The sequence below is a fragment of the Staurois parvus genome, unplaced genomic scaffold (assembly GCF_062004578.1).
Source record: "Staurois parvus isolate SC_StPar_1 unplaced genomic scaffold, SC_StPar_1.0 ptg000706l, whole genome shotgun sequence".
NCBI lineage: Eukaryota > Metazoa > Chordata > Amphibia > Anura > Ranidae > Staurois > Staurois parvus.
In genome coordinates, this window is record NW_028318502.1 from 1,512,758 (window position 1) to 1,584,846 (window position 72,089).

Sequence of the window (72,089 nt, forward strand, 5' to 3'; positions counted from 1 at the left end):
TAGGTTGCTGGCAGATTACAGGCCTCCCATAGGTGCCGCCAGGCCCCAAATCGGCCATGGGCCCCCGTACCGCCTGGTCACGCTGCTGCTGGGCCCACAGTGTGACCTGGGTCCCTGTACCGCCTCCCATTGCTCCCACTCTGCCATGTGCCACTTTCAGGTCTCCTCACACTCCTGCTGGTTTCCATTTTGTCATAGGTTGCTGTATGGCCTCCCATTGCTGCTGCCTCCACCGCCACACTGTGGCTCCAAACACTGGTTTTGGCCCCGTGACTGCCCAAATGAGTGAAGTGTGCGGTGATTCTAAGATCGACGGCACTCATCTGCATGTCATATTGACTGACAGTATTATTTCTCTTCCCCAGCAGACTCCAAGGGCATTTAAATTAAAGGTTCAGTGTTCTGCACTAATATTAAGTCTCTCTGAAGCCTAGAAACACCCTTTTTTAAGTTAAATTCACAGCGAATATATTCGACTCGAATCGAATATTTTCCACGAATTCGCCGAATCAGTCGAATCGAATTTTTGAATACTTCGCTCATCTCTACCCAGGATGATAGGAAACTTGGGTGACGTAATCAGCTGAAAGCTGATGGTCTCACAGTGATCAGCCTCAAACTGCAGTACCAGGGGAACTGTTTTATGGGTAACAGGTGAAGATAAGGGTGAACCATCAACTGTCTCCATATCAATAGGGGTAAATCTATTTCTTACTTGAATATTATTGCTGTGGGAAAATTCTATATCCATAAAGTTCCCCCCGAACTTCCGGTTCCGGCGCTGCATGTGAAGGAAGTGAGACTTGTGGCTCCGGGTCTGTCTGCATACAACACCTGCTCCCCGCATTGGAGACATCGGGTCACCCATACTATGCTTTGATAGCCGGGCCCATCGCTGCATGGAGCGGTACCTCATGCCAGCACTCCCGACTCTGTACACGCTCCGAGATCCGACATGTACAGCTCTCCCTCCTCTGCAGCCAAGATGGCCGACGGCATGAAAACAGGTAAGGCAACAGCACAATCTTACACAGCCACAGGGGCTCAGGAAGCACTGGTCCCAATGGACCAATACACCAAAATTGCCCAAGCAGTAGCAGCACTTTTGTCCCCCACCATAACTTTGGCTGTAGATGGGCACTGAACAAATTAGGAGGGAGCTGGGTGAACAAGCAAAACGCCCCTCTGACACTGAACACAGAATCTCAGATTTGGAGGATGATCTCCACTCCATTACTGCAGATACACAACAAAATGCTCACTTGCAAAAATCCATACTAAACAAATTGGATGACTTGGAAAATCGCTCCCGCAGGAGCAATCTCCGCATTGTGGGCCTACCCAAATCGGTCAATTCAGCAAGATTTATGCTCTAAACGCATCCCTGTGGCCTTGGGCCTCACAGCACCATGCACAGTTGAAAGAGCTCATCGCTTGGGATCACTTTCTAATGACAGATGCACACCAAGATCCATTATAGCCAAGTCCCTTAACCACTTGCCTACAAGGCACTTATACCCCCTTATTTACCAGGCCAATTTTCAGCTTTCAGCGCTGCCGCACTTTGATTGACAATTGCGCGGTCATGCAACATTGTACCCATATGAAATTTTGATCATTTTTTTCTCACAAATAGAGCTTTCTTTTGGTGGTATTTAATCGCCACTGGGCGCTTTACTTTTTGCGCTATAAATTAAAAAAGTGCAAAAAATTTGAAAAAAAAAAAAAAGTTTCTTTGTTTCTATTATAAAATTTTTCAAACAGGTAATTTTTCTCCTTCACTGATGTGCGTTGATGAGGCAGCACTGATGGGCACTGATAGGCGGCACTGATGGGCACTGATAGGCAGCACTAAAGGGCACTGATAGGCAGTACTAATGAGGTGGCACGGATAGGCGGCACTGATAGGAAGCACTAATGAGGTGTCACGGATAGGCGGCACTAATATGCAGCACTGATAGGCGGCACTGATAGGTGACACTGATGATGGGTACTGATAGACGGCACTGACTGGCATCACTGCTTGGCACTGACTAATGGCACTGACTGGCACAACCGCTGGGCACTGACTGGTGGCACTGACTGGCAGCACTGCTGGGCTGCACTGGTGGGTGGCACTGGTGGGCAGCACTGGTGGGTGGGCACAGGTGGGTGGCACTGGTGGGCACAGGTGGGTGGGCACAGGTGGGTGGCACTGCTGGGCACAGGTAGGTGGCACTTCTGGGCACAGGTGTGTGACACTGCAGAGTGGCACAGGTGGGTGCACTGCTGGGCACAGGTGTGTGATCTGCTGGGCACAGGTGGGCGGAGCTAGTGGGCGCACTGCTGGGCACAGGTGGGCGGAACTTGTGGGTGGCACTGCTGGGCACCGATCATCAGGGCACTGATCATCAGGGCACTGATCATCAGTGCCCTAATGATCGGTGCCGATCCTCGCTCTGACAACTGCCGGTTCTCGGCAGTACTTTCCTCACGATCTGACAGCGTGAGGAAAGTGCAGCCGAGAACCGGCACTTGCATTTCCCTGTGATCAGCGTGTCATTGGACACCGCTGATCACGTGGTAAAAGGCCGGTATGATTGGCCTTTTACCACATCTCGTGATCAGCTGTGTCCGTAGGACACAGCGATCACGGAGATCGCCGGGTGCGCGCCCCCTGGGGCGTGCAGGAGAGCGCGTTCTGGGGGGACGTCATATGACGTCCACCCAGAACTGGCCGGCCGCAGTTTAGCCGTCATTCGGCTATCTGCGGTCGGCAGGCAGTTAACTACGCTGACAGATTGGCTATTTTGACCTCTTTCCGTAACTCCTGATCACTGCAAATTGATGGGCATAAATTACTGATTTTCGCGGACTATTTACCAGAAGTGTCACACAAAAGAAAATCTTTTCAATCTATTTGTGCATCCCTTCACCAGAAGGGTCTGAAATTTACTTTGGCGTATCCAGCTACCTTATGCCTGACCACCCCTTCTGGAGACACCAAAACCTTCACTTAACCGGATGAAGCACTTCAATACATCCATTCCTACTTGGAAGACATCACTGATCCGCCGCGCCTCCCCAACGACATCCACGATAAAAGTCCCAGGGAACAACGCAGTCCCCGCAAAGATCCCCCAAAGAGGCAAAGAATCAATCATCTTGCAAGTAAACCACAATTTCGCCCTCCATGAACAAGACAGGACGGCTGTCTGCATCTCAACTATGGAGACAGCAACACCTCATATTTCTTCAGGCTCCAGTTTGTCTGGCAGTCTGTCCAGCCCTTGAGCTAAACAACTTTGGGCCCCTTGCCTTTCTCATGCCTTGTTCTTATTTTTTTTATTATTATTGCTTGTCGTTTTTCTATATGCTTACTAAAACTTAAGCAAGGATTGATAATACGCTGTTTTTGCCTAAATACAGTGGGGATCGAAAGTTTGGGCACCCCAGCTAAAAATTTGCATTAATGTGCATAAAGAAACCAAGGAAAGATGGAAAAATCTCCAAAAGGCATCAAATTACAGATTAGACATTCTTATAATATGTCAACAAAAGTTAGATTTTATTTCCATCATTTACACTTTCAAAATAACAGAAAACAAAAAAATGGCGTCTGCAAAAGTTTGGGCACCCTGCAGAATTTATAGCATGCACTGCCCCCTTTGCAAAGCTGAGACCTGCCAGTGTCATGGATTGTTCTCAATCATCGTCTGGGAAGACCAGGTTATGTCAATCTCAAAGGTTTTAAATGCCCAGACTAATCTGACCTTGCCCCAACAATCAGCACCATGGGTTCTTCTAAGCAGTTGTCTAGAAAACTGAAACTGAAAATAGTTGACGCTCACAAAGCTGGAGAAGGCTATAAGAAGATAGCAAAGCGTTTTCAGATGTCAATATCCTCTGTTCGGAATGTAATTAAGAAATGGCAGTCATCAGGAACAGTGGAAGTTAAAGCAAGATCTGGAAGACCAAGAAAAATATCAGACAGAACAGCTCGCAGGATTGTGAGAAAAACAATTCAAAACCCACGTTTGACTGCACAATCCCTCCAGAAAGATCTGGCAGACACTGGAGTTGTGGTACACTATTCCACTATAAAGAGATACTTGTACAAATATGGTCTTCATGGAAGAGTCATCAGAAGAAAACCTCTTCTACGTCCTCACCTCAAAAATCGTTTGAACTTTGCAAATGAACATATAGACAAGCCTGATGCATTTTGGAAACCAGTTCTGTGGACCGATGAGGTTAAAATTGAACTTTTTGGCCGGAATGAGCAAAGGTACGTTTGGAGAAGAAGGGGCACAGAATTTAATGAAAAGAACCTCTGTCCAACTGTTAAGCATGGGGTTGGATCAATCATGCTTTGGGGTTGTGTTGCAGCCAGTGGCACAGGGAACATCTCACGAGTAGAAGGAAAAATGGATTCAATAAAATTTCACCAAATTTTGGATGGTAACTTGATGCCATCTGTGAAAAAGCTGAAGTTAAAGAGAGGATGGCTTCTACAAATGGATAATGATCCTAAACACACCTCGAAATCCACGGGGGATTACATCAAGAAGCGTAAACTGAAGGTTTTGCCATGGCCTTCACAATCTCCTGACCTCAACATAATTGAAAATCTATGGATAGACCTTAAAAGAGCAGTGCGTGACAGACAGCCCAGAAATCTCAAAGAACTGGAAGACTTTTGTAAGGAAGAATGGGCAAAGATACCTCAAACAAGAATTGAAAGACTGCCAAAGGGGGCAGTACAAGATATTAACTCTGCAGGGTGCCCAAACTTTTGCAGACGCCATTTTTTTGTTTTCTGTTATTTTGAAAGTGTAAATGATGGAAATAAAATCTAACTTTTGTTGACATATTATAAGAATGTCTAATCTGTAATTTGATGCCTTTTGGAGATTTTTCCATCTTTCCTTGGCTTCTTTATGCACATTAATACAAATTTTTAGCTGGGGTGCCCAAACATTCGATCCCCACTGTAACTGGTCAAATATGACCTTTTTTTTTGTCTTCATTGACTCCGCAGGGTTCCCCCCTCCATGGCCTCTTTCTGCTGATCTTGGTGAGTCCTCATCAGCTTACACCCAGTGCGGGTCTAAACCTTACCACTACCTGGTTGCACGGGTCATGGTGAGGAGAATCATGCGGAATAAGAAGTCCAGGCTACCTAGGTGGGTATGGTTTCCTGCTTGTTGGATATGTGACCCCTGTTGGGCCATATCCGCTTTCCCCCTACCCCCCTTAGTTACACTATTTCCTACACTAATTATCCTTACTACACTACTTCTCTCTGAAGCGCCGAAACCCACTACTCATTACCACACGTATCGTCTCAGAACCTCCCTCAGGGTGGATCCAGCCTTCACTTTAATCACGCCTAACTTCACTACGGCTTTAATACAAAGATTTCCATCATATCATGGAATTTCAAGGGCCTCCGCTCTCCACATAAAAGAATGGCAGTTCTTTGTCATCTGAAACGACTGAAGGCTGACATTGCACTGTTACAGGAAACCCACCTCTCTAACTTAGATTTCCCCCCCGTATGAAAAAGTTGTGGGTTGGGCAGGTCTCGGGCTCCCCTTCTATTAAAGGAAAGGCAGGAGTGATCACATTGATTCATAAAAAATTACCAGTTAACGTTGTCTCTATGATCCTTGATGACGAGGGACACCTTGCCTCTATTCATCTTAAAATAGGCTCCAAAGACCTCTCTATAGTCATCATCTATGCACCCAATTCTCACACAAAAAAAAATCTTTCAATCGGTCTCCTCACAGATGTCGTAATACGCTCACTTACCTCTGCTGGTGGGAGGTGATTTCAATACCTGTATGGACTGGCTTGAAGACAGATTAAAACAAACTTCCCAACACTCCTTCCCCACATCTCGCCCTTCTACTTCTGTCCTAGCTGACTTCGCTGAAGCTTCCAGGTTGATTGACATATGGCGTCTTAACCATCCAGACGGTAGGGACTTCAACTTCTACTCACACGCACACCTTTCCCTCTCAAGGATAGATTACCTGCTCTGCAACTCACTCTTGTTACCGATTGCTACCAACCCAATCATACATGATATAGCTGTCTCCGATCATGCACCTACTGTATTTCCACTGTCCTGAAACAACTAGACTCAAACGCATCACCCCGTATATAGCGCTTTCATTCATATTTAGCCAACAATAAAGATCTCTATCAAGTACTTAATACTACCTGGGCAGATTTTGTAGCAACCAATTCATCTCATCAATCCGCCCCGAACCTGTTGTGGGAGACTGGAAAGGCTGTGTTAAGGTGCAAAATGATAGCTTTTGCATCCATGTATAAAAAAAAAGTGCTACACAAATTCACCACTGCGAACGAGTCATTGAGGATAGCACAAAGAAGGCTTTCAGACTCAAACTTTTTTGAAAATAGAAATTATGGCTGGAAGGCAAACACCAATTTGATATGTGGGCCAAAACACAAGAAACCATAAATCAATCATATCTTGATTTACAATTTCACAAATTCGGTAATAAACCTGGAAAACTTTTAGCCCGCCTGTGCAAAAAACCTTTTACCCCGACCCATTTCACAGCCTTGAAAGACTCTCAAGGTTCCTTGTGATCTACACCAAATGAAATTATCTCTATCTTAGAAAAATTTTACTCCAAACTGTATGGCAGGGACCCAATAGACACACCCCAGGCCAATGCTTTTTTGGACGGAACCAATCTTCCCCAGATTGACCAGGAGGCCTTATCTTCCCTCAAACCCCTATCACTGCATTAGATATCACCTTAGCGATCCAGACATTGGCTAATGGCAAGGCCCCAGACCCCAATGGATACACATCGGAATTCTATAAAATGTCTTCCAAAATACTCACACCTACCTTATTATCTGTATTCCAGAACACTCTAGATGGAGGCAGCTATATCCCTTCATCCAGGGGAGATCTGCCACATCCAATATCCGTAAGGTTCTTGCGATTCTTCACTATGCCCAAATTAATCCCCTTCAAGATTTAGCAATTATCCCTTGACTCCGAAAAAGCTTTTGACAATGTCTGCTTTACCTGGCTCCAATTGGTTATGCAACATTTTGGGTTTTCAGGCCCCTTCGTCCACCTAATCACTACTATGTATTCTAACCCGACGGCTCAGGTAATAGCTGCAGGACTTATGTCCCAACCCATACCCTTACACAAAGGAACCAGACAAGGATGCCCGCTTTCGCCTCTCCTCTTTAACCTTGTGCTAGAACCCCTGGCGCGTTACCTTCTCTCTCACCCTCAACTACATGGCATTCAACTAGGACAGCAAAATCTCCTTATTGCACTGTTTGCAGATGATATTCTAATATTCACCTCTAACCCCACCTTAGACGTACCCCTTATTCGGGACATCTTTGCCATTTTCAGACATTGCTCTGGCCTTCGCATTAATTTCTCGAAAAGTGAAATTTTGCCTCTCTACCACACGAGACCACCACCTTGGGCGTCTTCCAATATACTAAAACTAGCCACCCACTATATCACCTATCTGGGGATTAAAATTGGACTACTTTACCCGCTTCAAACCATTCCTCTACTACTCCGTCATGGAGATGTAACCAAATTAAACACTGCCCTCACAAAATTTCTATGGCGGAGTCGCCGCCCACGCATAGCTCTGCAAAAACTCTATCTCCCAAGGAGCGAAAGGGGGTCGGGCCTTCCCAATATTTGCGTATATAACCTTGCATGTCTCTTACACATCATTTTAGACTGGTTATTCAAATTGTCTATTTATTCTAACTACCAGCTAGAATCTGCTATGGTACACCCGTATAATTTAGCTGCCATCTTACATTGCGATATAAATCAGCTTCCAACTTCTCTAAAAAATAATCCTCTTTTAAATGATACTTTGGTGGCCTGGAGAGAAACTAGACGAAAATTGGGAGTGTCCCCATGGGTTTCCCGGTATCTCCCTATTCATGGTAATCCTTTTTTCCCTCATCCACAACAACACGCAGCAGGGGCGGAATGACCATTCGAGCACTCTGGCACTGCCCGAGGGCCCGGGGTCAGTAAGGGGCCCAATGAGATGCCCCTGGTACCTTTTATTGGCTTTTTCATAGGTTTTTTTGGGTGTGGGCGGGGAAACAGGGGCCCCATGATCCCCTATTGCCCGGGGGTCCCATGAGTTCTCAGTCCGCCCCTGACACGCAGCCTACGCTAACTGGCACAAGAGCTTACACTTGTCTCACAACTCTTTGATACTTCTTCAGGTAAACTGAAACCAATCCTACCGACTTTAAGGAGCCTGGACTTGCCCTCACACCATTTTATATATGTAATGCAAGTAACAAATCTTGTTAAATCACTGGCCCCCGGCAAGTCTTCTCGTTTTCAAACCACATTGGTTGACACTCTGTTGAGCAGAGGCAGATTTAAGATTTCAGATATCTACTCCCCACTTAACCTTTGTTTTACCAAACCTTTAGAGTTTACATCTGTGACCTCATGGGTTAAAGACTTCCAGGACTCACTTTCTGTGGAACAAATATTGGCAGGTTTCAACACCACCTGTGCCTATGTTACAAATGAGTTCTGGCAGGAACAGCAATTGAAAATCATGCATCGGGCCTACATGCCTTGCTCTTTCTCCAAGTCCGCATCCAACATTTCTCAATGTCCTCTCTGCTTCTGTAACCTACCAAGCCTTAAACACAGATTCTGGAGTTGCCATCACATTTCCAAATTTTGGGATCAAGTGCTGTCTTTCATCCAATTTGTGACAGGAGTTAAACTTCCTAAATCTCCAATACATCTACTATTCGGCAATTTGGACTCTACCCCTTTCATGCTTCACATGGGCCTCAACTCACTTCTTCAACAAAACAAACCTTGGATATCTACTTTCCTTCTGATGGCAAGACGAGCCTACCTGAAAAAATGGATAGAGGTTGCACCACCGACCGTATCCAATGTTAAAAAGGAACTCATCCACACAGACAAACTTGATGTTTTCTCATCCTGTCCAAACAAATCGGCCTCTTTCGCACGAAAATGGCACCTGTATGTTTCAAGAACATTCTCTCTGTCTGAACAAAAAAGCCTTCTGGAAAACCCTAGGGCAGATCTTTCACCCACCCACACTCCCCTCCAGAACACTGTCTCCATTTCTGATTAAAATGTACTGATAATGTATTTATTAAGGTATTGGTGGTCCTGGAATCTCTCTGCTCGACGGAGGTCAACCAATCTAAATTATCTTATACACATGAGACCCTTGATAACTTCAGGATCCACCCCCTCCCCCTCTTTCCTATAAGGGGCCGCTTAACAACTTGCTACCTAGAGGCTCTACTAGAGATTTCGGCTAAACTTATCTGTTTCTCCTTATTTCTCTTCAATTCTACACTTCAGAGAACAGAAGATTTCCTTTTTTTACTGGTTCCCTTCTTTTCTTCCCACCCCTTCCCACCCCCTCTTCCTCCTCCCTCTCCCCTCCCTCCCCCCCCTCCTTTCCCCCCTTACTTTCCTTAGCCCTCTGTCATATTCCTTTGGTTTTGTCCTTCTTTTATGTTCCTTTCTACATTTGTACGATGTATTGTGGAGTCATATAGATACTGATGTGAACCCCGCTCTCCTCACTCCACCACACACTGGAAAACAGAACATTGCAACACTTTATGTATAACATTTGTAATGTCTATCTAATCATCAATGTCATCCTTTTTATCATGTTGTTACACCGTGCAAATGACTTGATTGTTTCTTGACATAAAACCCAATAAATATTTCTTTAAAAAAAAAAGTTCCCCCCAGCCCCGGAGTCCAGCATAGCTGAGCAGGAGATTTCACGGCCTTCGGAGACAAGTTTAATGGGGGTGACAAAATGAGAGAGAAGAGAGTTGACTTTATTCTCTCCAGGAATCAGTGGGGAGACAGCCTGGCTAATAGAGTTTATTTGTTCCGGCACAATCACATCAGTCACAGCAATTGTTCTTCTAACTTTGTTAGGACAATTCATTGTATAATGACCAGAATCCCCACAATAATGACATAAGTTCTCTGAACGTCTTCTCTCTCTCTCCTGGATGGAAATGGATCTCTTGATAGCAACAACTTGCATAGGTTCAGGAGTGTTAGAACCCAGAGAGACTTTTGAATCTTGCTGAACAAATGGACTAGCAGAGAGATGCATGCCAACATTATTTCCAAACATTCCCAGCCTCTCCTTCCTCCTTTCTGTAAGTCTTTGATCAATTCGGATATATAATTGGATGAATTCCTCAAGATCATTAGGAGTATCTACTCTGGCAAGCTCATCCTTTACCTGTTCAGAAAGCCCTTGGCGGAACTGGCTTTTTTGTGCTGCAGGGTCCCAAGTGGTATCTGCGATCCAACATCTGAATTAGGCTGTGTATTCAGCGACCGAGCGTTTACCCTGCTGCAGACTATGGAACTTTGCTTCGGCAGTAGCACAGCGGTTTGGATCATCGAAAACCTGATTCATCGCGGTCAAAAAGGTATCAAAATTATTCAGAGTGCCATTGTCTTGTTCTATATGGGGAGGCCCAAGCTAGAGCTTCCTCAGTCAGAAGTCCAATAATAAACATTAAATTTACAGCAAACCCCAGCGCACAGGAATAACCCCATAATATACACCCAGGTTGTAGATTGTTGCTGCTGCGCACAGATAAATTAAACCAAAAATGAAAAAAACGAAAAAAAGTGCAAATCAACACCCTGACTCAAACAATACTTTAAATAACATACAGTGTAAAAATCAATAAAAATATAAAATGATTAAAGTGACCTCCAAAAATATATATATATAAAAAAATATATTTAAAAAAATCTATAAAAATGTAAAATGACCTCCAAAAAAAAATAAAAAAATAATAATAATAAATGTTTTTCCATAATAAAGTGTCCAAATTATTATAAATAAAGTAAAGTTGTTTCTCCCCAATAAATTGTGACATAAACAGATATCCAAATTAGATAATGTTTCCACCAATCACCAATGAAAAAACCAACATCAACCGCACTCACCAGATGATGGTGAGTAATGCGCCTTTTAGGATATTTTGGGATCCTAAGCCCCCTTTTTGAAGCCTTCAGGACTCCTTCCCACCATACGGGATTAAAGGTATTTCTTCCACTTGCTCCTGCCTTCTCCTCTCACCAAACTCCACAGCAGTGCCAGGGAAAGAAGTATATAATAGCGTAATATAGATAACGGGCGAAACGCATCAACGCACTTACGGTCACTGGTGATTGGTGGAAGCATTATCTCGTTTGGATATCTGTTTATTTCACAATTTATTGGGGAGAAAGGACTTTCCTTTATTTATAATAATTTGGACACTTTATTATGGAAAAACATTTATTATTATTATTTTTTTATATTTTTTTTGGAGGTCATTTTAAATTTTTATTGATTTTTACACTGTATGTTATTTAAAGCATTGTTTGAGTCAGGATGTTGATTTGCGCTGTTTTTTTGTTTTTTCAATTAGAAACATTCTCTTTTTTTTCTCTGAAGGAAATGCAGCAGGGTGCATTTGGAAATAAATACGACATTGATTAAGGAAACCCCTGTAGTGGCGGCGGTCTCCATTACACTTAGATGGTTGGGGCATATGTGAGTTAGTATCATCTCGGTTCAGCAGTTGTCTCTGCGGAGTCTGAATCTCTCCCTGTTGCCTATCCACTATGCTTTCTAGTTTGGCAACTTTTTCTTGATGGGTAACTCCGAATTCCTGCAGCTCAGCAATTTGCTGCCTAAGAGGAACCACTACGTTTGCTATAGTGGCCTCCATGTTTGGACCAGATTATTCTGTCACGATCAGGGGTCAGGCTCAAAGACAAGTTGCTATAACAGTGGAAAGGCTTACCTGTAACCAGCAGGATAGGTACACAGGCCATGGCGGAGGAGCGGGATCACCCGAGGTGCGGAGACTAAGTACTTGCCGGTGTTCACCAGAGCTCCTGATGGTGGAGATGGATTTGGCTGCGTGTTAGCACCAGGTCACGGTTCTCAAGATCACCCCACCAGGAGGTGAGCAAGCGGAGGTCCAGTAGTGTATAAGCAGGTAAGGATCAAACAGAAGCGTGGTTAGTAAACAAGCCAAGGTCGGTAAGGAGCAGTCGCAGGTTGGATTCAGGCAGAAGCGTAGTCGAGAACAAGCCAAGGGTCAATAACAAGTGATAGCACAATACGGATAACAGCAGAGACGATAAAGAGCACGATACTGGCTGGAGAGCACAATAATCTGGCAAACAGGAAGTGCAGAGGCATGGATTATATCAGGAAGTTCATGGGAGGAGCAAGAGGTTCAAGGTTCATGATAAACAAGGTCAAGGTAGGATCATCCAAATAATTGTCAAGGGAGCTGTCCAGCATTCCAGGTGGCTCAGCAAGAAGAAACATTGCCCCTCACCTCAGAAGGCCCAGGCTCTGACAGTTGGGTGGAAGATGAAGTGAGGATGCTGGAGTGTGGAGAGTGGGGGGAGGCAGGAGTGCTGGAAAGGAGGATCTCTCAACTTCAGCAGTGAGAGAGGACCACCTTTGTAGCAGGGAAGGAGCCAGCCCAGCAGAAGGTCTGGAGGTAGCCACCAACCCAACAAGCTTGCAGGAGAGGGAGTAATCCTACACTCCCTGTTCTAGATAAGTGGGGAGGACATTCAGGTGGGAAACTTAACTAGCCCCCATATGAGACTGTTGATTAAAAGTGGAATATTCTGGGTCCCCTTGCCCAGAGATTCCTTCAGGCAGCTGTGTAAAGAGGAGAAGTCATCTGGGGTCTGAGGTGGTACAGGAGTGGTATAGAGGGCTGGAGAGCTCTTCAAGAAAAGAATTATTGTTTATGGACTTGGACATAGTTGCTAAGGAGTTTGTCCTCAATTACAGTTCCCTTGGGCAAGACAAATAGACTGTGTACTTTGCAAAGTGCAGTTGCTCCAGAGCTTATTAAAAGAGGAAAAGCTTCACTTTGCAAAGAATACCCAATCACATGCAAGGGAAACAAAAAAAGAGAAATTTTGCTTGCACATGATTGGATAATGAATGTCAGCAGAGCTTGTGCTCATTTACTAATCTCTGGAACAACTGCTCTTGCAGAGTGCAACTGCACGTTGTATTTGCCTTTAGTAAATCAACCCCCAAGTCTCCTGTCACACACAGAGAAGCTGATCAATGGTATTTCTAAAAGAAAGAGAGCTGTGGATTACTGATGTGTGTTCCCCCCATAGGAATGGATATATGAGGGGCTTTGTTATCACATGCACAACGTGAGGGATGTTTTTAAGGGAAGAGGAATTGTAATAATATGTATTTAGGATGAAGCAATATCTCAAGTTTTTTTCACCACTTTCCATCGGGAAGAATTACCCCTTTCATGTTTTGGTATACGGAGCTGCGCTGCTTTAAATGACAATTTTGCGGTCATGCAACACTGTACACAAATGCTGGGGGGGGGGTTCACACAAATAGAGCTTTCTTTTGATGATATTTGATCATCACTGGACTTTTTTTTGCTCTATAAATGAAAAAAGACCAAAAATTAAAAACAATATTTTTTTAATATTTGCTATAAAACATATTAATTTTTTTTTTTAATGCAATTTCTTCATAAATTAAGCCCAAAATTTATTCTGCTATATGCCTTTGTTAAAAAAAATCATGAAAATTATAGCATCTCTAATGACGGTATACAGTATATACTGGAATTTTTTTTTTACTAGTAATGGCAGCAATCAGCGACTTATAGCGGGACTGTGATAGTATGGCGGGCATTCTGACGCTGGCTAACTGACATGACCAGTGATACTAATACAGTGATCAGTGCTAATATAATGCCCTGACATTGTACTAATGACACTGGGCAGGAAGGGGTTAACATCTGGGGCAATCAAAGGGTTAAAGTTAATTAAAGACAAAACCTTTTTTGTTGTTTTGGACAGAGTAGAGATGGATTAGAGCCCCTGTCAGTTTGTATTGCCGTCTGTGTTTTTATAAAATATATTATAATATGGTTTAAATGATATTCTCTTAGACAAACCCTTAAATAATTATTTAATACAACAGCCCTACGCCCCATTTTATTTTAGCGGAAGCAGTCTTGCAATCAGCATGTCCTACACCCCCCCACTTGGGGTGGAACATTCCTTTGTTTTCATAACAAGAACCTGGATTGGTAGATAGTATGCAAAAGGCTTTCATATAGTTGTCATAGGCACTGCAATTAAAAGGGGGTTGGAGATTAGAAACTTTCTGAGCGTTCCATGCATCATTCTGTTGGCCTCCATGGCCTGCAGCAGAGCCAGAAGAGTCCGGGGGGATCACTGACAAGAGCTGGTGCAGGAGAGAGTGTAGGTGCTGGGGCATAGCAAAATAGAACCTCATCCTTATGTATACTCAGCACATGGGCCCAGTATGATCTGGGAATGGTGGTGGTGGTGGGGGGGGGGGGGGGCTACAGTGATGGCAGTAGATGCTAACAGTGCCAGGCCAGTAGTGGTAGAAGAAAGTGTTAATGGTGGCCAGCTGTGCTCATGGTTGCAGGAGACAGCAATAGTGGAGTTTTTATAAAATATATTATAATATGGTTTAAATGATATTCTCTTAGACAAATCCTTAAATAATTATTTAATACAACAGCCCTACGCCCCATTTTTTTTTAGCGGAAGCAGTCTTGCAATCAGCATGTCCTGCACCCCCCACCCCCACATACTTGGGGTGGGACATTCCCACCCCCACATACTTGGGGTGGGACATTCCCACCCCAAGTGTGTGTGGGGAGGTGCAGGACAAGAGCTGGTGCAGGAGAGAGTGTAGGTGCTGGGGCAAAGCAAAATAGCACCTCATCCTTATGTATATACAGCACATGGGTCCAGTATGATCTGCGAATGGTGGTGGTGGTGGTGGTGGTGGTGGGGGGACTACAGCGATGGCAGTACATGCTAGTAGAAGAAAGTGTTAATGGTGGCCAGCTGTGCTCTTGGGGGCAGGAGACAGCAATAGTGGAGGACGGTGGGATTTATTTCATTCCTGTAGTGATGAAAGGAGAGGTTTAGGCTGTTCATAAAATAAATACTTTAGCAGAATTCCCCAATTATTCGGCAGCATCTTCAGCAGCGGCTTGCTATTTGTTCCTGATTCAGGAGTGGATCATTTTCAGCCACACAACTGTGTGCAGGGACAGATGAAATAACTGGTCTGTCACATAATAATTTCCTCAGCTATCTCCCCATATCTACATAGAACTCCAAGGATTTGTGAGGAATGAAACCAATAACCCGAAGCTTGTCCCATGCCCTCCTTCTCCTCAATGCCACCTGGCAACTATATTCCTTCTCCTCCTAATGTTGCTCCTGTACCTACTAAGGCCTCACAGGGATGGTGTCCAGATATATCCGACCCTGAGACACTGGGAAGTTCACCTTCTAATTTTACTGTGCCCCCAGTGCCCTGTCTATAACGTCATGCACTGTCTGTTTCAGAAGAAATGCCGCAGGAATAGTGATGCTGATGCCCGCATTGTCACAGCTCACCATTGTGGTTGCTTCCTCAAATCATGACGATATGGTGCATGCATCTTGTATGAGATGCTATTAACTTGGGGTGACGGATCCCGATTCCATACAAGAGCTCAGATTCCCCATAAGATCCTGTATAGTGCAACCGGCATAGTTCAGTTTGAGTTTGATCTCACCCAGATAGCACGGTACTCCTTAGTAATCTGAAAATGGAGCCAGCATGCCCAATGGTGGGAGTATGTGTGGATGGAGTCTCAGGCAATATGGATCAGTTCCTCCAGTTCTGCCAATCTATTCACGTGCAGGATCCATTTCCACAGGGTAGGTACAATTGTCATGCGCCAGTGAGTTGAGATACACATTCGCGCTGCTGTGATCAAAAACATGTGCATGGATCTGCGATAAGAAGATCCCATGACAGAAGAGTGATGGAACAGGTACTGAGTTGATCTGAAATCCAGGTCAAAAGTTGTAATGCGTGCAATCAGATCATGCACCTTGTTCTAAAAGGGCTTAATCATTGGGCATGACCACCTGGCATGTACAGTAGCATATCACCTACATCTAGTCCGCAGCACCAACAAAGGTCAGAAGTGTTTGAGAACATCTTATGAAGAAGCTCAGGAGTTTTATACCATCTAGAAAACACTTTAAAATTGTGCTCCTGGGCCGTTACATTACTGGATCCTTTATGTATCACAGCAAGCGATATTTGCCACTGTCAGGGCTCCAGGGTATGACCAGAGGTATGTGAACTGACGCAGGGAAATGCAGGCTTCAGATATGGTATAAACAATAAGACAATTTATTAAAGACTAACAATACAAACATAAACGCAGTGCAATACTAAAACATAACACAGTGCAAACGAACCAAACCACCCACAGATAACAATACATACAATGCAAGCGTCGTCAGGCAGGCCGGGTCAATAACAATCGGGCAGGTAGGAACAGGAGGAACAGGCAGAGAGTAGTCAGGTCATGAGCCGGGTACAGCAACTAACGGGCAGGTAGGTGCAGGGGGTCAGGCAGAGAATGGTCGGGGTCACAAGCCAGGGATCAAACAGGAGAAGTCAGCAGAGGTCCGGATCAGGCAGGGTCAGCAACGAATCAGTCAGACAGGGACAGGGACAGGAACAGGAACAGGAACGCAGGTTACAAGATACAGGGGACCAGGAAAAACACACACCAAGGCCCAGACTGCAGGTCTGGCCATCCCTTAAATACACCTCCGTAATCAGCTTCAGGTGTTTGGCTGGCTGCAGGGTTGAGTCTCTGATTGCTGAGAGCACCCGCTGGCCAGCCCTGGTACTGCAGCCCACAAGGCAGGTGAGTCCCACCATTACTGGCAAGTCCATTCCTGACAGTACCCCCCCCCTCAAGGAGCGGCCTCAGGTACACTCCAAACAGTCCTAGCTGGGCAAAATGTTCCACCGCCCGGGTCTGGTAACTGGCGGGATATCAAAGACTGCCACATCGGGCTGGACTCCGGGCAGCGGCACATCGGGCTGGACTCCGGGCAGAGGCACATCGGGCTGGACTCCGGGCAGAGGCACATCGGGCTGGACTCCGCGCAGAGGCACATCGGGCTGGACTCCGGGCAGAGGCACATCGGGCTGGACTCCGGGCAGAGGCACATCGGGCTGGACTCCGGGCCACCAGGCGGAGCAGCAGGCACCGGGCCACCAGGTGGAGCAGCAGGCACTGGGCCCCCAGGCGGAGCAGCAGGCACTGGGCCCCCAGGCGGAGCGGCGGGCGCCGGTCTCCCCGGCGGAGCAGCAGGCACCGGGCCACCAGGCGGAGCGACAGGCATTGGGCCCCCAGGTGGGGCGGTGGGCGCCGGGCCCCCAGGTGGAGCGGCGGGCACTGGGCCCCCAGGAGGGGCGACAGGCATTGGGCCCCTAGGTAGAGCAACAGGCATCGGGCCCCCAGGCAGGGCGGCGGGTGCCGGGACCCCAGGCGGGGCGGCGTGCGCCGGGCCCCCAGGCGGAGCGGCGGGCGCCGGGCCCCCCAGGCGGAGCGGCGGGTGCCGGGCCCCCAGGAGGAGAGGCGGGTGCCGGGCCCCCAGGAGGAGCAACGGGCGCCGGTCCCCCAGGAGGGACGGCAGACAACGGGCCCCCAGGCGGAGCAGCGGGCACCAGGTCATCAGGCACGACAACGGGCATCGGGTCACCAGGCACGCCAACGGGCATCGGGTCACCAGGTATCAGGTCATTTGGCTCGCCAGCGGGCACCGCGTCATCTGGCAAGGCAGTGGGCACCGAGTCACCAGGCACGACAGTGGGTTCCGAGTCAACTGGCATGACCACGGGCACTGGGTCAGACATTGGATCGTCTGGCTCGACAGCAGGCATCGGGTCACCAGGCATCAGGTCATTTGGCTCGACAGCGGGCACCGTGTCATCTGGCAAGGCAGTGGGCACCGAGTCACCAGGCACGACATTGGGTTCTGAGTCAACTGGCACGACAGCGGGCACCGGGTCAGCAGGTACCGGATCGTCAGGATCGACAGCGGGCACCGGGTCATCTGGCGATGGATCGTCTGGCTCGACAGCGGGCATCGGGTCACCAGGCATGACAGCGGGCACTGGGTCACCAGGCATCAGGTCATTTGGCTCGCCAGCGGGCACCGCATCATCTGGCAAGGCAGTGGGCACCGAGTCACCAGGCACGACAGTGGGCTCCGAGTCAACTGGCATGACCGCGGGCACTGTAAGTAAGCGCAGGTTTGTAAACGGATGGAGCAGCTGGAGACAGAGAAGAGCTGGAGGATGGAACAGGGGAGGGAACAGTTGCTACGGAGGGCTTCTTTACAGGGTTAAAGGCAGGATAGGTGCAGCGAGTGGGAACAGGGTACTGACATGCGGTAGATAGCAGGGTATACTGGGCTGTAACTGGAGGTGCTGTTGGGAATGCAGGAATAGAGCTTTGAAGAAATAGAGTAGAAGCAGGACTGGGTTTTTGCAAGCTGACTGAGGCTGGGTGTAACAAGTCTGACCATGTCTGCAGTATTGAACAAAGCTCCGCTTACACAAAGCCTGTCTGGTCAAAGACTGCACTGCGTTTATACAATCTCTTAGTACCTGTGGTGAACATGCAGCATAATGCTCCAAGAAGTAATCCACATCATCCTCTAATAACCATACCAGGGACTCTACATGGTCTGCACTAAATGGTAGCAAAAAGTCATTCCTGCTTTCAGGGGTACCAGATGAAGCCAACTCTACACAAACCTGAATCAAAGGTTGCACCTCAGAGAACTCTGTGCCCTGATCTACTAGAACATGAGCGATCCGTATACATTCTAGCAGTTGATCCCGGGGATACTCCCTCAGAGTCTGATAAGCATATGTCATCAAAAACCAGCAGCGACAAATACACAACCTCATCAAGATCCATCCTTCCCAGCAACAAGCCAAGATGGCTTCCCTGTGCAGCCACTTCTGGTCAGGATTGGCCTTGGTGTAATGTCAGGGCTCCAGGGTATGACCAGAGGTATGTGAACTGACGCAGGGAAACGCAGGCTTCAGATATGGTATAAACAATAAGACAATTTATTAAAGACTAACAATACAAACATAAACGCAGTGCAATACCAAAACATAACACAGTGCAAACCACCCACAGATAACAATACATACAATGCAAGCGTCGTCAGGCAGGCCGGGTCAATAACAATTGGGCAGGTAGGAACAGGAGGAGCAGGCAGAGAGTAGTCAGGTCACGAGCCGGGTACAGCAACTAACGGGCAGGTAGGTACAGGGGGTCAGGCAGAGAATGGTCGGGGTCACAAGCCAGGGATCAAACAGGAGAAGTCAGCAGAGGTCCGGATCAGGCAGGGGCAGCAATGAATCAGTCAGACAGGAACAGGAACAGGGATGCAGGTAACAAGATACAGGGGCCCAGGAAAAACACACACCAAGGCCCAGACTGCAGGTCTGGCCATCCCTTAAATACACCTGCATAATCAGCTTCAGGTGTTTGGCTGGCTGCAGGGTTGAGTCTCTGATTGCTGAGAGCACCCGCTGGCCAGCCCTGGTACTGCAGCCCACAAGGCAGGTGAGTCCCACCATTACTGGCAAGTCCATTCCTGATAGCCACTCTTCCTCCGGGAGGGAAATGTTTGGGTCTTTTTCCCATGATCTCACTGATCTGAGAGTCTTAGGGGACTTATCCTCAAAGAAAGTCACATAGATCGTGGAAATCAGTTGACATTGGTGGGATTTCAAGCAGCATAGTTCTTCATATCAAGAAAGCAGTCTGCCAAATGCTTGTGGCTTTTGGGAGTTTAGCGTCTCAGTTGAAAATAAAGCCACCACGGGAAAGAAGAGGAAGTAGAATGGTCTATCAACTGGAGGTTATTTTTAAATACTCCTCTCTCAAAAAACAGAGTGGCCTCTAAGCGGTCTTCAGAACATCCTGGGATTCTGATTCCACCCTCAATGCCAGGTAGAAAATTGGGGTTAAAATTCAGGGGTGTTAATGGGCCTATAATGAAAGAAAACTCATGATCCGAGATTCATGCCTCGTGGAAGCTGCTCAGAAAGGCTGCTGTCCAGAGGTGGTCTGTAGTAACTGCTTGCATATTTCTAATGACCAACCAAAGAAGTCAGGCCAGAGGATTAGGTACACACACTTGTTCAATGGCAATCCAGTCTTTCTGGGCATTATGAAGATGCCAGTCTACGATTCTCACTAGGTGGCATGCTCTGTAATACAATTTGAAGTCTGGCAAGCCTATACCACCTTTATGGCGGGGTAAAACAAGGGTGGATAAATTTAGTCAGGAAGTTTTAGAACTCCATATAAAAGATCTAAAAGCAGTTCTCAATGATTTATAAAATGCTGCTGGGATTTTTATATTGACCGTCTTAAAGACGTATTATAAACGTTGCAGAACAATCATTTTTACAATTGCTTTCCTACCAAACCATGAAAAACATGGCTTGTCCCAGTCTTTCAGATCTCGCTGAATAGATCTAAGTAGAAAATTTTGTGTGTACAGTGACTGGGGATTTGCCGTCATTTGTATGCCCAAGTATGTAATTGCGTCCATTTGTCAGCTAAAGGGGAATTGGTGAACACTTCTCTGCATTAACAAGGAATCCAGAGTAATATTAAGAGTATAAGATTTGGAGATCTTGATTGCCAGGTTAGCTAAATCACCAAAATGGTGCATCTTGATCCCCCAACAGCGATGGGGGAGAAGATAGAGGATCAGACAGAAAAAGAAGCATATCATCGGCAAAAGCCTTGATCTTGTATGTCTTATTCTTAATGTGAATTCCCTTGATAGACTCTGCTTGCCTCAGACAATTTAAAAATGATTCTAAGGTAAGAACGAAAATAATTGGGCAACCCTGTTGAGTGTCATTATGAATTTGGAAGGCGTCCGACAGGTGGCCATTTACTTTGACTCTGGCTGAAGGGGTGGAATACAGCGCAACAATATGTTTGCACATCTGAATCCCCAGACCCAAATGAGATAAAACCGACAGCATGTAATCGCAGGCCAACCTGTCAAATGCCTTTTCAGCCTCCATAGACACGAGGAAGCCCAGGACCCCACGATGTTTAATCCGGTGGGTGATACCTACAGCCTTGATCGTATTATCCCACAAAAGCACAAAGTCTACTTGATCTAAGGAGATCCAGGAGGCGAGAAAAGGTAGCAAATGGTTAGCTAAGGCTTTTACGTAAAGTTTAACATCCATATTAAGTAAGGGTATGGGTCTATAATTATGGACGATTGCTGGATCCTTTCCTTGTTCATGAATAACCGTTACATGAGCTTCCAACAACTGACTAGAAACCAAAGCATCATGAGACCATGTGTTAAAAGCGGATAGAAAACGGGGAAGTAGTACCTCATTAAAGCATTTATGATATTGCACATGTAGTCCATCTGGACCAGGGCTTTTCCCAGCTTTCATTTTCTGGAAGGTCCACTTAATCTCTACTTCAGTGAGTGGCTTCTCCAAGTTAGTCATCTTCTTATGGGGATTGCGCGAGGGCAAAACTTAGACAAGTAGTTCTCAGTCATTTTGGTTCTAGAATGTTCATCAATAATCGAGGAAGGTCATAGGTTGTAGAGGGCCTCATAATAGGTCTTGAATTGAGAAGCTATTGCCTGCATACTATGATGGTCAGTGCCAGTCTGGTCTCTGATTTTATGCATTCATACTCACTTTACAAGCCTGAGCCATTTTGGCCAACAGCTTGCCACTCTTATTAGCATGTTCATAGAACAGCTTTTGACTCAAAATCAACTGATGCTTAGTCTTCTTCCCCACTCCTCTAACAAGGATTCTCTTGCCCTAGTCAGGGAAGCCATAACTGATGATAATTGCGAGCGCTTATGTTTAAGTCCCAGTCTCTGTATTTTGTCGGTCAATGTCTTAACTTTTGCTTGACTTTCTGATTTGCGCCATTTCGCAAGGGCTATAAAGGTACCCCTAAACACACATTTATGTGCCTCCCAGATCATGTTTTCATGAAAATAATCTCTTATATGAGTGTTGATCATAGCGATCTGTGCAGGATCACTCAAAAGAGAGGGGTTCAGTTTCCAGTTTTTTTGTCCTCCAGTCCCTCTCTGGAAATTGTATTGTGAGATTGGGTTATGGTCCAATAGATACATTGGATCAATGGAGGCCGCTGACAAATATGACAGGTTTGGTTGCAATAAAAATAAATAGTCTATCTGCGAATACTTACAATGTGGTGCAGAATAAAAAGAGTAATCCTTGACCAAAGGATTTGAGGTACGCCAGGTGTTGTGGAGCATGAGGGATGCATGATGTTTTTTAAGGGTGTTTATGGTAGTCTGACTGTCATAGACATAAAGCAGGCCATACAGTATGATTGTTTGGGAAAAAGTGAGTAGACTTACTGCACCTTCTGCAACACTCTTCTAATGCTACTCAGTTCTCTCCCTTCTGCATCCTTGCACCCCTGGGGTACTGCATTACAGCACTTTCAAAATGTAGTTACTGTTTACCAATAGCAGTTCATTGTTTGTAATTTATGTTGTCTGCAATTGCCATTTAAATCATTTTTTTTCCTGTGAGAGTCTTAGTTTTATGAGCTGTGCCTAAACTGTAATCTCAGAATTAACCATTTTGTGTGGTTTGAAAACCTCTCAATATCCTGCAGAGTTGACTTTGAAGAGTACAGAAGCATCATAGCGATGATCTATGCTATCAATGAGATTAACAAGGATCCCGATGTTCTGCCCAATGTCACCCTGGGCTATCATATATTTAGTACTTGTCGTGATGCAAAGAAAACTTTGGGATATGCCATAAAGATATTGTCTGGAGAGAAGGAAGCTGCTAACTATTGCTGTAAGGAACATGGAGAAGTGGCCGGCTTTATTGGTGACAGTAATTTCAATTCAAATTATGCATTGGCCCAGTTACTTAGTCTGTATCGGTATACACAGGTAAGTGATCACTGCAATATACATTGCTCAAAAAAATTAAAGGAACACTTTGAAAACACATCAGATCTCAATGGGGAAAAATATAATCCTGGATATCTATACTGATATGGACTAAATAATGTGTTAAGAATGTAAGAATGCCCCATTGTTTGATGGAAATGAAAATTATGAACCTACAGAAGACTGAATTCAAAGACACCCCAGAAATCAAAGTGAAAAAATGACGAGTCCATTTTGCTGACATTTCATTGCAGCAACTCAGAACGGTCCTCAGTAGTTTGTATGGCTCCACATGCTTGTATGCATGCCTGACAACATCGAGACATGCTCCTAATGATACAACGAATGGTGTCCCGGGATATTTTCTCCCAGATCTGGACCAGGGCATCACTGAGCTCCTGGACAGTCTGCGGTACAACCTGGCGGCGTCGGATGGACCGAAACATGATATCCCAGAGGTGTTCTATTGGATTTAGATCAAGCAAACGTGGGGACCATTCAATGGTATCAATTCCTTCATCCTCCAGGAACTGCCTGCATACTCTCGCCACCTCAGGCTGGATATTGTCTTGCACCAGGAGGAACCCAGGACCCACTGCGTCTGACAATGGGTCCAAGGATTTCATCCTGATATCTAATATCAGTCAGGGTGCCATTGTCTAGCCTGCAGAGGTCTGTGCCTCCCTCCATGGATATGCCTCCCCAGACCATTACTGACCCACCACCAAAACGGTCATGCTGAACCATGTTACAGGCAGCAGATCGTTCTCCACGGCTTATCCAGACCCTTTCACGTCTGTCACATGTGCTCACGGTGAACCTGCTCTCATCTGTGAAAAGCACAGGGCGCCAGTGGTGGACCTGCCAATTCTGGTGTTCATTGGCAAATTCCAATTGAACTCTGTGGTGCTGGGAGTGAGCACATGGCCCACTAGAGGACATTGGGCCCTCAGGCCACCCTCATGAAGTCTGTTTCTGATTGTTTGGTCAGAGACATTGACATCAGTGGCCTGCTGGAGGTCATTTTGTAGGGCTCTGCCAGTGCTAGTTCTGTTCTTGCATAAATGAGCAGATACCGGTCCTGCTGATGGGTTAGGGAACTTCTACGGCCCTGTCCAGCTCTCTTAGAGTAACTGCCTGTCTCCTGGAATCTCCTCCATGCTCCTGAGACTGTGCTGGGAGACACAGCAAACCTTATGGCAATGTCACATATTGATGTGCCATCCTGGAGGAGTTAGACTACTCTGTAGGGTCCAGGTATGGCCTCATGCTACCAGTAGTGACACTGACCCTAACCAAATGCAAAACTATTTCAATGGGCTCCTTTGAGCATTTTACATGTTGGTTGGATACACTATTATCATCCTTGATGTAGTGCTGTTTGAATCTGGGAGACTCATGGTTTTGAGAGTGGCGTTTGTGGTAAGATTTGAAAATCATTCTAATGTAGGAAGGCTTGAGCTTTCATTGTAATTGACTGTCTCTCTTTTTTTTCTTTTGTTCCTCTAAAGTCAGTTTGAATTCTATTTCTTCTGGCAACCTACTTGTCATTACATTGTCCATCTTCCTCCTTTTCTGTAATATACGGTTGAAGGAAATATCGTTTTTTTATACCATACTATCTGAGGTTTCCTCCTGTACTTATCAACAACCTATTATCATGTAGGTCCTCTTAACATTTAGGGGAAAGTGTTCAACCCAAAATTCCGCTGGGGCTTTTGTCATTCTGGGTGGATGTCACTTGACGTCCTCCCGGAATGCTCCTCATATGCTCCCATGCAGCTGTGCTGCAGGTGCAATCTGTCACCAACTGTGTCCATGACAGATCACTGTCCTATCCAGCTGCCAGTACTATGTGATAGCTGTGACCAATCACAGCAGATCACATGACAATTGTAAACCATGAATGTCTTAATTAGGCTGGCTAGCTCACTTGTAGGTCCTCAGTCAGGAGAGTCTTAGTTTAATCTTGAGAATTGAGTAAAACACCTGCAACCAGTGTCCCCAAAAAGAATAAACTCTGAATATAAAACAGTATGAAATCTTGCCTCTTCTGCCGGCTTAGTTGGGGCCCTGAATTGGTGCTCAATGCAAAGTGCTGTCCTTTTAGGTAGTGCGATGAACAGCATTATTCTCTTTTGAGAGACAGACTCATTGGCACAAATCACTTTAGGTAAGGTGAGCTGAGGTGGCTGACAACATTCACTTTAGAATGAGGAGCGGTAGGCTGAAGTTAATATAAGATATGTAGCTGTTGGAAAAAGTCACTCTAGGATATGAAGCAGTAGGCCAGTTTACCTTGAGGTGTGACATGGTTAGCAAAGTCACTTTAAGGGAGTGATTCTATGGGCTTGATGGACTCTAAGATAAGCTTGATAATAACCGCAAAGGAAGCCTCCTTAGATGGCCTGGACAGAAGTGGATGTAGTCACTTGAAACAGACTCTGCCTAGCAGGGAACAAGGGGTTAACTCAGTTCAGCAACCTGCAAGCAGAGTTTTGCAAAAAGAATTTTGAACATACACCGATCAGCCATAACTTTATGACCACTGACAGGTTAAGGAAATAACATTATTTAATTACAGTGGCAACCTGCAAGCAGAGATCACGATGGCAGAATGAAGGATGGCAGTCTGAAACTTGAAGAACCTGAATGGTAGCAAGCTGATTATAACTGAATATGATGATATGTGTGCCAGGAACCCTCTCACCCAATCCTTGTGTGGTGATCAGTAGAGTCAATGGGGGGCAGGTAGTGGGGGCCCCCTTTGATTTAAGATGTGGCTATGATGGAAGCAACTCTCATGCTCCTGCACCTAACAGGTTTCCTAGAGGTGGCCTCTGTCACCTGATGCTCGTCTTGACAGTAATCTCTCCAGTTCCTCCAGCAGCTGTGCTTGCTCTGGTCCAGTCCGGTCCAGTCTGGAACAGCACAGGTCATCACAAACAATCACATGCACCCAAACCTTCCAAAATCTCTCTCCAACTCCCCACTGTCTTCCCAGGCTATGGCAAATAAAATGCTGAATGTTGTCATATTGAGAATAAGGAAAGTTCTGCATTCATAGAAACAACATAAAGTGTTCGAATAATAACATCCCAATAAAATATTTCCCAACATTTCATCTAGATCAATTATCAAGTCACTGACCATCGCCTGAGTGATGGAAAAACCTTTCCAACTTTATTCCGTATGACACCAGATGATGGGGCCCGTTTTACAGCTATTATTAAATTTATCCAGCATTTTGGGTGGAACTGGGTTGGAATAATATCATCAGGGAGTGGCGACGGGGATGATGAGTCCCAAGAACTGAGTAAGATGATGAGACTACATGGGATCTGCACAGATTACATTATTCAACTCACTTCAGATGAAGCCTCTTATATTCAGGAAAGGAGAACTGTTAGTGAATCATCAGCTGAGGTTGTCATAATATGTGGAACTTTTACAGTAAACTTTTTTTATTTAGTTTCTGGTATACGCTCTGTTATAAACAATATCACATTTATTCTCTCACAATCATGGAATAAAGTAAGAAGTATACTTTCCTATGACTGTACACCACTCAACTGCAGCTTCATATTTATATGGCAACCGAAAGGAGCAATAAACTTTAATATTTATGGTGATGGTGCCAACATCTCCGACTGTCTAACTGACCCAATACTGGAAGATATTTGGATTTATGAGTTTCACTGCCTTTCCCCAAACTCACACAAAAATAACTTTTTCAGATCAAAGTATCAAAGTATTTCCGCAAAACCTTGTACAAAGGTAATAGATTTGTCATTCATATTTTCTCGTTATTCAACTATGCCCGCTTGTGTGGTCGTGGCTGTAAATGTTCTGTCCAATGCTCTACACAGAATACACATGAAGAAAAATACATCTGAGCAAAATGGATTACAGCACAGAGTAAGTTGGAGAATACGTGTTTATCTTACTAGGATCCTATATTATAAAATACAAGTAATTACGTAATTTAGGTGAGATGGACAGCTATCTCCACCCTTCCTCTCACTGTCTGGACAATCACTGTCTGGGCAATCACTGTCTGGGCAATCACTGTCTGGGCAATCACTGTCTGGCCAATCACTGTCTGAACAATCACTGTCTGGGCAATCACTGTCTGGGCAATTACTGTCTGAACAATCACTGTCTGGACAATTACTGTCTGAACAATCACTGTCTGGGCAATCACTGTCTGGGCAATCACTGTCTGGGCAATTACTGTCTGGGCAATCACTGTCTGGGCAATCACTGTCTGGGCAATCACTGTCTGGGCAATCACTGTCTGGGCAATCACTGTCTGGGTTTCTCTGTTTTAAAAATTATAAAACAAATGGGCAGCCTTTATAATAGGAGTGTGTGTGTGTGTGGGGGGGGGGGGGGTATAAAGGGAATGTTATTCTTTTATTGATCTTTTAAATGAATTGCTTTATACACGGCATGTTAGGAGTCACATTCAAGTAGTCCAGATTATATATATATTTTATATGCATTATGTACATTTATATTCATTATATTTATTTGTGTAAGTAATAAAATCATTCATAAAGAGATTGGTCAAAAGGTTGTACACATAGACACATATTCCAAGCTGTGCATTGTGCAAATACGTTTCCAGTACTCTTGTATCACCAAATATTAAAAACTTTTTTTTGCGATCTTCTCCACTTCTTCAGGACAGGGTCTATGGAACACCCTGGTATATACAGTATACATCCTTACATAGAATAATCTACAAATATTGATATAACAATTCTATATAGTAACAATCCTGTGCCCTGTCATAGTGTGAAAGGGGTTTTGTGTTACCCAAGGTTCTCATCCATGGAAGTTGAGGGGATCCAAGGCGCTTGTATAATACAGCAGAAACTTCCTCAAAGTTTGATAAAACCCGGTTTGGGCTCTGGAACCCTGAGACTTTCTGGATACTTGGGAGGGATGACATCTCCAATCCTGGGTCCAGTTTTTTCAGACAACCAGCATTCTGATTGTACAGGTGTGCACAGCCCTTTTAGAAAACTGACTGATGGTTGATGGCTCCTCCCTCCCGAGGAGACCGCTGCAAGTTGAGCAGCACGAACATGAACACACAAAGGACATGTACCTATCTGCATGGAATTACACAACAGTTTATTAAAAAAAGTGTCAAAATCAGCTGTGCATGAGTGTGGTGGACTAGAGACAGTATTCATATATTTGTATAGATACAGCACCAGGGAATATGAAAAAGCCTTTCTGCCTTCAAACGGCTGGGGTAGTCCAAATAGTGACTGCAAAGAGACAAACAGGGCACAAGCCTAGTGCATTATCCCAGGGATAGTTTAGCCACCTTCCGCCCACCATATAATGTAATGACGGGCACAAGGTGGTTCTCTGGTTCTGATAGGACGTCATATGACGTCCTTCTATTCTCACCGCGCATGCGTGGCTCAGGAAGTGCACAGCGTGGCGATCGCCGGTGCACTGTGTCCCTCGGACACAGCGGATCACGGAAAGAGCCGAAGATGTCGGCTCGGTCATGTGATCAGCTGTGTCCAATCAAAGCTGATCACATGTAAACATGGAAATGCCGGTTATCAGCATTTCTCTCCTCTCGAGCTGTCACGCTGACAGAGGAGAGGAGAGCCGGTAATCGGCTTTCCGTGGAGGGGACATGTACACTGATCATCAAGGCACTGATGATTAGTGTGGCCCCAGAAGTGCCACCTGTCAGTGTCCATCAGTGCCAGCAGTCAATGCTCATCAGTGCCACGTGCCAGTGCCCATCAATGCCACATATCAGTGCATACCAGTGCACATCAATGCCACATATCAGTGCCCATCTGAGCTGCCTTTCAATGTCACCCATCAGTGCCAGTCAGTGCCACCTATCAATGCCAATCAGTGCCACCGATCAGTGCTGCCAATCAGTGCCACCTATCAGTGCCAGTCAGTGTCGCCTATCAGTGAGCATCAGTGCCACCTATCAATGCCAGTCAGTGTCACCTATCAGTGCCAGTCAGTGCCACCTAACAGTGCCAGTCAGTGCTGCCTAACAGTGCCAGTCAGTACCGCCTATCAGTGCCAGTCAGTGCTCCCTATCAGTGCCATATATCAGTGTCATGTATCAGTGCTGCCTTTCAGTGTCCGTCAGTGATGCCTGTCAATGCCCATCAGTGCCACCTACCAGTGCCTCCTCATCAGTGCCCATCATTGCCAATCACAGCTGATCACATGTAAGCACGGAAATGCCAGTTATCGGCATTTCTCTCCTCTTGAGCTGTCACGCTGACAGAGGAGAGGAGAGGAGAGCCGGTAATCGACTTTCTGCGGAGGGGACATGTACACTGATCATCAGGGCACTGATGATCAGTGTGCCCTGATGATCAGTGTGGCCCCAGAAGTGCCACGTGCCAGTGCCCATCAGTGCCACATCAATGCCACATATCAGTGCCCATCTGAGCTGCCTTTTAATGTCACCCATCAGTAATGCCAATCAGTGCCACCTATCAGTGCTGCCAATCAGTGCCACCTATCAGTGCCAGTCAGTGTCGCCTATCAGTGCGCATCAGTGCCAGTCAGTGTCGCCTAACAGTGCCAGTCAGTGCCGCCTATCAGTGCCAATCAGTACCAGTCAGTGCTGCCTATCAGCGCCGCCTATCAGTGCCATGTATCAGTGTCATGTATCAGTACTGCCTTTCAGTGCCCATCAGTGATGCCTGTCAATGCCCATCAGTGCAACCTACCAGTGCCTCCTCATCAGTGCCCATCAGTGCCACCTATCAGTGTCCATCAGTGCAGCCTATCAGTGCCCATCACTGCAGCCTCATTAGCACACATCAGTGAAGGAGAAAAATCACTTATTTACAATATTGTATGACAAAAACTAAGAAAAAACTTTTTTTTTTCAAAATTTTTAGCGGTTTTTGGTTTGTTTAAGAAAAAATAAAAATCCCAGAGGTGATTATATACCACCAAAAGAAAGCTCTATCTGTCTCAAAAAAATGATAAAAATGTCATATGACTACAGTGTTGCATGACCGCGCAATTGTCATTCAAAGTGTGACAGCACTGAAAGCTGGAAATTGGCCTGGACAGGAAGGGGGTAGAAGTGCCCTGTAGGCGAGGGGTTAATTAAACAAAATGTGTGTGAACAGCATGTCAGGCCACTGCCTTGTGGTACAGTGGTGGGTCAGAACTAGAAGAATCAAATGCCAAAGGGACGCAGTCCATGATCCAAAAACTGTCTTACACATTTTGAGGGTAAACCCTCTACTTCCGAGCCAAATCATTTGTCTCTGAGGATACGGGTTTATCCTTGAAACACATAAGCCGCTATTTGGACCTTGGATGGTGTTCTTTGGCATTTGTTTCTTCTGGTTCTGACTTACCAATGTAGCACGAGGCAGTGGCCTGACTTGCTGTTCACAGACATTGTTGGTGAGTCTGTTTTTATCCTTTTTCATTCATCTATCCTTGGGATAATGCACTAGGCTGGGGTGCTGTTTGTCTCTTTGGAACAGGACAACACAGTTCCAGTTGTCACAGTAGCAGCGTGTGAACACCATTGTGTTCTGTATTGGGAGTCTGAGTTCTAGAGAGCCGTGTAGTCCGAGGTGAGCTCCCTTATAGCCAGGGGCTGTGTTTTTGCTTTTCATTTCTGTGTGGAAGCTGAACCCCTGTTTGGGAATCCTGATGTGAGGAACCTTTACTTTTAAATTGCTTTAAATGAACGTGGGCAAATAAAGCCCTTCAATGGACTTCACTGACTGGACTGAAGATCATGAACTGTTCTACCAAATCCGAGATTTTTTAAATTTAAATCACATTAAACAGAAAATGATGTCTCCAGTCTATGATAACACAAAATCACTTGGATCTACTCCCACTCCTATACACCAGTGCCATCTTAATAGCATCATGGGCCCCTAGGCAAAGTAGTGCACTGGGGCTCCTACTAGCCTATATCAGGTTTCCCTATCACAGTGCCCATATACTGTTCATCAGATGTCCCCATCACAATCTCCCCATACATCAGGTGTCCCCATCACAGTGTCCCCGTACATCAGGTTTCCTCATCACAGTGCCCCATACATCAGGTGTTCCCATACATCCGGTGTCCCCCATCACAGTGTCCCCATACATAAGGTGTCCCCCACCACAGTGTCCCCACAAAGCCGGGATCCCTCTCCACAGGGGTCCCCTTACAGCAGGTGCTCCCCATCATAGTATCCTCATACATCAGATGTCCCCATACATCAAAGTTATGCCTTCCCCCCTTCACTGTTGAACTCACAGCCATCTGCAATGAAGACAGTTCCTCCTTACTCTCCCACACTGAGACTGAGATGAGTTCTCAGTCTCAGTGCCCATTTTCTGCTACCCATGCAGGAGGGAGATGAAAGCTGAATCCTCTCTCCAGCAGAAACCAGATGTTGCTCCTTGTTCAGTTACTCCTGACAAATTAGAGCGGCATGAGTGACCAAATCGCCAGTGCACCCCCCCCCAATACAGCATCTTCCCACCCCTGTTTGTCTTGGGCCTGATCATGGGCCCCCCATGCACCTGGGGTTCCAGGGCAGTGCCCAGGTGTGCCCCTTCATTAAGACAGCCCTGTCCTACACCTCTTTCTATGGTTACACCTTCACACACATATCCTTGATTATGAATTTGCAGTTTTTTGATCTTGCTTCATTAGTGGCCCATGGTGCACCTGGAAAAGGGTGGCCTGCTCTGATGAACCACATTTGTTTTCATCATGAAGATGGCTGGGTGTGTGTAGGACGAGATGGCACCAGGACACAGTAAGGGAAGAAGACAAGCCAGTAGAAGCAGGGTGATGCCCCAGATTGTTTTCTTGCCATACTGCATCCTGTTCTACTGTTTTGCCAGGAATGTTCTGTTGGGAAACCTTGGGTCATGCCATTCATGTGAATGTTACATGACACATACCACCTACCTAAACATTGTTGTTGACCAAGTACACCCCTTCATGGAAATTATGTTCCCTGATGGCAGCTGCCTCTTTGTCAGGGCAGGGCTGTGGAACGGACAGGTAGGCCTAGTGGCAGGGTAACGCACTGACTGGCGACAACCACCACCAACAGACCGAAGTCCCTCAGGGCGCGGAGTCTAAGTCCCAGGCTGCCCTTCACCAGGGCCCCTGATGGTGGGGATGGACTTGACGCAGCCAGGAACCAGGTCGCGGCCCCCGAGACCCCCCGGCTGCGGTAATGGCCGCCGCCAATGGCGTGTAGCTGGTGAGAATGACAATAGCGTAGTCAGGCAAGCCGGGTCAACAACAACGGGACAAAACGGTACAGAACAGTAGACAGAGAATAACAGGTCACGGGCCTGGTTCAGCAACGGAAGGTCAGATCGAAGTAAAAAGCAGAGAATGGTCTTAGTCACAAGCCGAGTCAAATACCAGAAGAGTCACGAGAGTATACACAGAGCTGTAGCAAGACAAAGACACAAGACACAAGTGCAAAGAGCATGTGCGGATCACAGGCTTATATGTACTCAGCCACACCCCTCTGGGGGATGGACCTCAGAGACCTGAAGGCATAAAAGATTCCCACCATGCTCAGCAAAAATCCAAGATGGATGCCAGCACATGGAGTAACATAACCTCTGGGAAAAGGTAGGACCTTGACACTCTTTCAGCAATATAATTTGCCCTGCCATACTGCAAACATTCTTCAAAAAAGAGTTTTCTTCTGCAGCTACTACAGACTATTGATATTGACTCTAGTTGCAAAAAACAACAGGGATATAAAAAGAAATCCAATGGGTTCCAACTGAGATTAACCCGAGTGTAGAGCTATTTGTCATATGAATGGTGGAGGAGATCAAGAATATGGCCTTAGGATCTATACAAAACCTTACCTTACTTACCTACAAAACCTTCAGACAAAGAAGGTAACAGTGTGGCAATAATTATTTAGCCATACATAATGATGGGTTTGAAAATTCTTAACCCTTTCTATGCCCTGACATGGGGGGGGGGGATTTTGCACACACTCACAGCAGCTGCAAGTGTTCCCAACAGAAGATGGAAGTGTTCTGGAGGCCAGGCAACCACACAATCACTTTCAAACACCCCCAGTAACAGCCGCCTAAAAAACAATAAAAAAAAAATTGGAAAGAATGAAAGTTACACCAAAGAACTTAAAATAACCCCTTCAAAATTCTGAGTCCCCCAACCCCCGCACATATGCATGTATGAACGTAATTGCATGCATTAGGAAATCCTATGAAGGAAAACATTGATTGTGCTACACATTTTACATATCACCGTACATGCTGGAGGGAGACCAAAAATTCTGGCACTAGAGCTCCTAGAGAACTCTGAACCGATGACCTGTAAAGCTTTGCCCATCCACTTGCCCTCCAGAAGATTTACCCCCCTTCATGGCCAGGCCATTTTTTTTTTTTGCTTTACGGTGCTGCATTACCCTAACTGAAAATTGTGCGGTCATGCAACACTGTACATTCCCCCTTTTTCCCCACAAATAGAGCTTTCTTTTTCCTTTATGAACAACATTGCATGATCGTGCAATTGTCAGTTAAAGTACCGCAGCGCCTTATTTCAAAAAATGGCTTGGTCAGGTGGGGGGGGGGGGGTAAATCCTCTGGAGGGCAAGTGGTTAAGGTTTGACATGCTGGTTATATATTTGGTCTTTTATATTTTATAAAAAATTGGTAAATACATTGTGTCTGTGTGCCCTAACTATATCTCTAGTGTAGTTTGCACTGAAATTTTGTTTTTCCTAAACTGGTGCACCAATCTTGTGTGACATAAAAAATTGGGAGTTTTATATAATCTTTAGGATTAAATGATTTTTTAATCATTGCAAAAAATACAAAAAATGGCTCTGAAAAAAATGGCTATGAACAGTTCATAATAATCAATTTCAATCACTCCATATGAAACTTTTTCGGTCCTCTGCTTACCTCTCTTGAAGCAAAAATATAAATAGAATAGACAGAAAAATGTACATTTTTTGAGTCTACTAAATATATACATACAGAGTTGTGCAATCTGAATATAAAATGAATGATTGATGATTCTCTGGATTATTAGGACAGGAGATTCTTTTCATATCAGAGGAGACATTGCAGGAGAACCAAAAGTGAAGAATAAGTGATTCTCCTGGTTCATTCATTGATAGAAAGACCGCCGAGTCACTTGGATGGAGCTCTCTCACTGTTTTGTGTTTTGTTAAGAAATTCCAGAACTCTTCTATCTGTATATAGTAATCTGTGAATTTTTGTCTTCCATGAAAAGCTGCATAAATATGTGAGAAAAGTTCACTTCATGGACCTAGCAGAAGGTAAGGTCTACTTCAACGAGAGAAGAGAAATTCCAACCGATCTTCTGTTACACTACTTGACTGTGAATAATAGAGTCTTTTATTATGCCATAGTTTCCATTATGGAAGGCCCAGATTATGTGCCTGAAAGGTTTCCAAATCTGAGTATGTCCTGGTTGTGGAAAAATGGCAAAGTAAGAAATGACTTGATTGTTTTCTGTTTATATATGTAGCTCTACCTCCTCAGGGGCCGCTTGATAACGCTTGTCCCCAGTGGTTGCCCTGACCTTGCAAGTCTTCCAACACTTCTTTGACCAAGCCCCGGTGTGTGGGGCGAAACATGTCAGGGGGCCTGGATGGAGCAGCACTGGCTGATGCCACACTCATCCACATATTCATGGCCTGGGTCAATGAGCGGTATTTCTTCCATTCACTGATGATGTTTCTACACCCCTGAATGGTGCATAGGCCTCTGCTGCCTTCACTGCAACCAGCAGGGACATCCTTGTCTCGGCCTAGAATGGCACTGCAAGTTATACCTATACCTCCTGACATCTGACACTCTGGGTTCAGACATTTTTCAATAGTATAGAACCGTATTTTTCAACCATTTTCCAGTCAGGGCACCCTTGAAAAGAAATTTTAGTCTTGAGGCCTCCCAGTCTAAGGCTTGGTTCCCATTACTGCTGTCAGTAATACGTGCAAAATTGTGCATGTTCCTGACACGCAGACACACACACTGCTCTTTAGCAGATGCACAGGGGTGCCATTCATTCTTAATAGTACCCCCACATATTGGAAAATGCCATGTGTTTTTGGTGCAGTCACACAATACCAAAACATTGAATTATTAATATAGGTGCACCCAATACAAATATCCAACCCTCTATAACCGTATTATACTTGTAGATCAAGATAGTCAAATGCTCTGTCCAAAAAAGTACCATATACAGTACTATAATTTATACAAAGAGGGAGGAGAAGACGATCACCGATGAGCTCTACACGTTTCGCGGTCCAAGCAGCTTCATCAGGAGAAGTACAGATCAGAATCTATTACAATCTATAAAACAATATACAGTAAGTATATACACAATGACAAAATATAACAACATAGATACAAATACACATCACATCTTCTCTTTACCACTTCATTTTCTTACCCAAGATGCATGTGGGTATTCAGGCATAACTATCAGCCCAAGACCCCACAGTGAGGGAGAGACATCCCCAGAACCATGTGCCACCCCCAAAGCGAGACCACTGGAGCATACTAGGACAGAAGGGGCCACCACCCCACCAGCCTCCAACATTTTCAATGTATCCTACATGGTTGTATAAATATATAGTATGCAGTAATATACTATGATAAGTACATCCCTAATTATAACACAAATACTATGTAATACCACTTGCACCCAGTCTCTGGAGTTAATTGCCAACAATGTCTACACCAAATTCATTTGTAATATCCCCTTAATCAACCCAAATGTAATTGCTGACTGTTAGCAACTGACCATATACATTATCTATAATAAATTACAAGCAATGGGGACCCCCATGGTTATTTAACCTCCCAGTTCAAGTGAGGGTAGCAGTTTCAAGTTTTTTGTTTTACACATAGGTCATGCAAGAAGTATAAGTCACGTGGATACGGAACTTGGAGACTAGCCAATGTAATACTTGTTATGGGATACATATTATATGTGATTGTCTTTCTTTTTATTTATATTCTGGGTGCATGGGGTGTTCAGCAAAATGCCTGGCTTTAATCCACCAGTGTAGGGGCTTCTTGGTGCTGTGTACTGTCTCCTGCTTGGTGGGCCAATCGGGCACCCAACGCTTGGGCTGGTTCATTTATCCACCCCTCTGTTTGGTTTACTGGCATTTGGGAGTTGTGTTCGGCATAGGTGTCCTATTTCCTACGAAGGAAGTGACAACACTGGTTCCTTTTGATGATGCTGGTGGGTGGACTTCTGTGGGAGTATATATTGGCCAATCCTGGGCTTCATTTCCTCTGTTTTTGACTATGTTGCATGTCCCTGATGGTGGTAGTGGTGGTTGAAAATCTTCCTAATTTGCAAAGGGATTAACAGTCTATTCTACATGGTATGTATACATTGTTTCATTTTGTATGTATATCTTAGTACTTGTCCCTAGGATTTGATAGTTATCATATATTTTTTATATTAGATTAGGGATCAAGTTATTATTGTATTGCTGGACTTTTGACATTTAGCTAAAACCATGGGCATCCCCATTGCGAGCCTTAGATAATTATATTGCTTGTAATTTATTACAGATTATGTACACTGATCAAAAAATTAAAGGAACTCTTTGAAAACACATCAGATCTCAATGGGGAAAAATATCATCCTGGATATCTATACTGATATGGATGGGGTAATGTGTTAGGAACGTAAGGATGCCCCATCATTTGATGGAAATGAAAATGATCGACCTACAGAGGACTGAAATTAAAAACACCCCAAAAATCAAAGTGAAAAAATGATGCAGCAGGCGAGTCCATTTTGCTGACATTTCATTGCAGCAACTAAAAATGGCCCTCAGTAGTTTGTATGGCCCCCATGTGCTTGTATACATGCCTGACAACGTCGGGGCATGCTCCTAATGAGACAATGGATGGTGTCTTGGGGTATTTTCTCCAAGATTTGGACCAGGGAATAACTGAGCTCCTGGACAGTCTGAGGTACAACCTGGTAGCACCGGATGGACCAAAACATGATATCCAAGAGGTGGTTTATTGGATTTAGATCACGCATGCGTGCGGGCCATTCAATGGTGTAAATTCTTTCATCCTCCAGGAACTGCCTGCACACTCTCCCCTCATGAGGCCGGGCATTGTCGTGCACCAGGAGGAACCCAGGACCCACTGCACCAGGAGGAACCCAGAACCCACTGCACCAGGAGGAACCCAGGACTCACTACACCAGGAGGAACCCAGGACCCACTGCACCAGGAGGAACCCAGAACCCACTGCACCAGGAGGAACCCAGGACTCACTACACCAGGAGGAACCCAGGACCCACTGCACCAGGAGGAACCCAGGACCCACTGCACAAGGAGGAACCCAGGACCCACTGCACCAGGAGGAACCCAGGGCCCACTGCACCAGGAGGAACCCAGGACCCACTGCACCAGCGTAGTCTAGCCTGTAGAGGTCTGTGTGTCCCTTCATAGATATGCCTCCCCAGACCATCACTGACCCACCACCAAAACAGTCATGCTGAATGATGTTACAGGCATCAGAATGCTCTTCATGGCTTCTCCAGACCCTTTCACGTCTGTCACATGTGCTCAGGGTGAACCTGCTCTCATCTGTGAAAAGCACAGGGCGCCAGTGGTGGACCTGCCAATTCTGGTGTTCAATGGCAAATGCCAATTGAACTCTGTGGTGCTGGGAGTGAGCACATGGCCCACTAGAGGACATTGGGCCCTCAGGCCACCCTCATGAAGTCTTTTTCAGATTGTTTTGTCAGAGACATTGACATCAGTGGCCTGCTGGAGGTCATTTTGTAGGGCTGTGCCAGTGCGCGTTCTGTTCTTGCACAATGGAGCAGATACTGGTCCTGTTGATGGGTTAAGGACCTTCTACGGCCCTGTCCAGCTCTCCTAGAGTAACTGCCTGTCTCCTGGAATCTCCCCCATGCTCTTGAGACTGTGCTGGGAGACACAGCAAACCTTCTGACAATGGCACGTATTGATGTGCCATCCTGGAGGAGTTGGACTGCCTGTGCAACTTCTGTAGGGTCCAGGTATTATCTCATGCTACCAGTAGTGACACTGACCCTAGCCAAAAACAAAACTAGTGAAAAACAGTCAGAAAAGATGAGTAAGGACAAAAATGTCAGTGACCTCCACCTGTAAACCCATTTCTGTTTTGGGGGTCGTCTCATTATTGCCCATCTAGTGCGCCTGTTGTTAATTTCATTAACACAAAAGCACTGAAACTGATTAACGACCCCCTCTGCTACTTACCTGACCAGATCAATATCCGAGGAGTTTCATTGACTTGATGCTAGACTCTGATTAAAAAGTGTTCTTTTAATTTTTTTGAGCAGTGTATATTGGTCAGTTGCTAATGGGCAGTAATGGAATTTGGGTTATTTAAGGGGATATTACCAATGAATTTGGTGTATACTGGATACTGCTGATAATGAACTCCAGAGATTGGGTGCAAATGGTATTACATAGTATTTGTGTTATAATTAGGGATGTACTTATTGTATATTAATAATCTGTCTGTAATAAGCTCACCTCTTTCCATGACCTTTTTGTCTCCCACTCCCTTAACCTGCTATCAATTACAGAAACCTGGTTTCAAGCATCAGATTCTGCTTCTCCTGCAGCACTTTCCTATGGAGGCCTTCTCTGGACCCACTCACCCAGACCCTGTGGTCGCAAAGGTGGTGGAGTTGGTTTGCTTCTATCCCCACTGAGCACCTTTCCAAGTTCTCTATAACCCTCCCTCTCTATCCTTCTCTTTTTTTGAGACTCACTGCATTCGGCTATTTCTCTGAGGATTGCAGTGATCTACTGGTCTCCTGGACCGGTGTCTCGCTTTCTTGATGACTTCTCTGCCTGGCTACATTACTTTCTCTCCTCTGAAATACCCACTATCATTCTTGGAGATTTTAACATCCCCATTAATGTGAACAACCCAGCTACATCCCAACTCTTCAACCTAACCTCATCTTTTGCCTTAACACAATGGACACAGTCCTCCACTCACACTGATGGGAATACATTAGACCTTGTTTTCTCTCATCTTTGCACTCCCTACAACCTCACAAACACCCCCTTTCCTCTCTCTGATCACAATATCATCACCTTCACAGTGTCCTCATCTTCAAACACTTACCCTCCAAGCAGCAAACAATTACCCGCAGAAACCTTCACAACTTTAACCCTTATCTTTTCCACTCTGCAACTGAACGCCTCTATGCAGACGGAATCTCTCCCCGGTCCTGCCCTGACCTGGCCACTGCTGTCTACAACAGTTTGCTTTCATCCACACTAGACTCAGTTGCTCCTCTAACTACACAAAGTATCAGGCCCCGACCATTACAACAGTGGCAGTCTGACGACAACAGAAATCTTAAGAGACAGACGTGCTCTAGAGCGATTGTGGAGTAAAATCAAATCTCAGCAAGCATTCATCCTATATAAATCTGCTTTCTTAACATATAATTCCTCCCTCCATGCTGCTAAACAGGTCTACTTTGTCACACTTATTAATACCTTGTCATCCAGTCCTCGTCGTCTCTTCTCTACTTTTAACTCTCTACTTTCTCCACCTCCACCCAGTAACTCACTCACTGCTTACGACATTGCAACTCATTTCACAAACAAGATTGATGTAATTTGTAGGGGCATCTCCACTGCACAGACATCCATCCCACTTAGCATACCTCATACTAAACCTCCCTCAACACTTTCCTCTTTTGACCTCGCTACTACTGAAGAGGTCACTAAAGTTTTCTCAGAAGCCCATCTCATCACCTGCCCCCTGGATCCTGTCCCCTCGCGACTACTATGGTCACCCTCTTCTTCTATCCTATGCTCCCTCACTCACATCTTCAATCTCTCCTTCTCTAATTGGACCTTCTCCACCCCTCTAAAGCAAGCACACATCACTCCCATACTTAAAACATCCTCCCTGGACCCCACCAACCTGAACATCTTAAGACCCATCTCCCTGCTTCCGTTTACCACTAAACTCTTAGAACGCTTAGTCTACAATCACCTGAGCTCCTACCTCACTGACAACAACCTTCTTGACGCTCACTAAACTCCACTGAAACTGCCCTACTAAAACTTTCTAATGATTTACTAACTGATAAAACCAATGGCCACTACTCTGTACTCATCCCAACCAATGGCCACTACTCTGTACTCTTACTACTTGACCTCACTGTGGCTTTTGAAACTGTTGACCATCCCCTCCTCCTCAAAAAACTCCACTCTCTTGGCCCCTGAGACTCTGCTCTGGTTCTCCTAACCTACTAAGTGACATATCAGCATGGATGTCTCTCCACTTCCTCAAACTCAATCTTTCTAAAACTGAGCCCATACTATTCCCTCCAGTCCATGGCCCTTCCCCTGACTTCTCCATCAAGATCAATAATACAACCATCAGTCCCTCCCCTCATGCCAGGGTACTAGGTGTAATCCTAGACTCCAATCTGTCCTTTCAGCCGCAAATCTAATCACTGTCCAAATCTTGTAGACTTCACCTCCGCAACATCTCCAAGATACGGCCGTTCTTAATCTATAAAACTACTAAGCAACTTATTCCCTCCCTGGTTATCTCTTGCCTTTGTAACTCCCTCCTCATTGGCTGACCTCATCGCAGGCTAACCCCTCTTCAGTCTATCATGAATGCTGCTACCAGACTCATCCACCTTTACAGCCGTTCCATATCTAACACCCCTCTCTGCCAATCCCTCCACTTGCTTCCAATTGCCCAATGAATAAAATTCAGAACATTAACAATCGCATATAAAACCATTTATAACTCTGCCCCAAATTACATCACCAATCTTGTCTCCAAATATCACCCAAACCATCCTCTCTGCTCCTCCAATGACCTCCTGCTCTCTAGCTCCCTTGTCTCTTCCTCCCATGCTTTTCTCCAGGACCACTCCAGAGCCTCCCCCATCCTCTTGAACTCTCTACCCCAATCTATCAGACTATTGCCTACTCTGCCCACTTTTGGATGATCTATGAAAACCTATCTCTTCAGGGAATCCTATCCTGCCTTCACCTAATAATGGAATCTTCTATTCCTTCTACCAGTCCATCCCCCACAGTTATTACCTTTTGTACCACCAGCTACTTCCTCTTAGATTCTAAGCTCCAAGGTGCAGGGCCCTCCTAACCCTCTTGTATTGAACTGTATTGTTGCTGTATTGTCTCCCTTTATTTTGTAAAGCGCTGAGCAAACTGTTGGCGCCATAAATCCTGTATAATGATAATAATTATAATATATTGCTGCATACTATATATTTATACCATTGCAAATGTTGGAAGCTGGTGGGGTGGTGGCCCAGTCTGTCCTAGTATGCTTCAATGGTTTCACTTTGGGGGTGGCGCATGGTTGGGGATGTCTCTTCCTCACTGGGGGGTCTTGGGCTGATGGTTATGCCTGGATAGCCACATGCCTCTTGGGTAAGAAAAAGAAGTGGTAAGTGGTATCTATGTTGTTATATTTTTTCATTTTGTTTTGTTTGTTTTGTGTTTTTCGTTTTATAGATTCTGATCTGTACTGCTCCTGATAAATCAGCTTGGACCGCGAAATGCGTAGAGCTCATCAGTGACCCTCTTCTCCCCCCTTTTTGTATAAAATCTATTAATAAGTACTGTATATGGTCCTTTCTTGGACAGAACATTTGACTATCTTGATCTACAAGTATAATACGGTTATAGAGGGATGAATATTTGTTTTGAGTGCACCTATAATAATGATTCAGAATATTTTTTCCTTTTTAAATGTGTTTTATGTATATTATTTATTGTGTAAAAATAAAAAATTTTATGTTGATACATAGTTGTCATTAATTGATACCTGAGCCTTAAAAGCTGAAATGTTTTGGTATTCTGTGATTGTAACTACTAGGCTGTGGCACCTTTTACACCACCCGTGTTTTGAATTTACATGTTTTTGGTGCAGCGTGACTTAAAAAATGGGTCAGGGACTTCTGTCCCTGAATGTATGAGGGTGGGCTATCCCATTTAAATGAACAGGCTTCCCTACACACAACATGCAAGAGCTTGTTCACATGCAAAGTTGGGGAATAGTAAAGTCATGGGGTTGAGCTGTGTTTTTACTACCCCCAACTGCTCTATCTTTAGCTGCGGAGGTCATACACATGCTGTGGCCCTGGAAAGATGTATGCCCCAAGGTGAATGGGGCCATGCTATAACCGCCCTGCAGTGCTGCTGCATTTAGGGGCATAAAATGGGCATTGAGGAGGCAACATAGTGCCTCTTCGCCACCTGTCAAATTCTTCTGAAAAACAATCTGAACATGGATCGCTTTTCAGAGGAGTGGCAGTTCTTTCTGCCATTGTGATCAAGCCCAGAAAAAGCAGTTCTGATTGTACAGGATTAAAAGTATTGTACACACACACACACATATATATATATAGTTGTGTTCAAAATAATAGCAGTGTGTTGAAAAAAGTGAATAAAGCTGAAAATCCTTCTAATAGCTTTTATTTCCATCCACACAAATGCATTGGGAACACGACACATTCTATTCAAAATCACAACATGAACAAAAAATACATCAAATTTGTGTTGTTCCTCTAAAAAAATTGAAGAAACGTGAACATTAGACTGTTCAAAAAAACGCAGTGTTTGTATTCTTCTTTACAAACTCAAACATTCACTATATAAACTGAGAAATGTTTGAAGATTTTGCTTTCCTTTGAATGACTTCATGAATATTTGGTTGTAGTCGCACTGTTTCTGAGAACTGCTGTACATCTGTGTTGCATGGAGTCACCCAACTTCTGGCCCCTGTGATCAGGTATTCCAGCCCAGGATGATTGGACGACATTCCACAGTTCTTCTCTATTTCTTGGTTTTGCCTCAGAAATGGCATTTTTGATGTCACCCCACAAGTTTTCTATTGGATGAAGATCCGGGGATTGGGCTGGCCACTCCATAACGTCCATCTTGTTGGTCTGGAACCAAGATGTTGCATGTTTACTGGTGTGTTTGGGGTCGTTGTCTTGTTGGAACACCCATTTCAAGGGCATTTCCTCTTCAGCATAAGGCAGCATGACCTCTTCAAGTATTCAGATGTATTCAAACTGATCCATGATCCCTGGTATGCGATAAATAGGCCCAACACCGTAGTATGAGAAACATCCCCATATCATGATGCTTGCACCACCATGCTTCACTGTCTTCACAGTGTACTGTGGCTTGAATTCAGTGTTTGGGGGTCATCTGACAAACTGTCTCCGCCCACTAGACCCAAAAAGAACAATCTTACTTCCATCAGTCCACAAAATGTTGCCCCATTTCTCTTTAGGCCAGTCAATGTGCTCTTTGGCAGATTGTAACCTCTTCAGCACACGTCTTTTTTTCAACAGTGGGACTTTGCGGGGGCTTCTTGCAGATAGCTTGGCTTCACATAGGCGTCTTCTAATTGTAACAGTCCTCACAGGGAACGTCACACCTTCTTTCATCTTCCTGGAGCTGATTGTTGGGTCAGTCCGCGTCATTTTGGCTATTCTTCTATCCATTCGAATTAGTTAACATACAGAGAGATTAGGGTATGACCTTGCTCAGATTCTGCGAATCCCATCCTGTTATTTCAGCTATAACATTGGGCAGGCAAGTTTTTCTGTTTACTCCTAGCCACCTTTGAAATATTGGTGGTTTTACAGATTGCGCCTTTCCAGCTGGTGGATTCAGACCCCTTTATGACTTGGCAGTAGCAGGTTCCCAGCCAACATTTCTTTATCTGTAAGACCATCCCTAACAACCACCATCATGAGGAAGGCAAGGTTTCTACAGCACTGGACCATGGGATCAGCTGAAGATTCTACATGACTACAGGAACATGATCCAGCAAGTATAGACAGGAATGTTATGTATATATATAGTTCATGGCCAACTGAGTAACTATGAACAGTGATGGGTACAGGACAGGACACACTGTTGGAGCTGATTGTGCTGCCCTCCATTTGGATGGCTGGTGATGGTGACAGCCAGTCACCTCCATATCCTGCTCCCCTCAATACCCTCTTTGGATGAGTTGTTCTATGAACAACCGGTCCTCTTCAGGCATTTAAGAGGCTAGACAAAGGTTAGGCAAAACAATGCCATGCAGCATTGGAGCTTGTTCCTAGGAGATAGGAGCCACACTGGGGAAGAGCTTTTGTCAGCTCTGCAGGGGCAGGCCCAAGGGTGGTTACTCTCATGACATCTTGTGCCCAGAAAAGTTGTGTTACAATGTTGTTTCATACCCCAGAGCCAGTAAAAGGACCGGGGCTATTTTTTCAATGGGAGCACGAGGAACGCAGTTTCGGCACCTCCAGCACTAAATGTATATAATGTCAAAGGGTGCTGGGCTGTGTTTGAGGGTCTATTGATGCTGGCTGCTGGGGTATCTATTGTTGCAGGGCAGGGTCAATTGTGGGAGAGATCTTCTGTTGAGGGAAGGGTCTATTGTTGCTGGGTGCTGGAAAAATCTATTAATGAACCCCCTCAAATTCATGAAAACACCGAACTATTACCCCTGAATGGATCTCAAACCTGCAGATTTGATCTTGAACCCATGGTTGGGGCAAACCTGATCCTCTGCTATTTGTAACGCTTAGTTTGTATATCCTCATGAGATATGATGGAATGTCACAATATACTGTAATAATAATAATAACTATCATCATATGAATAATAATATCTGATTTCAGATGCCGGTATCTCGATGCTCAGATCCCTGTTTGCCTGGCAGCAGAAAAAAGTTTGGATCTTCAATTCATAAATGCTGCTATGAGTGCATCCCATGTCCAGAAGGAGAGATATCCAACATTTCTGGTAGAGTTTGTATTTGTTACTAAGTCACTGTTGGACTGGGCAGAAGTTATCCCTGTAGTTAAAGCGTATGTCAGGGATAAAATATATGAAGTATATTATTTTTGGCCTGGTCAGAAGTAACCTCAGTACTTAAAGTGTTTGTCAGAGAAAAACATATGAAGTATGTACCTGCAAAGTGTGCAATTCCCTCATGTTTTATATCTGTAAAGCCACTGCAAGTACAGAAAGATACCTGTTGGTCCTGCTAGAAATGTAATTAGCTCCTAATACTGTTGTAGGCTTACAACACACAGGGGTTTGTGAATTGAAATGGTGTCAGCCCTGCCTAGTTGTATTTTGCTATTGTTACTTCTACTAATACTACTACATACAAGAAAAAATTACTCCCTTGGGACTTTAATGCATCTAATAAAACATCACCACATATATATTGATTCAAAATTCTATCTATCTATCTATCTATCTATCTATCTATCTATCTATCTATCTATTATCTATCTATCTATCTATCTATCTATCTATCTATCTATCTATCTATTATCTATCCATTCAGTCGTATCCAACCCTTGGCGATTGCATGGACCGTCACTCATAAGCAACTTTTTGCCATGAATTCTCTTAGCAATTATTTTTACAGGATAGGTTGCCAGGTCTTTCCCCAACTCCTACCATGCAGGAGATCCTACATGGCCAGGGATGAAACTAGGACAATTTAGGCAGGAGCCAATTAACCTACCAGCATGTCTTTGGAGTGTGGGAGGAAACCGGAGTACCCGGAGGAAACCCACGCAAGCACAGGGAGAACATGCAAACTCCACGCAGGAGGTGCCATGGTCGGGAATCAACCCCATGACCCATTTACTGCATGGCAGATGTGCTAACCACTAAGCCACTGTGGCGCCCAATTCAAAATTATAGATACTTTATTATACAAAAATTTGTAAAAAATTATTTATTACATACTGAAATCATAATAATGTAAATTAATAGGCATCCGCTGTAGTGAAGGAGTGTGAAGCCTCTGGATGGATGGTGGTCATCGGAATGTGGCGGTGGTGGTGCTGGTGGCTTCTAGCATGTCCTCATAGTTCCTGGATTCCCTCAGGTGAAATGTCACTTCCAGTCACGTGATGGTGGGGGTTGGCACGCATTCAGAGCATGCATGCTCCCTCCTCATTGCCCGGAACTAGGAGGACTTGCTGGAAGCCACCAGCACCATTGCCAGATACTGGTGACCACCATCCATCTAGAGGCTACTTACGCTTTGTAAGTGGCCTGTATTACTACACTTTTTATACATTAAAAATCTTTCATACTAGAGGGTGCCGCCTCTTTCTTCCTGATCTTCCACAGAGCCTCTCTACCTTGTTATTGGCCGGCTGCCTCCACTCCATGGTGCATCAGAATTACCAATAGGACTCTAAGGAAATTTTGTTTCTGTATTTATTACAGTATAGTGTTCATGATTTATTTTCCCTAATTCCATCAACATTGATTATATGCTTACACATACTATTGTATGCCACATCTACCTCCTTACTCCTGTCTTGGAGTGCATCAAATATCCTCAACAACGAGACAACCCCCAAAACAGGCATGGTTTTACAGGCGGAGACCACTGACATTTTTTCCCTACTGATCTTTTCTGATGGTTTTTCTCTAGTTTTGCATTTGGCTAGGATCAGTGTCACTACTGGTAGCATGAGACGATTCTTGAACCCTACATGGTTGCACAGGCAGTCCAACTCCTCCAGGATGGCACATCAATCCGTGACATTGCCAGAAGGTTTGCTGTGTCACCCAGCATAGTCTCAAGAACATGGAGGAGATTCCAGGAGACAGGCATTTCCTTTAGGAGAGCTGGACAGGGCTGTAGAAAGGTCCTTAATCCATCAGCAGGACCGGTATCTGCTCCTTTGTGCAAGGAGAAACAGGACGAGCACTGCCAGAGCCCTACAAACTGACCTCCAGCAGGCCACTGGTGTAAATGTCTCTGACCAAACAATTAAAAACAGACTTCATGAGGGTGCCCGACGTCCTCTAGTGGGCCCTGTGCCCAGTAACATAGAACTCGATTGGCATTTTCCATTGAACACCAGAATTGGCAGGTCTGCCACTGGTGCCCTGTGTTTTTCACAGATGAGAGCAGGTTCACCCTGAGCACATGTGACAGACGTGAAAGTGTCTAGAGAAGCCATGGAGAACATTATGCCACTTGTAACATGGTTCAGCATGACCATTTTGGTGGTGTGTCAGTGATGGTCTGGAGGCATATCCCATGGAGGGAAGCAAAGACCTCTACAGGCTAGACGATGGCAATCTGACCCATTGGACCCATTGTCAGACTCTACACTGGTGAAGTGGGTTCTGGGTTCCTCCTGGTGCACAACAATGCCCGGCCTCATGTGTCAAGAGTATGCAGGCAGTTCCTGGAAGATGAAGGAATTGAATGGCCCCCATGCTTGCATGACCTAAATACAATAGAACACCTCTGAGATTTCATGTTTCGGTCCATCCGACACCGCCAGGTTGCACCTCAGTATGTCCAGGAGCTTGGTGATGCCCTGGTCCAGATCTGGGAAGAAATACCCCAGGACACCATCAGTGGTCTCATTAGGAGCATGCCCCAACATTGTCAGGCAGGCATACAAGCACGTGGGGCAATACAAACTACTGAGGACCATTTTGAGTTGCTGACACAAAGTCCATCCAATTCAACCAACAGAAAAAAAATAAATAAATCAAAATGATCAACAGGTGTTTTTTTTGCACTTGTACAGATATAACAAATGTTTCCAGTTGTGTATTTAACAGACCAAAAGGGTAGCAAATATGTTCATTATCAGGGTTTTCTGACAATTTAAACTGAAACTCCCAATTATCACATTTCTGCCTATAACACAATTCTTGTGCATTCCACTTTTATTCTTTTCACCCTTTTTTGTGTCCTTATGAAACCAACATTTTTTTTAGCACTTCCCATTAGGCACACTCAATATCTATCTATCTATCTATCTATCTATCTATCTATCTATCTATCTATCTATCTATCTATCTATCTATCTATCTCCTAAATTAATTAATATATTTAATTTGTTTTCTAAGCTCTGACCCCGATGCTCATTGTGTTTGTATTGTTCTTCCCGCAGACAGTGAAAACTGCATGAAATGTCCCGATGATGAATGGCCAAATGAGAAGAAGGATTGGTGTCTTCCAAGAGTGGTGGAATTTCTCTCCTACACTGATGACACCATTGTTGCGGTATTTTCATCCGTCTCCATCCTCTGTTGTCTTCTGGCTGGTTTAATATTGGGGATATTTATACATTACCGGGACACCCCCATTGTTAAAGCCAATAACCGGAACCTGAGCTATCTTCTCCTGGTCTCCATCATGCTGAGCTTCCTCTGTGTCTTCTTGTTCCTCGGCCATCCAGTAGATGTAACCTGCATGCTGCGTGTCACCTCTTTTGGTGTCATCTTCTCAGTTGCCGTCTCTTCTCTACTTGCCAAAAGTATCATGGTGTGTATTGCTTTTAACACTACCAAACCTGGGAGTCCCTGGAGGAAATGGATGGGAGCCAAACTGCCCAATTTTATCATTTGTGTCTTCTCACTGGTCCAAGTCCTAATCTGTGTCCTTTGGTTGTCTATTTCTCCCCCCTTCCAGGATCGAGACACTCACTCTTACCAGGAGAAGATCATCATTCAGTGTAATGAGGGTTCAGTTATCGGCTTCTACTCAGTCCTTGGATATATGGGGCTTCTGGCAGCTGTGAGCTTCATTATAGCTTTTATAGCCAGGACATTACCGGACAGTTTTAATGAGGCCAAGTACATCACCTTCAGCATGCTGGTGTTCTGCAGTGTCTGGATTGCCATGATCCCGGCCTATCTGAGCACCAGAGGGAAATACATGGTGGCTGTGGAGGTCTTTGCTATAATGGCATCAAGTTCTGGACTTCTTGGCTGTATATTTTTACCAAAATGTTACATAATTCTGTTCAGACCTGACCTGAATACAAAAACAGTTATCCACTGATATGTGAGGAGCAACACTGGGTTACCAGTCGTTATGGCATTATCTCTATTATTGTTCATTTTAGTATTTTGCTAGTGTATTGAGAATGAACACTGTTAGATATAAACATTTAATACTTCCCTGGAACAAAGTAAAATGGTGGACAGTGAGAGTAATTTTTGCTCTGGACACCATTGGTATCAAATACTTTGGGTTTGTTAGAAACCTTGTCCCTTGCTGGGTGTAGTGGTTCCTCCCACCAGCCATTACATCACTACAGAACAATGTAGTCACTTAGTGAGGAGGAACCACAGTTACCAGAGGGGGGAACGTATCCAAAACATCCTAAAGTGTCAGATACCAGAGACACCCATCACTCTTCAAGAGAGGGAAAATTTCACTCACCACCTTCCAAAAAGATAAATATTATACATGTTCTTTCATAAGCTGACTTTAATGTAGTTTAGTTTGGTGTCAGGGTCACTGTAATTATATTGTATGTAGATGTATTTGTCTATATTAATAAATACATTTTGCTTGCTTTAATTTAAAAATAATTTTTAATATTAGTTAAAGTTGATGAGAGCGTGTTCTCAGGAAGTTCTCATTTAAAGTGAAAGGTTTACTTAATTTTAAAGGACATTTTCATTATAGGGCCTACTAAATCATTCTCCTTGTAGACATTTATTTGCAAACTGCTGCCACAAGGGAGTATACGGCTTCCCCATACAATGCTGCAGAGACAACTCTCATACGCCAGACCTTGCCAGATCCTGATATGAAAACTTCTAAAGTAAAAACAGATTCCAGGGGCACATTGAGCAATCAGAGGTTTATTCTCAGAATCAGAATTACAACAACCAAGGAGCTTAATGTAGGACCCATAAGGTGGTATGTCTCCAAGCTCTAAGATCTCCTGGTCAGACATGTCAAAGAAAAAGCTAAAAAAGATTAAGAAGTAATCATTAGCATTTAACACATTTTCTTCACTAGATTCAAGTACCCTCTTGTCCATCAGATCAGCACCATAGTTGTTCCGGGCAACCTCCGGCCCCAACACACAGAGCTCCCTGGAGGTTTCTAGGGACAGCTCTGCGGCCTCATATATTGTTTCTAGGGGAGACAGCATACCCTGTTTAGTGGTCACCTCATTCAATTCAGAACTTTGTTCAGCTGACACAGGTGTATACACAGCAGCAATATCATACTCATCAATAGACATCACATCAACAGATTAATTTTTAACCCTTTCCTACCCACTACACAGGGCACTGCAATGAGGCAAGTCTTTTTTCACACAGATGGTAGGTCTCTCAGTTGGGGTCACTCCCATAGCAGTTTGGGTAAACACACAGTCAGTCTTCCTCATGACTTTTCCATCAACAGTCTTACCCAACAGCGTAACAGGTTTTGCCATCTTCATTTGAGTACGTTGACTTTCTTCTGCTACACTTCTACTGGCCAACTCCCCCAGGTGGCCACAGGATGAAATTACAGCAGGCATCTCCCTCTCTTAACCACTTCCTGTCTGCCCTATTGCAGTAATACTGCTACAGGGCAGCATGGGTGCACAAAATCATGTACATATATGTGATTCGCTGGCCGGGGGGCACACGCTCCCCCGCCAACCAGTGGGTAATGTGATGCGGTCCCCAAGGGATGAATCATCAGATATAGGCCAGTGATGTTCAGCCTAAATTGGATGATGGATCCCTGGCCTACTAGGGATCTTCTTGTACCTGTGTACAGGAAATTATGACATCTTCTCTCTCTGGGCACATTCCATCCCAGAGAGAGCAGACACAGTGAGTAAATCAGCACACTAACACACAGAACACTTTCAGGTCACATTTAACCTCTTGATGGCCCCCCAGTTAACCCCTTCGCTGCCCTGTCACCAGTGTCATTAATACAGTCTACAGATTTTTTTGCTAATCACTGTATTAGTGTAACCGGCGACTTCAGATAGCATTAGCGTCAGTTTGTGCCCCTCCCAGATAGTGTCAGAATGTATGTCAACACATCAGTCATCACATTTAACCCCTTGATTGCCAGAAATATGCTAACATACCCAATAAATCTCCAGTTTACTAGTATAGTGTCTGAATGGATCAATATCAAGATTAGCACTATACCAGCGTTCACATTAGTATAGTGTCCCCAAAAAAGCGAGATCAGCCCTGGCACCTGCATTTAGCCCCTACGCTAACCCCCTGTTCCCCAGCAAGTGCAGTGTCAATAGACCACTGTCACTTGATACATTGAGCACAAAACCGCAGTGTTCGCAGAATCAGGCCTGATTAGCACTTGCCAGAACATTTTCTTGCAGAGGTTCAAGCAGTCCTTGAAAGGCAGGTGCTCTTTTTCCCGTGAGTTGCACTAGGTACCTATAAATTTAGTGGCCAAAAAGTCAGTGAAATAAATTTAGTGGCCAAAAAGTCCAACTAAAGGTACTCTAGTGAAGAGGCCTACAGGATTCTGAACATGTCAGGTGAGAGTGAAGGAGAAGACACTGAAACAATCAGCCTCAGAATACGAACCTGTAGACAGAGGCAGAACCCTGACAGATGCTCAGATGATGGAGAAGAGATCTCTGCTAAGATCGGGAGTACCTGACCCCGTTCCCAGGTTGCTGAGGTGTTACAATTGCATGATGATTCTCAAATGCAGCAGAGTGCCAGTACTAGTGCCGTTCTAGCTTTTGGTGAAATGGAGAGCACCAGCGGCCTAGTACATCCTGGTCTTTCACATACCACCACTGCAGTATCACTTGGTGACGTGGCGAGTCCCATAAGTACAGTACAAGCTGATGCGGTGGCGAGCACAAGTAGTGTCCCACAGTCACCAAGAAATTGCACACAGGCCCGTAGAGCCTCTAGTGTCCTTCCGAATGTGCTTGCAAATACTGATTGGCAGGCCACAAGTTTTTCAGCACCCGTACTTCCCCCATTCACTGCCCAACCTGGAATTCAGGTGGAAACAGCAAATGTAACAACTCCGCTTGATTTTTTGGAGCTGTTTTTTATGGAAGATCTGTATGCATTGATTGTGCATCAAGGCAATTTATATGCACAACAGTTTATCCCCGACAACCCAAATCCAAACCTTGCCAGACAATTCGCATGAAAAACCATTACGGTTTCCAAATTTAAAGTTTTTTTGGGCCTAACCCCTCAACATGAGTGTCATGGATCCAACCCACATGCACACGCCCACAGCGTCTAGCTAACCGAGGCGCGCATGTCCAGCCGTGACTTGGGGTAAAGAGGGAATGACGGAGACTTACTTTGAACATATAAGACTGGTCTTGGTACACTTTCACAGCCTGCACTACCTCTGGCCACCACTAGAGGGAGGCTCCACTCTAATCCAGCTGGCTGACCACACACAGGCAGATACAAATCTTATATACAATCTGGTGCACTCTAAGGGTTGGGCAGCAGTTTAGCAATTGGCACACCCTTCTAGGATTCTACAAGCTAGAACCCCAGTGTTAATCACTCTTCCACTGTCCACACACCCCCAAACCAAACACACAAGGAATGGTAGCTTGCCACCACCCAACAGTTTGTCCTCAGACTGGTCTGCTGGGCAACCACACACACACAGATCTTCGTCTTGCAGATCTGCTACTTTGCAATCTGCATGCAATATGCCATCACGCAATGCAATTGCATACAGATAGGTAATGAAATTGACCGAGCATATAAAGGCACTAACATACAATACAATCTAATTTCTCCGAAGATATGAGCCCGAGCTTAAATACACAGAAGTCACTTATTAATTTTATGATTTAATATCCCGAAAGTGGGCAGTGCATAAAATATGTACAAAGAAAAAACAATTACAGAAAATCAAAAAGACACAAAATTGGCTATTTACTATAAAATAAAAGGAAATAAAAACATAAATAAAACTTTTACAAAGAGTTATCCTGCAATTGGAGCAAGTCAGAGAAAGTCTGCGATTCGCCAGTCAAATAGAACTGGCTCCGTATGAATCACCCCGTCCATATCTCAGGGTCCTCAATTTATTGAAATATGGAGGTAGGCTGGACATTAGCCCTTGGCCAATCAACCCTGAGGGGTGTTCCTGTACCAGCCCACAGGACGTTCTGGGTTCTGAAGTGCCCAAAGTCGATTGGACCAGGAACTGTTTGAATCACCAAGTCAGGGATAGAATTTCCGACACCAGCGCATCAGTCCGATCGCGACAGTATCAATCGCTGTTCAGCTGTCACAATCAGGCGCCATGTAACCATTTTCTGCATTTCTCTGGGATTCCACAGGGGCTACAAATACAGTTTTACATGCAGATGTAACCTGCAGTGTGTCCAATCAGAAGGAAGTATTTTCATCTCTCTGCAACTAATATTTTAGCTTTTATGGGAGATGAAATATATTCCTTTGATCTGTGGGTATAAGTCATAGCTGACAGACAGATCGGAGCCTTCTCCTGGTCTCCTGCTGCTTCCCGAAGCCAAAATAGCCTGAGCTCTTCTTTTATTATTTATTTTCTTTCAGGTACATTCACATCAGTCCCTAACCCTCAAAGGGTGTACAATCTAAGGTCCCTAACTCACATTCATACATACACATACTAGGGACTATTTAGACAGGAGCCAATTAACCTTCCATCATGTCTTAGAGTGTGGGTGGAAACCGGAGCACCCGGAGGAAACCCACGCAGGCACATGGAGAACATGCTAACTCCAGACAGGTGGTGCCGTGGCTTGGATTCGAACCAAGGACCCTAATACTGCTAGGCAGAAGTGCTAACCACTTAGCCACTGTGCTGCTCAAGACTTCAAGACCTTTAGACTTCAAGAAGCTGGCAAAGTCTGGCTACATAGGTGACAATGTTTTATTGACATCTAGGTGTCACCTCCAGCCTAGAAGCTGCTCTGTCCTTTCAGATGCTAATTGGTGAACATGTGTCTCTGACTGAATACTGAACAGTTGTCTTTAATAACATGGAATTAAACTAGACCTATGATTACATATTTCTACTGATCACCTAACATCTCAGCTACCCGAATCTTACATTTATGTTACAATGGGCAGTACTAAAAAAAATGAATTGAGGTTGTATTGGTCCACAGACCCGATTCTTCATTTGCTGTGTTCTCTGTTGCCTTGGCAAGGCATAGATATGAGAATATAATTTTATGCATTTTAATGACAATAAACTGTAATCCTCGGGGTGACCCTGAATTTGACTGGCTCCACAAAACTTGGCCCCTCATAAATCACCTTAACCAAAAATTTGCAGATGTCTATACTGTGCAGCAAAACATCTGCATTGAGGAGTCCCTCATTAATTTTTCTGGCCGCCTTGCATTCAAACAATTTCTCCTCAGCAAGCGTGCCAGATATGGGGTCAAGATGTAGAAGACCTGTGAGAGGGCAACAGGCTATACATAAAAGTTTCGGATTTATGAGGGAAAAGATAGTCACGTGGAGCCCCCCGGATGCCCAGACTACATGGGGAGCAGTGGCAAGATAGTTTGGGACTTGGTGACATCCTTTTTCCATATGGGGTACCACTTATACGTGGACGATTTTTAATCAAGCGTGCCACTATTTAGACATTTGTACAATCTTGGAACTGGCGCATGTGGTACCGTGTGACCTAATGTGTGCCCACCATTAGAAGTGGGTGGATGCAGGGCGGTATATTCTAATGGTGGGCATACCACACACTTTTTCTGGCAGAGATTTCTTCTCTTTTTTTCATTCAGTCCACAGGCTGCATACAAAAAAAAGAACAGTGAGAAACACAAGTATTTGAACACCCTGCGATTTTGCCAGTTCTCCCACTTAGAAATCGTGGAGGGGTCTGAAATTCACATTGCAGGTGCATTCCCACTCTGAGAGACAGAATTAAAAAAAAAATTCAGGAAATCACATTGTATGATTTGTAAAGAATGTATTTGTCTTGCACTGCTGAACATAAGTATTTGAACACCTAAGAAACAGCAAGAATTCTGGCTCTCAAAGACCTGTTACTGCGCCTTTAAAAAGTCCACCTCTACTCCACTCATTAATCGAACTTAGTAGCACCTGTCTGAGCTCTTTAAAGACACCTGTCCACCCCACAGTCATTCTGACGCCAACTACTACCATGGGCAAGACCAGAGAGCTGTCAAAAGACACCAGAGACAAAATTGTAGACCTCCACAAGGCTGGAAAGGGCTACAGGGCAATTGCCAAGCAGCTTGGTGAAAATAGATCAACTATTGGAGCAATTGTTAGAAAATGGAAGAGGCTAAAGACGACTGTCAGTCTCCCTCAGACTGGGGCTTCATGCAAGATCCCACCTCGTGGGGTATCACTGATGATAAGAAAGGTGAGCAATCAGCCCAGAACTACAAAGGAGGAGCTGGTCAATGACATGAAGAGAGCTGGGACCACAGTTTCAAAGGTCACTGTCGGTAGAACACTACGCCGTCATGGTTTCAAATAATGCATTGCATGGAAGGTTCCCCTGCTCAAGTTGTCACATGTCCAGGCCGTCTGAAGTTTGCAAATGACCATCTGGATGATCCAGGGGAGGCATGGGAAAAATTCATGTGGTCAGATGAGACCAAAGTAGAACTTTTTGGTCTAAACTTCACTCGTCGTTTTTGAAGGAAAAAGAAGGATAAGTTGCATCCCAAGAACACCATCCCTACTGTGAAGCATGAGGGTGGTAACATCATGCTATGTATTAAGGAGAGGATGAATGGGGCCATTTATTGTGAGATTTTAGCAACAACCTCATTCCCTCAGTCAGAGCATTGAAGATGGGTCGTGGCTGGGTCTTCCAACATGACTACGACCCAAAGCACACAGCCAGGATAACCAAGGAGTGGCTCTGTAAGAAGCATATCAAGATTCTGGAGTGGCCTAGCCAGTCTCCAGGCCTAAATCCAATAGAACATCTTTGGAGGAAGCTGAAACTCTGTGTTGCTCAGCGACAGATCCGAAACCTGACAGATCTAGAGGAGATCTGTGTGGAGGAGGGGGCCAAAATCCCTGTTGTGGTACAAACCTGGCCAAGGACTACAGGAAACGTCTGACCTCTGTAATTGCAAACAAAGGCTTCTGTACCAAATATTAACACGGATCTTCTCAGGGGTTCAAATACTTCTGTTCAGCAGTGCAAGACAAATAAATTCTTTAAAAATCATACAATGTGATTTCCTGAATTTTTTTTTTAATTCTGTCTCTCAGAGTGGGAATGCACCTACAATGTGAATTTCAGACCCCTCCATGATTTCTAAGTGGAAGAACGTGCAAAATTGCAGGTTGTTCAAATACTTCTGTTCCTCATTGTGTATACCCAACAAGTACCAGCGATGTACTGGTACATCACTGGACTTTGAATGGTTATACCAGGATGATGCCTACAGCTGCAGGCATCATTCTGGTATAATTTTTTTCAGCTGGCGATCAGCTTTCATGTAAAAGCAATCATAGTGGCTAATTAGCTGCAGGATTGCTTTACAAAGCAGAAGGAGATGATCCCCCCTCCCACGCTGCCTTCCATGACCTTCTCAGGCAGTCCCATGCCATCAGGGGGAACCTGTGAATGCAGTCGGTGTTTCTGCCAGCTGGCCATAGAGCTGATGGAGACCAATCATCTCTATAGCCTAAGAAATCGGAAGCTACAAGCATGTCATCACTTCAGTTTTGCAGGATATAAACAGCGCCATTTGTAAATTGGGAAAGCATCTGATCACACTGATCTTGGTGAGATTAGATATTGTAAGGGCAGAGGAGATATCTAGAGTCTGATAGACCCCAGATTTCTCAAAATAGAATATATGACAATGCCCATTGAACCATTGAAGTTATAGGGGATGTTTGCATTCCCTGTGATAGCATTAAAAGTGATTAAAAAAAAAAAAACATAAAAGGGACAGTGTGAATTTTTTTAAAAAAAATCAAAATAACATAAAAAAGTACCCTGCCCCCCCCCACACGCATGCGCGCACCTGCGTTCGTGAGCGTTGACCCTGTGCCAGTATGGAAAGAGCAGTTGCACCATGCATGTGAGGTATTGCCATGAACGTCAAATCAAGGGCAGTAATTCTAACACTAGACCTCCTCTGTAAATCTAAAATAGTAGCTTGTAAAGGCTTTTAAATCGTTGCCTATGGATAATAAAACGTATGCAGTTTGTCTCCATTGCACGGGGCATGCGCAGTTTTTAAGCATGTCATGTTTGGTATCTATTTACTCGGCATACCATCATCTTTTATACATTACCAAATAATTGCCCAATATATTGTGCTTTTGTGCATTAAAAGTAAAAAAAGTGTATTCTTTTTAAATTGCGTATGAAAAATCGCTGTGCGAGTACTATGTGACATAAAAAATTTCAGCAACCACCATTTTATTCACTAGGGTGTTTGCTTTAAAAAAAATTTCTAGCAAAAAATACAGATTTTTTTCATGTGAACAAAAAGTGTCAGAAAATGCTTGGACTTCAGGCGGTTAGAAGAGTGAATGATGTGTGGCATAAACTTCTAATGCTGGGCATAGAATACCCCCACCCCCAAAACAACCCCTTGTTGGAAAGTACACACCCCAAACTATTTGCTGAGAGGCATGTTGAATCAATAGAAGAATTTATTTTTTTAACACAGGTTTTTTCTTTACACAAAATTGTCACTGAAATGATGTATTGCTCACACATGTCATGGGTATATGTGGAATTACTCCCCAAAATACATTCTGCTACCACATGTGAGAGATGTTTTGGTAGTCTAGCCAAGGACAGGACCCCAAAATACAATAAGCACTTTTAGGCTTTTAAAGGGCTTTATTTCCTCATTACACTTCCTGACTACCTATCACAGTTTTGGAAGCAATTAAATGCCAGGATAGCACCAACCCCCCCCCCCAAATTACCCATTTTTGGAAAGCAGATACCCCAAAGAAACATGGTGTGTATTTTTCAGATCTAGTTTGTTGCCACAAGTTTTTGGAAAACAAAGAAAGAAAACAAAAACATATTTTTTCTTTTCTTTTTTTATATTTCAAAACCTTGTGAGAAAAATAAGATCTGCAAAATACTCACCATGCCTCTTTTTAAATTCCTTGGGGTGTCTACATTTCAAAAAGGGGTCATTTGGGGGGTGTTGGTGCTATCCTGGCATTTCACGGCCTCCAAAACTGTGTTAGGTAGCGAGGAAGTGAAATGAGAAAGTTACGTACCTTTAGGCTTTCAAAGTGGTCATTGGATTTCAGGCTCCTGTGTGTGGCTAGGCTCCCTAAAAGCCTCACACATGTGGTACCCTCCATAGAAGTAGCAGAATGTATTTTGGGGTGTAATTCCACATATACCCGTGGCTTGTGTGAGAAATATACCATTTAATTGACAACTTTGTGTTAAAACGAAATACAAAAATGGTTTTGTCATTTTCCAAAAACTTTTGGAAAAAATAAATCTTTCATGGACTCAACATGCCTCTCAGCAGATAGCTTAGGGTGTCTACTTTCTGAAAAGGGGTCATTTGGGGGTGTTTGCACTATCCTGGTATTTTAAAGGCAAATTTGTCTTTATTGTTTTGTATAAATTTAACAAGCAGAGCACAGGAAAATAAAAAACAAGTACAACTCCAGTATCAAAAGAAAAACATCAGAGAGGTAGTTATGATCCATGGGGATAAATAAAAATAGTGCAAACATAGTGCAATATAACAGCGTGAGGAAAGGTTTAATAACCGATATCATGGAGGTATAACATAACAAATTGCCAGGGGGGTATCCCCTGGCGCAGTGTATGGACCAATGTGAAAGAACTCTGCATAACCAAGATGGTAAATTGTAATTGAGGAGAAAGAGAAAAGGAAGAAGAAGAAAGAAGAGAAGAAAGAGAGAGTGTTATGATCCGCCAGGTGGTGCCTCAGGCTGCCAACTGACAGACCTACCCAGAGCGTGGGGTCTAAGCCCGGGCTGTGCTTTCACCAGGGCCCCTGATGGTGGGGATGGACTTGTAACAGACCCGGGCCAGGTCACGACCTCCGAGCAGGCCCACCAGTGGCTGAGGAAGCCTCCGGGGACGTATGCAGTTACCGGGAGAGCCAGATGTGAAGAGGATGGCGGCCCTAGCAGGGTGGTAACGGACCGTGGTCCCGTGGGGGTAAGCAGGGTACCGAATCGGCGGGCAAAGAGTAGTCAGGTCACACGCAGGATCAGCAGGGTAAGTCAGTCCGTAGAATGGTCAGACAAGCCGGGGGTCAGAATAGGAGAAGGCAGAGTAGTCAGGGCAATCCAGGTCAATCACAGGAGAAGGCAGTGTAGTCAGGGCAATCCAGGTCAAATCACAGGAGAAGGCAGCGTAGTCAGGGCAATCAGGGTCACTAGAACGGATACAGGAACTCAGGATCACAGATAGCCCTTGCGGCCATCTGTGACAGTGCAGGGCATCTTTAAATAGTGCGCCCTGCACTGTCATTGGCCGGCCAGGACGCGCCCCCGGCTGTCATTGGACGCCTGAGGCGCGCCCGCGGCTCCTACTGCGCATGCGCGGCGTCCTGTCAGCCGCGGCTCGCCGGGACCTAGTGCTTGTGTCCCGGCGTGATCTGCCGCCAGTGCGCATGCGCAGGGGGAGAAGCCGCGATCCCTGACCCTGGAGCCACGATCCCTGACAGAGAGAGAGAGAGAGAGAAAAAGAGAAGGGGGTGTGGAGCGGGGACGGCAGTAAGCAGCAGCGAGATAGCTGCCCATGAGTATTACGTGGAAGCAACCTTGATGTACATAGCACGGCATGAGACATATTATTATTTATTATTATACAGTATTTATAAAGCGCCAATAGTTCGCTCAGCGCTGTACATTACAAAGGGGGACAGAACATGTGACAGAACAGTAGCAATACAATGCAAAACATGAGGGGATTGAGGGCCCTGCTCTTTCCAGCTTACAATCTAGGAGGGAGGGGATAGTGGTACAGGAGGAGATAGCTGTGGGGGATGGGGTGGTAGAAAGAGTGGAGGAGGTTGGCAAGTTAGCAGGGGGTGGGGTAGGCTTCCCTGAAGAGGTGGGTTTTCAGGGTGTGCCTAAAGGAGGGGAGAGTAGGTGATAATCTGATGGGTTGGGGCAGGGAGTTCCAGAGGATAGGTGACACTGGAGAAGTCTTGGAGGTGGGCATGGGAGGAGGAGACCAGGGAACTAGAGAGAAGGAGGTATTGTGAGGAGCGGAGTGTGCGTGCTGGGCGGTACTTGGATATTAGGTCAGTGATGTAGTTCGGGGCAGTATGGTGGACAGCTTTGTACGTCAGTGTTAGGATTTTGAATTTGATCCGTTGCGCAATCGGAAGCCAGTGGAGGGATTGGCAGAGGGGGGTGGTGTAGATGGAGCCGTTGGAAAGGTGAATGAATCTGGCTGCCGTATTCAGGATCGACGGAAGCGGGGATAGCCAGCAGCGAGGCAGGCCAGTGAGGAGGGAGTTGCAGTAGTCGAGTCGTGATATGATGAGGGAGTGGATGAGCTGTTTAGTGGTTTCTGGGGTTAGGAACGTGCGGATTTTGGCGATGTTGCAGAGGTGAAGTCTGCATGAGTTAGTTAAAGATTGGACTTGGGGCTGGAAGGATAGGTTGGAGTCCAGAATGACAATAAGTACTCTGGCCTGCGGGGCGGGTTTGATGGTGGCGTTGTTGGATGTGATGGAGAAGTCAATGGGGGGGGGGGGGTGTTCAGGCTGGGGGGAAGACAAGAAACTCGGTTTTGGAGAGGTTCAGTTTAAGGAAGTGGAGCGACATCCAGTCTGATATGTCGCTCAGTAGGTGTGTGATTCGGGCGGAGACCGAGGGGGTGAGGTGGGGGGTTGAGAGATAGAGAGAGAGAGATTTGTGTGTCGTCGGCATAGAGGTGGTAGTTGAAGCCGTGAGAGTGTATGAGTTGGCCAAGGGAGGAGGTGTAGATGGAGAAGAGAAGGGGCCCAAGGACAGAGCCTTGAGGGACCCCAACAGAGAGGGGGAGTGAGGGGGAGGTGGTAGCATTATAGGTAACGCTGAAGGAGCGTTGTGACAGGTAGGATGAGAGCCAGAATCTCTGAGGCCCAGGGAGTGTAGTTTTTTGAGGAGGAGGGGGTGGCCGACTGTGTCGAAGGCCGCAGAGAGGTCAAGGAGTAGGAGCACTGAATAGTGGCCATTAGCTTTGGCGGTTAGCAGGTCGTTGGAGAGTTTGAGTAAGGCGGTTTCGGTGGAGTGTAGGGGACAGAAGCCGGACTGTAGGGGATCGAGGAGGTGGTTGTCGTTGAGGTGAGAGCATAGGCGGGCTGAAGACTAGGTGCTCGAGGAGTTTAGATGTAAATGGGAGCAGGGAGATGGGTCTGAGGTTGTTCGGGTCATTGTGGTCAAGGGAGGGATTTTTAAGTATGGGGGTGATGTGTGCATGTTTCAGAGGGGAGGGGAAAATGCCTGAGGAGAGGGAGAGATTGAAGATGTGGGTGAGGGAGCGTAGGATGGAGGGGGAGGGAGGTCGTAGGAGTTGTGAGGGGATAGGGTCAAGGGGGCAGGTGGTGAGGCGGGCATCAGAGAGGATCTTGGAGACTTCCTCGATGGTAGTAAGGTCATAGAGTCCAAATGGCAGAAAAGCCAAAATGAGATCGAGTTGGTGGAACAAGGCACAGCTCCACTAGGGCGTAGCAGGGGCACACATATCACGGAGAGTCGTAGAGGAGGAAAAATGAAGCCAGACCGACCACAACTGCTTATGTTTATCATTAGTATCATTAGTAAACGCCAGCATCTCCTCCATACGCATGGTATCATTAAGCACGGAGACCCACATCGGAAGAGGGGGGGCAGCCGATTCCCAAAAAAAAGGTATTAACTGGCAAGCTGCGGACAGGAAGAACCGCAACAGACATTTCTTCTGTGATGCCCAGGAGCCCGGCAATATAGAAATAAGAGCAATTTCCAGAGAAGGGGTCAAGGTCTCCCCGTAGATCTCATTATACACAGCAAAGACCTGCCACCAAAAGGGTTGTATTCGATCACAATCCAACCAAATGTGGAGTTGTGTACCAACAGCTCTCTCACAGAGCCAACAAAGATCAGGTGTAGAAGGAAAAATTTTGTGTAGGGAGAGGGGATCCCTGTACGATCGGGAAAGAAGCTTAAAATTCTTTTCTTGTGAGTAGCAAGAAATAGACGATTTATGGGTGAAGTGAAATGACATGGAGCATTCCTCCTCCGACACCTCTCTACCGAGGTCCCGAGCCCAAGCCTTAGTGTAGGAAGGGAGTTCAGAGTAAAGAGCAATATGGAGCACTTTGTAAAGAAAGGCAAGGACATGTCTCGGCGGTTCAGAGAGGGAGCACAGTCGCTCAGTCTCAGAAAGTGGACAGTGAATGTTGGAGAAAGAGTGTAAGGACTTGCAAAATGAGGATAGGTGTAAAGTGGTCATCCAATCTCTAGACCCACCTTGAAGGAGCGGAAGACCCGATTGGGGGCAAATAAAGTCCCGAGCTACAGGCCAGGAAGCACGTGAAAATGGTCCAATAATAGAGGAGCCCAACCCTTGGGGAAGGGTGGGGTTATCAAATAAGGATAACAAAGGAGAGGGGTCGGAAGATAAAAGAGCAATTACAGTATGCCTCGTTTATGCCGCAGCCATAGCACAGCTCAATTCAATGTTCAATCATGCAAGAGGCCTTACGAAAAGGTCTAGGAAACCAATCAAGTATTCGGGCCAGCAACGTAGCTCTATAATAAAGCTCAAAGTCCAGTAAACCCACTCCGCCCTCAAGTTTTGAGTAGGTAAGTAACCTGTGTTTTAACCTAGAGAACCCACGGTGCCAAATAAATCGAATCGAAAGGGAATGTAAAGAGAGGAAAAAACTCTTAGGAACAGTGATCGGTACTGTCTGAAAAATGTATAATAGCTTAGGTAAGGTATCCATCTTTAGGGTGTTGATACAACCGAACCAGGGGAGGGCTAAAGTGCCCCATGTAGCCAGACCTTTTTGAATACGTGAAAATAAGGGTAAATAATTAAGGGAATATAAAGTAGTAAGATCAGTCGAAATTAGGACCCCAGGTATGTGATGGCCTTAGGTCGCCATTGAAATGAAAAATTGGGACTAAGGTTCGCCATGACATGGGCAGGTAGAGAAACAATGAGGGCCTCTGTTTTAGAGATATTAAGTTTAAAGTTACTGAAGGAACCAAATCTACGGAATCCGTGGAAAAGACTGGGGAGGGAAACAAGTGGTTGTTGGATGTACACTAGTAGGTCGTCAGCATATAGGGATAATTTGTGGTGCGCAAGAGTAAGTATGCCCAGTATAGAGTCATTAGCTTGTATAGCTCACGCAAGATGTTCCATTACTAAAACAAAGAGAAGGGGCAAGAGGGGACATCCTTGTCTGGTTCCATTCGATATGGGAAAGGACGATGACATCATACCGTTAACAAGGACAGATGCTGACGGGCGAGAGTAGAGGGACATAATCCGAGCTAGAGTCCGCGGGCCCAAACCAATATGTTCAAAGGTAAAATGGAGAAAGCACCAATCGACGCGATCAAATGCCTTCTCGGCATCAAATGCCTTTAAATCGTGGTGTTTGATGTAAAAGATAAGATGGATCATTTTGGAAGTATTATCCCATGCTTCGCGACCCTGAACAAAGCCGACCTGGTCATGGTGGATCAAGGTTGGTAGAAAAGGAGAGAGCTGGTTCGCTAAAATTTTTGCAAAAAGCTTAACGTCCAGGTTAAGTAGAGAAATCGGGCGATAGCTGCTGCAATGAGGGGTCTTTACCTGGCTTGGAGATAACCAAAATGGTAGCAGACAGAAAGGCTGATGAAGACATGGTGGAATTGTCAATGGAATTAAATGCTCGGGCCAGAAGAGGAGCTAATTGGGCGGCAAATGTTTTGTAAAAGCGAGGGGTGAATCCGTCTGAACCCAGGCACTTACCATTTTTCAGGGCCTTAATTGCCCCAAGAACTTCCATAACTAAGAAGGGCTCCTCTATATCCACAGCATCTTGGGCATCAAGGGCAGGTAACGCCGTCTCCGCAATATATTGGGACATAGCCGACAGGGAGGAAATGGGGGGGATATCAGGATTTGTCGGAGGTTATACAAATGAGAATAATAGCGCACAAACGCAGAACAGATGTTCTTATTGTGGTAAATGATTTTAGAATGATCAGGTGCCTGGATGCATTGAATCGGACAGCGGGATGGACGGGGGGTGAAGTACACGCGCCAAGTGTTGGCCACATTTGTTAGCTAAAGAATAATGGGTATTGCGTGCTTTGTCTCGCAATAAGGGAGGAGGAATGTAAAAGTTGGAGTAAATCTCTGCGAGCGTTAGATAGTTCCACCGCAAGCACTGGGTCTAACGTGCGTTTGTGGGACGGTTCCAAACATGCAATAAGTGAAAATAATCACCTCATCTCCGCCATACGAGCCTTTTTTAGGCGAGAGCCATGTTTAATGAGAACCCCTCTAAGAACACATTTTAGGGTCTCCCATTGAGTAAGAGGGCCAGTAGTGTCCATTGTGTGATCAACAAGAAAGTCCTGGATAGTCTTCTCTATCTCCACGATACAGAGAGAATCTTTGAGTAGGATGTCATTTAGGCGCCACGAAAAATGACGAACCGACGATGGCATGCCTTGAATCGCAAGATAGATCAGAGCGTGGTCTGACCATAAGAAGTGACCAAGAGAGGATGAGGTCGGGCAATCTAGCAAGGATTGCGAGACAAGGAAATAGTCTATATGACTGTATGACGCATGAGCTGCAAGTAATAGCTATAGTTGCGCTCCAAAGAATGTTGAATACGCCAAATAATATCCACTAGGTGTAAATCATGCAAGCACGACTTAACTTGAGATAAGGTCGAGAAGGAGAGAGAAGATTTACCTGCTGAAGTGTCCAAATCTAGAGAGAGAGCAACACTGAAGTCCCCTCCAACAATGAGATAGGAACCCCCAAAAGCGGATAGCTGGGAAAGGACCTTCGTAAGAAACGGAGCCTGATCAAGGTTGGGAGCGTAGATGTTTGCAACTGTAAAATCTAAATCTTGGTATTTCAATTTAAGGAAAAGTTAACGACCAGTTGGGTCAATTAGGAAGTCCAAGACCTCCGGGTTGAAAGTATGATGAAAGGCTACCGACACTCCCCTAGACTTAGTCTGCGGATTAGTACTATGATACCACTGAATATGGTAACGATTGCAGAGGACTTCACTTCTCCGGAGTGTTAAAACCCCTACAGTTAATAGAAGAAAATTTTATCGGAGTCATATTTGGTTGTAGGGGAACAAATTGGTAAAATGTTTGACACTAAAAAAAGCCCTGCCGAATCGCCCCCAACCCCAGAAAAGAAAAAAAAAACAAAAAAGGGGGGGAAGGAGAGGGGAAAAATCGAGAAAGAAGAATAAATAAAAGGAAGAAAAAGGAGAAAGAGAAACTACTAGACAGGCAAGCTGTCAAAATAACATACAGTGTAATACTACGCAGTACACTGAAGGCCTAGGTGGGGAACGTCAAAGGCGCACGTATCTGATCCCGACCCAGGCCTCTCACAGGCAAATGGTAACATGAGGGAGATCACCCACAAATAAGGGCGACCGCCTCTTACAAAACGTATTCAATAATCCCTCAAAACAGGCATAAGTAAATAAACCCCCACCCCCAACAAATAAAAATGAACAAAATATGGCAAAAACAGAGTGTGAATAAAACAAACAAGAAAGGGCCCAAAGCCCCTAAGGCTAGGGCCAAAGGCATCCCCGTCCGTCACGGCAAAACCACAGTGGCGATACATGGGGATTAGCCACATGCCACAGCCTCAGAAAACATAAAAAACCAACAGGCACAAATATAAAGTACTGAACCAGCAGCGGTAACCATCAATAGATGTAGAAACTGTAGAAAAAGGAGTAAAGGGAGAAACCCCTCCAATGCACGTAGATAAGGGGTCATCCCTCCGGGATCTGTTGAGAGGAGGATCTGGAACGCTTCTTTTTCTTGCGATCGGACCACTGCCAGGAAGAGGATAGAGGGAGGCCAGGGGTTGGAAGTTGAAGGGACCAGTCTGTGAGGGACACCTGGGGCAGCTCAAACACTCCGAGAAATGTGGGCAGGTCTCCGAGAGTGCGAAATTGGGCAGATTTACCATTCTGTGAGGCGTGAAGCTGGAACGTGAACCGCCATTGGTAGCAAATATGTCTCGCAACATCTGAGTGAGAGGACGCAGAGCCCTACGCATGGCTAGAGTCCTGCAGGAAAGATCAGGGAGAAGCATTACTGGTACTTCGTTGAATAGGATGGTATCCTGCGTACTGGCCACACACATAATAGCGTCCTTGACCTTAAAGTAATGGACCCTGTAGAGAGTGTCACGGACAAAAGACGGATCAGGGTTTCTCGGGCCCATTGTGCGATGTATGCGGTCTACCTCAATGTAGGTGTCCTTAGGTTGCTGGAGTAGTTGAATGAAGATGGCGGTAGCTGCCGCGGCCAAATCTTTATGTTCAACAGATTCGGGTATACCCCTGATACGGATATTGTTACGGCGGTTCCTGTTCTCAATGTCATCCTGCTGGTACATGAGCTGTTATATAAGAACCGTATGGGAGTTAAGGGTCCCTTCGTGGGATTGTAAAGCGTCACACAGACCATCAGCGGTATTTTCAATCTCTTCCATACGCACACAAATAAGATCAGAAATTTCCTGCTTGTATGTGCTTTCAATACGTTTCACACATTGCTCAAAATCTGCCTTTGTAGGAAGGGATTTTATGTAGGAGTGCCGGGATTTCATGTGGGACTGCAAGTCCCAGCCATTCTCAGAGCAGAGAGATGCTGGGGAGGGGCTGCGGGATCTCTGTGTGCCCTGTGTGTGCTGTGCTTGCAGAACAGGATCCCCAGGAGGAGAGAGAGAGAGAGAGAGAGAGAGAGAGAGCCCCGAGGACTTACCTGCCCTTCATCTGTCAGGCGCCCTGCAGTTACGGGGGATGAGGAGGGAAGAGGTGCCGGTGCCATATTGACGGCTGGGGTGCCCGAGGCCTCGGCCCCGGCTCTGGTGACAAACCGGCTTATATTGCCGCCGGGTTGGCCCCCTGCTTCTCCCCGGGGTGTCCGGAGATGGTTCTTCCCCATGTGGGGTGGATTCGGCAGCCTGCGAGGGACAGAGGATGCCTGGATAGGAGGATCGGGTCGGGAGCTCAGCGGTAACGCTGCTACAGCTCCATGCGCCAGGCCACGCCCCCCATCCTGGTAGTTTAGCAGCTCAAGAAATATAATAGGCAGTCAGAAAGTAAAAGCTGTATAAATTCTATTATCTATACCAGGGGTCCTCAAACTTTTTAAACAGGGGGCCAGTTCACTGTCCCTCAGACCGTTGGAGGGCCGGACTAGTTTAAAAAAAAAAAACTATGAACAAATGTGGACACAGTACAGGAGATGACCAGAGACTGCGAATATACAACGGTGGCGGGAATACTGGGCCGGCCGCTCCATAAGATGCACAGACATTTCCCCCCAAGTGTGTCTTATGGAGCGAAATAGTGCCCCATCATTGGTGTCAGTGGGAAGAATCGTGCCCCATCATTGGTGTCAGTGGGAGGAATAGTGCCCCATCATTGGTGTCAGTGGGAGGAATAGTGCCCCATCATTGGTGTCAGTGGGAAGAATCGTGCCCCATCATTAGTGTCAGTGGGGGGGAGAAATAGTGCCCCATCGTTGGTGTCAGTGTGGGGGGGGGGGAATAGTGCCCTGTCATTGGTGTCAGTGGGGGAAGGGGATAGTGTCCCATCATTGGTGTCAGTGGGAAGAATCGTGCCCCATCATTAGTGTCAGTGGGGGGGAGAAATAGTGCCCCATCGTTGGTGTCAGTGTGGGGGGGAATAGTGCCCTGTCATTGGTGTCAGTGGGGGAAGGGGATAGTGTCACAACATTGGTGTCAGTGGGAGGAATAGTGCCCCATCATTGGTGTCAGTGGGGGGGAATAGTGCCCCATCATTGGTATCAGTGGGGGAAGGAATAGTGTTCCATCGTTGGTGTCAGTGGGGGGAATAGTGCCCCAGTATTGGTGTCAGTGGGGGAGGAATAGTGCCCCATCATTGGTGTCAGTGGGAGGAATAATACCCCATCGTTAGTATCACTGACACCAATGATGGGGCACTATTCCTCCCACTGACACCAATGACACTTAACTTGCTGACCCCTGTTCCAGCATACCTGGTTGCAGCAGCACTATCAGCACGGCACACTTACCTGTCAGCTGTCCTTCTTCACTCCAGCCTCTCCCTCCCTCGATGTTCGCGGGGCCGCTCGGCTCCACCTCCTCGCAGGTGATTGGCCGCCTGTGTGCCTTTCCTGAGCTACAGTTCTGGCGCCCAATTATTGGTGAGGAGGTGGAGCCGAGCGGCAGCGTGAACATCGAGTGAGGGAGTGGCCGGAGTGAATGTAGGAGCAGAGCTTCCTGGACTGGATTATCGTGGGACTGGGACCGGAGCCAGGTAAGATACAGCAGCCCTCTGCCCGCCCCTGTACTTAGTGTCCCTTCCTCGTGGCAAATACACCCCTGCCGGCAGGCCGGATAAATGTCCTCGGCGGGCCGCATGTGTTGCCGGACGTAGTTTGAGGACCCCTGATCTATACCATAGTTTGTAGATGCTATAACTTTCACACAAACAATTAATATGCATCTAATGGATTTTTTTTTTACCAAAGACATGTAGCAAAATACATTTTGGCAAAATTTATGATGAAATTTTTGTTTTTTTGGATAATTGTTATGACGGAAAAGAGAATTTTCTTTTTCAACATGTTTGGTCTTTTTTTGTTTATAGCGCAAAAGAAAAAGTCAGACATGAGCAAATACCACCAAAAGAAAGCTCTATTCATGTGAAAAAAGGACATACATTTCATTTATGTACAGCATTGCATGACCGCGCCATTGTCAGTTAAAGTAGTGCAGTGCTGTATAGCACAAAATGGCGTAAATTGCAGTATCTATACCATAGTTTGTAGACGCTATAACTTCACACAAAGCAATCAATATACACTTATTGGGATTTTTTTTACCAAAAACATGGAGCAGAATACTAACTTTGAGTTTACTATATATTTTTTATAGTCGAAAGTAAAAAATATAGTTTTTTTTTTTCAAAATTGTCAGTCTTTTTTTGTTTATAGCGCAAAAAATAAAATGCTCACAGGTGATAAAATACCACCAAAAGAAATATCTATTTGTGTAAAAAAAGGACATAAATGTTGTCTGGGTACCTCACTGCATGACCGCCCAATTACCAGTTGAAATAGCACAGCTCTGAATAGCAAAAAAGGTCTGGTCAGGAAGGGGGGTAAATGCTCTGGAGGGCAAGTGGTTAAGTTATGAAGGTTTTTGCTGTTTATCAACCCAACCCAATCATTCTCATCTGTTGTGAAATGACAACATGGTGAGCCATCAGCTTGTCCTTAGTTCATGATCTCAGAGTCTGTTCAGTGGCATCTTTATATTCCAGGCCTACAATATACATGTCATATTACTAAACCTCTGACTCTTAGAGCCCATCCACTCTTGTGCCACTCATCATGTGACTTTGAGGTCCAGACAAGTAGTACCCCATGTTTTCCAATGAGTACCATTCATATCTGTGTGACCTGTAGTCTCAGCGACTTGAAAGTAGTTCCTTTTGTCTGACTTTCATGAGACTTGAGGGCCATAGAGTTCAATGTTATCTTTCCAAAAACCACATGAAAGTCACACCTGAATGATATACATCAGACTCGTGTACGGCTTGTGTGCTGTCATCCATGGTCAAAACCAAAGTCACACTCATCAGAGTCACACCAAAGTCACCCTCATCCAAAGTCACATCAAGTCACACTGTAAAGTTGCAATGAAAATCGTACATTTTTGAAGTTGCACAAGCATCTCAGCATCCCCACTGTTGTTTTCAGCTTGTGTGGGGGCACTTTTGATGGCCAACACCTTTATATATAGAGCTAAAACAAATGATAGGTGCCACCACTGTTGTGGTGTTGTTTTTTTGTCCACAAGATACTGTAGCTTCTGTTGAGGAATTGAGCATGTGTGGGGGCCATTTTGATGGCCAAACCTCTATATATAGAGGTGAAACAAACGATAGTTGCCATTTTGCTACCATAGGAAACTGAGCACAACTTCCAGCCACTATGTGACCTATTTCAATTCTTTATACTCCTGAAGCTGCTCTGTTTGTTGGAGTGAAACATGTAGAGTTTATTTTTTTCTTCTCTTTGGGTCTTTCTTTGAGAGCACTTTTTGAATGCACATGGTATTTACTCTCCCCCTCTTTTTTGGAGAGGTCTGTACTGTGCTTTATAGTGCATCGTTTGCATTCCTCAAGATGATGAGGTATTTTTGACTGGATATGGTGATGTATGGGGCTTGTCCATTAGAGGCTGGTATTAAGTCCCGTGGATGAGTGTACCTGTATTACATATCTGTAGCAAGACACATTATACTGTCCAACTAGTTCTGCCCATGGGGTGACCTTATCTCCTTAATAGAGATGATATATTCCATCTGATAGGCTTAGGATCAAACTACAGAGTCTTCTTTATGCCGTAACTTCATCTACAGTGGTATGGTATGTGATCTGGTCTGGTGTTATTAACCATTTGGATGTAAGGTAAATCCTTGTAATGGTGTCCAGTCATACTGTTGTGCGCAGTACATTCCACTCCAATAGGTATTAATTACAGCTTAGCATACATTTTATAGATATCTGAATAAAAGTCATAATTTAGATTCAATAATTGGCCTGATGCTGCGTAGGGACACGCACCCTCGTCCAACATAGATTTGTTATTTGCCAACGATGATGATTTACAATTCGGGATTAGTTCAATAGTTGAGTGGCTGTTGTTCCCAGTGGCTTCCACTTTGTTATAATCCCACTAACAGTTGAGCGTGGAATATTTAGTAGCCAGGAAATGTCACGGATGGACTTATTGCACAGGTGGCCACCTATCACGGGACCACGCTTGGAGTCACTGAGCTCCTGAGAGCGACCCATTCTTTCACCAATGTTTGTAGAAACAATTTATATGCCTAGGGGCTTGATTGTATATACCTGTGTATAAATGATTGGAGGGGTGTCCCAATACTTTTGGCAATATAGAGTATCTGGAATAGGTTTATTTGGTAGGGAAGTCCAAGTTGTTTTTACCTAAGACTGTATATATGATGCTGAAAAAGTGGTTCCAAATTTACTTAAAGTGTTACTAAACCCCCAACAGTACAATCAGTCTGTAGATGCAGTAAAGCGTGCTTGTTATACTCACTGTGGAATCTAAGGGGTTAATCCTCTGCATTGTGTAAAAAGGCTGTTTGATCCTTTCTTCACTGACCCTCCTCTTATTGAAATGACCAAATAATACAGACTGAACCCATGGTCAGATGCACATGCCCAGTTTGGTGTGTATTACTAGAGAGGTTTTTTTTATTTTCTTAGGAGAGTGCATGTGATCAACACAGGCCAATCAGCAATCTCCAGACAGAGGGTCAAAGGTTTCACATCCTCCTAGAGCAGAAAAAAAACTCCTGCAAGCTTTAACCAGTGCTCTGCTGAAGTCCCAAGACTGCTCTAACTGCTGATGAGAAAAGGTATTTAGCAGTTTATATTTACTAAAATAATTACATTTCCATGTTCTGTATACTGGCGGAGACCAGATATAGTGAATGTAGGGTCCGGGGAGACCAGATATAGTGAATGCTGGGTCCGGTGAGAGCAGATATAGTGAATGCGAGGTCCGGGGAGAGCGGATATAGTGAATGCAGGGTCTGGGGAGAGCGGATATAGTGAATGCGGGGTCTGGGGAGAGCAGATATAGTGAATGCAGGGCCCGGGGAGACCCCATATAGTGAATGCAGGGTCTGGGGAGAGCGGATATAGTGAATGCGGGGTCCGGGGAGAGCGGATATAGTGAATGCAGGGTCAAGGGGTTAGTAACACTTTAACCTTTGGGCATTGCCACTATACATGTAACTTATCTCCTTTTGGCCACACTCTCAGGAGCAGTGGATGGAGCAGTTGGGTAATATTTCCCCAGTTTATTTGGTATCTTCTAGAGAAAACTTTATAATTTGTTTCCCCTAGGGACAGTTTTGAAAAAATTATATCTATCCACTTGGACCGGTCCTCTTGTTCCACAACAGTATCAAAGTTTTGGTCCAATGCTAAAAGCTGTGATAGCCGGTATTCAGAGCT

General features: G+C 45.1%; 1 protein-coding gene across 1 annotated transcript; it reads left to right on the forward strand.

Annotated features, from left to right (window-relative positions):
* The first annotated feature begins 22,708 nt into the window (after positions 1-22,708).
* Positions 22,709-49,338, forward strand: LOC149445858 (vomeronasal type-2 receptor 26-like). The gene is made up of 3 exons (XM_089653311.1): positions 22,709-22,963; positions 44,721-44,844; positions 47,994-49,338. Exons 1-3 carry the CDS (start codon positions 22,709-22,711, stop codon positions 48,884-48,886), a joined length of 1,272 nt encoding a protein of 423 aa, XP_089509437.1. The 3' UTR covers positions 48,887-49,338.
* The last annotated feature ends 22,751 nt before the right edge of the window (positions 49,339-72,089 follow it).

Bases quoted from the DNA above. Each gene is read 5' to 3' on its own strand.
- LOC149445858 (XM_089653311.1), top strand. From the start codon at position 22,709: ATGATCTATGCTATCAATGAGATTAACAAGGATCCCGATGTTCTGCCC. The intron at 22,964-44,720 runs GTAAGTGATCAC...ATCTGATTTCAG, and splicing joins GTCTGTATCGGTATACACAG to ATGCCGGTATCTCGATGCTC. The intron at 44,845-47,993 runs GTAGAGTTTGTA...TTCTTCCCGCAG, and splicing joins AGAGATATCCAACATTTCTG to ACAGTGAAAACTGCATGAAA.